Raw genomic sequence first — 71820 nt, forward strand, 5'->3', positions numbered from 1 at the left:
TACCTCGTGCCGTCGCTGTGGTTGCACGCCGTGCAGACCACGTGGTACAGTGACGACACACCACGTGACACATGACGTCACGACAGATCGCCGTCACGCGCTGGGAGAGGGAGAACGATGCCATCGCACAGACACCGGAATGTCCTCGAGCGGCATTCCTGCGCATTTCGAACGGGCGTTCACACTGGGTGTAGGTGAAACGCTCGCTCCACCGGGCAGGCGGACGCGGCTTCCGTGGCAACCCAGGCGCCCACCCAACGCGCGTCTCGGGGTTAGTCGGCGTTCCGCTGTAGTCATGCCGTTGTCTTCCCCCACGACGAAGGCTTCTAGTGGTTGTATTAAAATGACCAAGTATTCAACCAAGGAAAGCCATGTATTACCAAGCCTAGCCATCAATATGCTTCGCATCTGACCAGGGTTAACCAAGTTAAGCCTCAGCCATTTTTTGTTGTAGAGCTTGGAAAACAGAGTTCATAAACTGTCGCGAAGAAATTGTAAGTTGCTCACTGCTGCCATAAAGCCTTACGCTCTGGCACTCTCAAGAAAGGTATAAATTTTATATGCAGGTCTCAAAATGGGCCGTTTGCGAAGTTTCTGTCCTGAACTCTGATTGCTTCCTTGTCATCGTCGTTTGGTAAGTCCGCTGTTTCAGAGTTTTCTTGAGTCATTTTCTCGTTCCGCGTGTGGCAAACACGAATTTCTTTTTGTGCCTTCGTTGTACACTATGGTCTGAAGTGCTCGGCGCTCTGTGAAGCGATGACCTCGGGGTATCATGATCATCACAGTAAAAAATTTTAAGGCGAAAGCCTTTAATGGCTCATACTGTCGTGACCCAGACGTGTTAGCAAATTTGTCCGCGTTTCTGATTGGTCGTATTGGTCATGACGTCACTGCGCGCGAATTTTGACGGCTGTCCACCGAAATATGTGAGACAGTTACTGCGCAATTTCTTTTCCTCAAATACAATTTTCATTTTCTTCATTACGGCCCCTCTTTCTCTTTCTTCTTTCACTCCACTTCCTCTCTTCTTGTACGGTGCGGTTCAGGTGTCCACCGAGATGACAGAGAATTGCAGCGCCATTTCCTTTCCTCAAAAAGCGTTGCGTTCAAAGGGCAACGCATCGCGCCAAACGGGTGGTGGCGTTCCGTGGACTCCTTGGCAGCGCTACAACACGCTGTCGCGTTCCACTCCTAAAGGCAAAGATTAAGCGAGATTAATTCGCAGGTAATTAATGCAGCAACAGAATGTGAAGTGAACAATCGTGTAGCAGAATGCAGTACTCAGGCTTCCGTCATTCACCACTTTAGCCGCTAAAGTTCCTCGTAATTTTTACACACTTAAGGGTGGAAATGGCTTGTCGCATGGGGAGCACCCTAGAGATCAATATTTCAGCACCCTTCTGATTGGTGCTCAAATATCGCGGCAGTCATCTCTTTTATTCATTTTATTTTCCGATTTTCTAAGGGGGGGGGGGGGGGGGCTATTTGTAAGGCGGCTCGGAGGAAAATCTTGTCGCGCTAACGCACTATAGTTAAAAATTCTGCATGCGGTTCTGTGACCACTGAAGTTCTAAGGCTTGTAGAAAAGCGCCCATTGATCCTCGCCGACGCCCGCTGGTGTTCTCTTGCACGTTACTGTCGAGGAACGAAAAGTCAGCACCTCTGCTGACGTTACAGCGACGTTTGAGCTATATGTTGTTCTCCAGACATCAATGGCGCATACCAAGCAGACAAAGTTGGCCGAATACTATAAGGATTCGTAGCGTGGTTAACCAGCGTGCGTTTGAAAGAACAAGAACATAGAAGAACATATTGAGGTTAGGTTTATTGAGATGGGGATAAAATAGAGCAGGAGGAAGAACGAACTTCACTGCAATACAAAAAAAGAAACAGGAAAGAGCAGTGATGACAGTGCGTGCGATACTGTACAGCCGAGATGTCGCTGTGCCCTAGCCTGGTGGCTCGAACCACGGCCAGGCTGGCACAGCGCACCTTCTGAGAGGAGGAGCAGCTGCAAAAGAGTAAAGACGGTAGGCTCATCCCGCTTCACTGCAGTGCTGGCTCAGAGGAGAAAAAAACTACAGATAATGTTCAGTACAATCGAATCGGTGCGAAAGCACGAATTTTTTCTACGTAGGAGACGACGATGAGCGGGCAGTGGCGTGGGATGGAGCGTTCGCGCTAGGCCAGTTGTGGAAAAACAAGGGAAGAGACAGCGAACGATTTTGAACGGGGTTGATACCGATCGAATTAGTGCTTGCACACTAAAAACCTCTCCGGTGTGAATGAACGTTCAGCGGCGGAGACAAGCCGATCGTTCCAACTCCTGCCTTTTCGTTAGTCAGTGAGGCGTCGATTGGGATCGTACTGTTTGTTTGGAGACTCAATCAATAACCTTGGAACAAGCCATTATTAGTACTGTTCGGGCAAGGGTAGGGTTATCGTTATTGAGGCAGATAACATCGAACGTAACCTGAACAAAGGCTCTACTGCTGCGCATTGGTAGGTTATCCCTTGCCAACCTCTTTTATGTATATGAATTAAGCAGTACTTGTTCATAAACAACCTCTGGGGAGTAAGAACGAGGTCAGTGAGCTCCGAAAAAGGAAGACGGCAGGCAGGCACAATTTCTTGAAATCGGTACAGAACAGATTCACATAGCTTGAAGAGCGTCGGCGCAGTCAGAAATTAAACCCGTAGTAAGATTGACAAATGCGCGTCAACTGGCTACCCTGTGCACGGTTTGATCTCTTCCCGCTCGAAGTGTAAAAGGTTGTGAAGCTTGTAAGCGGGTGAACCAGAAAAAACGCGCACCCAAATTAATACAGGGCTTGATATGCAAGCGCTAAATTCTGAGGGACAAGTATCTGTCCTCATGCATGATCGACTGCTGGTTGACCTACGCAACATATCCACGGCATGAACGCCTTTCGCAGCGCCGTGTTCAACACGTGGACGTCAATTTGTATTCTGTGGAATGACGTCCAGGCATTCCGTACTCCTTACTTGGGTGACTTTTCTTCGCACTGATGATGATAGGATAAAAAGCATATGTGCGGTCATTTCAAGCGGGAAGACAATGGCAGTGCATTTGTTAACCACTAAGCGACAAGTGAAGACTTAAGCCATTCTTCAAGGGCACATATATATGCTTGCAATTGGCTGCAATTATAGCAAACTTCAGATGACAGAAAAAAAAAAGTATTTTAATCGCAGTATAGACGTAACGGCGAATGTACTTATGACAACAAACTGAGCTGAGCATGTGATAAAATGGCGGCACCTTGTGAAACGATTCTTTTCGCTCGGCTTCTCAGCCGGAGTTTCCGGGGTCGAATCGGCTACGGCAGCCGTGTACCAATGGAGGCGAAACGAAAAAAGGCGCCTGTGTGCTGTGCGATGTCACTGCACGTTAAAGATCCCCAGGGTGTCGAAATTATTCCGGAGCCCTCCAATGCGGCACCCATTAATTCCTTTCTTCTCTCACTCCCACCTTTATCCCTTTTCTTACGGCACGGTTCGGGGGTCCACCGAGATGTAAGACAGTTACTGTGCCATTTTCTTTCTTAAAGAAAAACAAAAAAACAACAACAAATTACTCCCTAATCATATGTTTTGGTGAAGTTTAATGCGTTTTATATGGAGTTGTTCGCCAGTTTGTAGCAAATCATCACGAGCCTCTAAATATGAAGAATTTTTAAGAGTAGCAAAGGTGATACCATGAGGGCGTGGAGCAACGGCAGCCAAGAGTGATACAACACAGGTATTTTCGATAGGGTTGACGAGCTACAGTCCTGCGTAGCTGTAAGCCTGCCTTGCCGAGTAGCGCCTCTTGACAATTTTGTTTCGAAATCTTGCTCGAATGACATTCCCCGCTGATGAGCTAGCAACCAGTTACCCTCTCTTTATCTCGCCTTTTCTCCAGAGTCTCTCGGAATCGGCCTTGACGCCAGCGCGAGAACGCCGGGAGATCTGTCGCAAGAGTGAAGCACACGCGAACGGGGCAGTCAATACCACACCACAATGCTATACTCATAAACAAAAAAAAGGTTGACTCTGATGCCTCCATTCTGCGGTGAGCGGCGATGTATGCTGTGCTTAAAAAATGAAGTAAGCAATTATTGCACGTAACGAGACCACTGTTGAAGACTGTTGAGCTACTTGTTCGCACCATGAGCAAAAAAAAAAAAAAAAAGCCACCCTTCGGGGCTTTCGAGACGCTCGGCGGAGGTCGGTCGTAAAGCGGAAGCGACTACGACGAAGCTAAAACAGATGGAGGGCACGCGCATTGCCGAACCACCGCTGCGCCCGAACGCTGACGCGGCATTCCAAGCAAGGGGGCGGTGGTGGCGGCGGCGGCCCAACTCCTGCCGGAGCCGCCCTTCTACGCGGCGTCATGGCGTCCCCGTGCGTCCGAGCTAGCTGGCGTCGTCGAGAACAGCGCGCAATCCGAGGCGGAGGCACAGGTCAGGCTTCTGGTGACCCTCGTCGGCCGCGAGGACCTGCCCAGGGTGCTCGCTGTCTCCATCTTCGGGAATGCGTCCTACGACACCGATCTCAAGCGTAGCGCAGAGGAAGAGCACAGCTACACTGCTTGATGGGCGAAAGTGGAGGTTCTGCAGGACAACAGCGGTGGTTGTTACGTGCAGCCGACGCCCACGTTCATCAAGGGAGCACCGGTGCCAGCATCCTTGGCCGCCGGATACAAGCTGTAGAAGGGAGGAGAAGGGTTGTAAGCCGCGGGGCGCACTGCCGAAGAAACGTTCGCTGCAGTATCCGGACTGGCGGCTGACGTCGCGACAGGAGATTTCGGCGGCGAAAGTGGAGCGCCCGAATGCAGTCTAGGGCGGTGGGGTCATCATAGCCACCGCAGCTGCTGCGAAGGACGCCCACTGTCCACTCTGGCACCACAGCGTGGCTTCGAACGCATCGAAGAAGCACTCGACCAGGGCAGTGCTTTTTTTTTGTGTGTGTGTGGCAGTGGAGTGAGGGAGCGGCGGGAGTGCTGGACAGCGGTACAGGATGAACACTCACGCTATATTGGACACTGTTAAAGAGAGAGAAATGGGCAGGAGGACCAGGCGACACAATGCGCACATCTTCATGGAGCCGTCTTTGGTGGGGGGGCCGGCGACCGAGGCAGTTATGATCACTTGTACATAGACCGGATTATGAGTGGAACATTTTCTTGCTGTATCTTCTTGCGCATTTTTGTCTTTGTCGCGACATTTTGGCCAAGTTGTAATTGGCGCGTTTTCTGCTTCTTTATCATTGTCTAAGTAACTGGTCAGTGTATTTTCTCTTTCTTGTACTTTACTCTGTTCTTTCGTGTGGTGTGCCAATAAAAGTAAAAAGAAATGTATCCTTGTGTCTCGCCGAATACTTTCAAAAATTATACGCACTAAGGTATTCCATCCACCGCGGTGGCTGAATAGTGAGGGCGCTTAGCTACCGAGCGGAGTTCCCGAGTTCGAACCTTTCCGCGACAGCCGCATTTCGATGGAGGTGAAAAGCAAAGCCGTCCGTGTGCTGTGCTATGTCAGGGCACGGTAACAGTACCCAGGTGGTCGAAATTATATCAGAGGCCTCTCTTTTAAGGCGAAAACCTTTGTAGGGTTCGGCACGCTGCCGCCTCTTGTTGCACATGTGTTGCGAACATTCCGCGAGAGGGCAGTGGCCTAGGCTGCGCGTCCCGTTTTGTTTCGTTTGTTTTGTTTTAGTGCGTGCCGTTAGAAGGGGAGGAGCGGCTCGAACGCCCATGCTCTTCGGTTGGTGTCCCCGTTCGTTCTTGCGTTTTCCCTTGCGACTCCAGACGGCGCTGCTCTCTGCCGACATCGACCTTGGGCTCCTGTCCCCCGTCTTCCCGGAATCCTGCATCCCGGGGGGGGGGGGGGGAGAAGCCGCCGGCCATAAACAAGCGAGAACGGTCTCGGTTTCGTCGCGTTACGCGACGTGCTGCGTACTAGGCCAGCACGGTTAGGAGCCGAAAGTGTCCGTTGGCCCCAGACGTCTAGCGTGCATCCGGTCCACTTGGCGGAGGATTGCGCAACCACGTAGGGAGGAATTTCGGGGTGAGGGAAAAACTCTGACATCAGTTCTGAGCTTTCCTATTCGTTAAAACTGATGTCAGGCGGGAAGCGGTAACACAGTTCAATTTTTCGTGTGGAAAGGGGCGCGGGATCGGGGTGAACTCGTGAAGAGACCCGCGCTCGGGGGCTTTTGTCTCTAGCTACTCCTAGCTGGCAGGCGCTCGGTCGGGCCGAGCGCGGTGGTAGCGGCAGTTGAGAGCTGGTGCAAGGCGCGCCAGTTCGACTGTTGGGACGTGGTGTCCCTCGCCTCTGTGCAGGCGGTCGGCTAGGCCGGCCGCGGATAGTTTGGCCGTACTGAATCTTGTACCCATCTGTAAATAGCCTCTATAAAAGTTCTTCGTTTCTCCCTGAATCGCTTCGCCTGGAAGTCACTTCATCGAGAAGCCCTTTGAGCAGTGCATCCAATTGCTGGAAACCACCGGACCAACACCACCGGCACAACTTTACTACCTTTAATGGCTCATCGTTGTCGACAGAAGGTTGTCAGCAGAGATGTCACGCTTTTCTAGTCAGACCAGAAAAAAGATCTTTGTTCACGATGGGATTCGGACCACCACACTTCCGTTCCGCAGCCGAGTGTACTAATGGCTACGCTGCTTCCTGCCAACGCATATGCAATTCTCCTTGTCTAGGACGCTGGAGAGTGTTTGCAGAAAGGTGTCGAATCAGACGGATGCCTCCCAAACGCCCTCCATTGTCTGCAGCATTTAAGATTCACAAAGAATTGTGTACTTAATTAACATCTTAACCACACATCAGTGACACAAGCAGCAACACCGCGCTAGAGGCTTTCGCCGCCCCGCACTTTAGGTCAACAAAGTGCCCCCCTGAATTTTTTCTTTTTAAACTCCCACCTTCCTCCCTTCCCTTACGGCGCGGTTCGGAACGATGAGTATAACATCGTCTCCGCAACAGCTAAGAACTAGCCCTTGGCTATAACCGCCAGTCTAATTAAAGAACAGTCAATTTTAGCCGTATTTCTACTTAATTGACGTGATTTTAAAATTACTGACGCCCGCCACTGTTGACAGTTTGTTCCTGAAAAGATATTTTGGACCAACTTGGGTATTAAATCCATTTTTTTTTAAAGAGAAAATGACGCACTGATTGTCTCTCATATCTGTGGACACCCGAACCAATCTAGTAACGTTGGTTCGGGTTTGCACAACGCAAAATTGCACAACGCTTTTGCGTTGTGCAATTTTGCAATTCGGCGACGAGCAATTGCTCCTCGTCTCCTTCACGAGGCATCCTCACGGAGACGTCATGACATGGGGGTCACGTGGGTGGCTCGTAGATCACTGTGCCGAACTAAAAGCGGATTAAAACTGATGCCGAAGGCGTGGCTCAAATGCCGTTGACAGCAACTAAGAGGGCCGAACATGCAGAATGCAGGGGGGGGGGGGGGGGCAAACCCTCATAGCATAACTATTAAACTTCTTGTTCTAATGGAGCCCACCAACTAAACAAGACTGAATATTGACGTACTTCGTCTTATGAGTCAGAGCATATGCTAAATTTTATTTTATTCTAACATGTTTATCGCGCCCCTGTTATTGAGGATGTCTGCACTGGTAGAGAGACTTTAAGCCGTCATTTTTGTTGCAGAGCTTACAAAACAGACTTCATACACTGTCAGAAAAAAATTGGAAGTTGCTCATTGCTGCCATAAAGCCGTAAGCTCTAGCACTCTGAAGGAAGGTATAAATTTTATATGCAGGTCTTAGTATGGGCCGTTTGCGAAGTTTTGGTTTTGAACTCTGATTGCTTCATTGTCGTTTGGTAAGTCCGCTGTTTCAGAATTTTCTTGTCATTTTCTCGTTCCGCGTGTGGCAAACACGAACTTTTTCTTGTGCCTTCGTTGTACAGTGTGGTCTGATGTGCCCGGCGCTCTGTGAAGCGATGAGCTCGGGGTACCAAGGCTTACCATCAAGGCTTACAAGACCAAGACCTACTGAACTACAGACCTGCACATTTGGCACTGCTCCAGCGCGCATGTTCTAGTTCATGCCTTTTGCCGCTAGGAAAAGGCACCTACGGGAAGCGTGGCGCTACATTATACCCGTTGAACAAGATGGCGCTTATCATTATTTTACTTCATGAATGTCATATTTTTATCAACTATCTATGTTTTAAGTATTCATCCATCCATGTTATTTTGCAGAAGCGCCCAATTTGCGCATATAGTTTCTTACTATTACCTAGAGGGAAAGCTGGCGGCGCTGCACTTCAGCCACCATGGACGCCCAAAGCATCATGGGGCGGTGAGCTACTTGTTGCGGAACAGTCGTAGTTTTTCGGGAACACGGAGTGGCACTACTGAGATGTTTCATTCCTAAAACGCTGTTCGTGTGTGCGCAGACGACTTTCGCGCGAACGCAGTGTGCAAAAACCATAGTAGTAAAAACGCATAGACACACGACGCCAATAAAAGGTTTCACTTTTCCGAAATGCCATTAAAAAACTTCTTGAAGTACCTAAGCAACAACATTTTTTTTAAAAACATATTTACTTTTAAAAATGCGCCTGTTAATTACAAAATATTAGTTTTTATAGTGTTCACTACTTGGCCAATAGGAGAGCGAGTCGTCTCTTATTTTGAGCAAACTTTGCACTTAAATGCTTTTCTGCTCGTTTGTTGCAATCATTAGACAAGATATTGAATGTTAGGACATTCTTGATTATCAAATAGCGCTTATTTTTGCATTATTTTTTGGCCAAAAGTTGCAGTTCCGCAACAAGTAGCTCACCGCCCCATGATGCTTTGAGCGCCCATGGTGGCTGAAGTGGTCTCGAGGGGTCGCCATGCAAACTCCCATAGACGGGCCGCCAGCTTTCCCTCTAGATAATAGTAAGAAACTCTATGAATTTTCGTATGCTCGGCGTTTCTTTTTTTTTTTTGCGTGTTGCTTTCTTTTTGTCGACCAGAGGGCGGCGGGAGCGGCGTAATCGCGCCTTTTTCAAATCCTGGGCGCTGCACTTGGCCTTGAGAGTGTCGGCATGCTAGCATGCACTTTCTGTTAGCGCTGGTGCTCGTAAAGGAACTTCTTAAAAAAAAGAAGCTTACACATATTAACGGTACAATAAAATACGAGCATCCACGAGTCGCAAACATATATGTGGCAGACGACAACTGAGTAGGAGGTTTGGCAGACGGTAGCGTGCCGCAAAATATCTGCTGTTTGGTGCTTGGTGCGACAGTTGTCGATGCACTGGTTGTAGATCTTTGTGCGACATTAGGATACGTTGCGAACGGGTGTATTTTTCTTGTTTTCGTCTTGGAAAAGACTGCTGCATGGCGTAAAGCGATCGTAAAGCCTGTAGAATGGTTTACTGCTGCGTACCATTCTGCAAATCAGAGCAAGAAAAAACACCTGGCGTAAGCTTTCATGAGTTTCCTGTCACGAGCGTGCGGAAGGAATGGGTCCAAGCTGTTGCGAGGAAAGGTGAGACCTTTTCAGATCTCGCTCACTTTCAGCTAGACGACAACGTAATGAGGTAGGCAATTTACAATTTGAAATTTTGCAGCTATATCGGAATAAAACAAAACATAATATGTGGTGAAATAAATGAATAGAATTGAATTGAATATAATAATATGTGCAAGAGGTGATGCATGGTTTATTGAGAAACTTGTGGAGCATATTTTGAAGAAAAGGAAAATAAACCATCAAACGCAAAACATGAGAGAGCCTGCATGTATACCTGTTTTCTAAGCCCAATAAAGTATCGTTTCGTTCTTTACGCTGTAACTTGTTCCACTTATACGCGCAAATATTAGCAGGCAGGAAAATACTAGTGGTAATGGGCACCGCAGACAACAGCTGCAGTGTGCGCGGCAATTTATATTTTGGTTTCACTTTTCCATTTCGTTCTTCTGTAAGGCCCGGAAAATCGACTCTGGCAGCCAAGTGACCGATCAAAAGTATGTAGCCTTCACTTCACGCCTGACGATTATAGGCCAGGCTTAAAGCGACGACGGCTGAAACCGGATGCAGTACCTTCAGTGTTTCTGCGCGACTCTGGCCATATTATGCCAACCGGGAGGAAAGCGTCACTGCATTGCAGAAGTGCGGTGTTAGGAAGCCCAGCGCCAAACAAGGAAATGTGAGCCAATATGCCAGAAGCTATAATTATTCATTTGACCCCTGTCCTCACATACAACGCATAGATATTGAAATTCGGTTCTCTTTTTCGTTTCATAGGAAGGAAACACAGCCTGTTGCACCGTATTCACCCCGTCCATCGGCACAACAGGAAGCACGAACAACTGGGATCCACGATTCGACCTCACCAACGGCGAGTTATGAGCCTGCTCTAACAGGGCCCTCTTGTTCATCAAAAAGCGACACAGCAAGACCGAGAAGCTTCAAACGCTCAGTCTCGTCGCAAACAAACCTGACCTCGAAAAAGATGCCGCTCGCAACTGTGGCCACAAAGACACTAAAGCGCAAGACGCAGAGACTTGTAAAAACGAATCGTGCCTTGAAGTCGCAGGTTTTTGATCTGAAGAAAAAAGCATCCAAAGTCGGCGCGTGCTCACAGCTTGCTGGGGCTGAAATACTTCAGGTACTATTAACTATAATGAAATCGCTTTCTTCTTCTTGAGGGTGTGGGTTGGCGCATTAAATATTTGCAAAAATTTCCATTGTTTTTCAGGAGAAGCTGCATGAAAATAACTCGAAAGCACTTTTTCTCAAAGAACAGCTCTACTGTCTGACCAAGAAACATCACCACTGGTCAGAGGAAACAATCAGACAAGCTGTACTATGGCATTCCAAATCACCGTGCGGTTATGAAATGATGCGGGAGTCAGGGTGCCTGACTCTTCCGAGTCGCACCACTTTAAAAAGGTACATCGGGCCGTGCAACGGAGAGGTGGTGTCTTCATTAATGAAGCAGCGGTTGCACCAGGAAGCTGCGCATCTAACTGAGCGGGTAAGTTCAGAAAGAGTACGCTTTTCGTAACGCACTTATTTGCGGTTATCCCCGACATCTAAAAAAATTGTTGCGTGGATATATATATATATATATATATATATATATATATATATATATATATATATATATATATATATATATATATACTAAGATGAAAAAACTTGCTCGACTGCTGATAACATAAGGAAAGAGTTGAAGTACACTTCTTAGAGAAACATTTATTTACAGACGGTTTCGGACGGTGGACCGTCCTTCATCAGGGTAAGGTTGTTTGTGAACAAAGAAGATCCACTTGCTCACGGCACCGCACACAGATGGAGAGGGAAAGACGCTCTCCTTTGAGGAAACAAAACAAAACACGAAAAGCAAGACAGTGGCGGACAAGGGTGTTCCTGCCGATTAAGGGGAAAATGAGGGCTGCAAAGCGAGCAGACAAAAAAGAAAAAAAGAAAAGAACGAATTAAAGAAAGGGGAAAAGAGGGGGTGGGGGGAAGGCAAGGAGGCAAAAGGTTGTAGCGGAAGTGGAGAGGGGTGAGCTGTCTGCGAGGAAAACCGTTGAGAAGAAATATTGTGGGCGGAGGCTTCCTTCGGCGGGAGCGGGACGTTCGAACACGCGGGAAGAAAACATTATCGCGCCCGTTGCATCACAGTGCCAACCGCCCGACAGAAGTGTGGTTACTGGCTGTTTGAATGTGAGTTACGGCGGCGGCGCGATCACATCGACGGAGAGTTAACCGGCCAGACGCCGGACGGAAACCTGATCCCGTGGCTGGGCCCCGCGGAGACCCAGCGCCAGCCCCCGGCCGCTACTCGTCAGCCGCGCGCCCCCTCGCAAAGACACAGCGCCGCCGACGAGGTGCCCTTTCCAAGCAGCGAAGTGGGGGGCAGAGCAACGAAAAAACGAGAGAAAGAGAGGGCGTACGCAGAGAGGAAAAAAAAGAAAACAAGAAAACAAAAAAGAAAACAAAAAAAAGGAAAAAAAGGAAAGAAAAAGAGGCATGAGAACTTGCAAAAACGTGAAAAAAGGGAGGGGGATCAGGGTGGCTTGCTAAGTACCTCCCTCATCTACCTCACCTTTTTGAAAAACACGAAGTAGCCCAAATTCACTTACGGCCCCTTGTTAGCGCCCTGCGCCTTCGTAAGGCAGGCAAGTAGAAAATTGGTCTATCTAGCTGGACGACCGACGAACGGGATTCACAGTGATCCACAACCATATTAGTGTATAGCAACACTCCTAATCCTCGTTCGCAAACCAATGTAATGTATTGAGCATCTTTCTTTTCGTTCTATTTGAAATGGCATTTAAAAAAGGGGGGGGGGAGATGGAAGGCCCCCTTATGGTTTACTGCAGAAGTCGTTTCAGCAGCAATGTTTGGGCATAAGGAAGAAAAGAAAGGTTGGGGTAGGAGACAGGCGGCATGTAGACGCAAACACTCAAAATGGCATGACCTCAGGCGATTCAGTCGAAGAGGCTGTGAATCTCACTGGGCCTCTGATTTCTGAAGTGCGCAGAGAGCTCCGGGGTTCTCATTTATACCTGCCTGCACCGTATTAAATTTGAAAATAAAGTATGACTCCCGTTGTTCCCGCTCACGGGTATTTTTGAAACCGCTCTGTAGCAGAGTGACTTTAATTTTGTCGAAATCATGATTTTCTTGACGGACGTGTTTCGACAGGGGGAGGAGAGGAAGTGATTTGGCATGCGCGGTGATTATTGAATCGAATTCGGAAGGGATTCTCGGTCTGGCCAATGTATTGCATTTGACAGTTGCCGCACTCGAGCATGTACAGTACGTTACTACTGTCACAATTCAAGTTCTCTCGAATGGAGTGTTTGAAATTAGAATGTGTGCTCTGAGCCAACGTCGTTTTCTGCATGTGCTTGCAAACTTGACACCGATTCTTCCCGCAAGGCACGCAACCTACAGGCTCTTGTTTACTGATAGTAGAGTGAACCACATAATTTTGCAAATTTTTTGGTCGTCGGTAGGTGACCCGTGGAGCCGTTGGGAAAATCTTTGAGAGTCGGTCGCTTTGTTCGATGATGTTAAAATGTTTTCTTAGAATTTTGTTTACATTTGGAAGGTTGTTCGCAAAGGTTAAGACTAGATTAGAGCGGTGTTCATTGGGAGCTGCTGACGCGGGATCCCCAAACAGTTCGTTACGATTTCTCTCTTCCGCTTTTCTAATTGCATCGTCGACAATAGAGAGCGGATAGCGCTGATGATTCAAAACCTCCCGCATACGATTAGAATTATCCTTAAAATCTTGTGAGCGTGAGCACAGTCGTTTGAATCTGATGGCCTGAGAGTATGGAATAGAGGTTTTGCAGTGGCGTGGGTGCCAGCTCTTGTAATGGAGGTACTGTTGTCTATCAGTGGGCTTCCTGTAGACACTGGTGATTAAGATGCCCTGTTCTATTCGAATCAAGACGTCCAAAAAGTTAATTTGATTGGTCGAATAGGTGTGCGTAAAAGAGAGGTTTGGATGTATGTTGTTAAATGATGAGATAAACTGGATGAGCTGGTCCTCAGTGCCGGTCCATACCATGAATATATCGTCTAGGAAGCGTCTGTAGAAAGCCGGTTTTGTTGGATATGACCGGAGAAAGTCCGATTCAATGCTGTTCATGAATATGTTGGCATAGTTTGGCGCCATCTTTGTGCCCATAGCGGTGCCACTCGTTTGTAGGTAGAACGAGTTGTTGAATTCGAAGGAGTTGAGTTTGAGAACCAGAGTAGTCAGTTCTGCGAGGGTACTTTTGCTGGGAGAATCCAGGCTTTTGTATTTCTCATACGATGTGATCAGAGCCCGGATGCCGTCATCATGCGGTATATTAGTGTACATGGATACCACGTCCAGGGTTACCAGAAAAGCTCCTTCTGGAGCAGTAAATTGACTTAATTCTTTTAGAAAATGAGTAGTGTCACGAATGTAAGATGTGTGTTTAGGAGGGATATGCCTGATCAGAGAATCAATGTAGCTGGAGATTGGTTCCGTGAGTGTGCCAATGCCGGAAACGATCGGTCGACCCGGATGATTTTCTTTATGTATTTTTGGGAGCATGTAAAAGCGCCCTGGAGACGCATTTAATGGCGTCAGCGCCTTTCTTACTCGTGGCGGTAATTCACCTTCATCGGTGAGTTGTTTCAAGGTTTTTTCTATAATTTTGCTGTGCTCAGAGGTGGGGTCTGATGAAAGCAAGCGATAGAAATTGGAGTTATTGAGTTGGCGGTATCCCTCCTGGATATATTTTTCTTTATCTAAAATTACTATGCCGCCTCCTTTGTCAGCGGGTTTAATAACAACGTCCGTTCGCTTGCTGAGTGATTCCAAGGCGTCACGCTCTTCCCTGGAAAGATTCGGTGGTCCCGGTTTGTGTGCCTCGAAGGCCTGAATGATGTCTCGTTGAATCGCTTTTAGATACATGTCCAGATGTTTATCCCTACCGGATCTCGGTGTCCACTGTTCCTGAGAGGGAGGGAATGAGTTGCAATTTTGGTTCGGCTTATCAGAAAAGTACTCCTGGAGTCTCAGATTTCGAGAAAAATTGTCGAGATCCTTTAGTAATTTGTATTCGTCATATCGGCCAGTATTTGGACAGAATTTCAGTCCACGTGACAATACCGATTTTTCCTCTTTGCTAAGGGGTGCGTTTGAGAGATTAATAATGTTCTCCTGTACATCCGAACCCTCCAATGTTTGATTAAATGGGGTTGCATGATCGCTTGTAGGCATGCGGGTGTATATAGGTTGTATTTTGTCCTCTCTTTGTTTCGATGCCACGGCGCTCTCTCTTCCTTACTCAAGCTGGATGTTATCTCGCGAGAATTTCTTGCATTTGTTATTCCAGATTTGCTTAGTCTTGCTCGACTGAAAGAACTCAAGCTCTTGATTCTCCATATCCGAAAGTACCACGTTTTGACGAGCTCGCCTCTCCTCACGGCTCAGTGATGCCAACATCTCTTTGCAATGGTCTATAGTTATTTTCAGAAGGATTAGGGATGCGTTAAGCAGAACTTGGCTCCAAGCTAGGCTATTGGTTTTCAAGAGATTGTTCATCGACGGCGTTAAAGACACGGAAAGGCCCTTGGGCACCGTATTTGATTTTAGGTATATTTTAAGCGACTTTATGTGGAGCTCGTGCCTGATCCTTTTGTCTATTATTTTTCTTAATTTTAAAAATTCCGAGAGTGTGTAGCAATAGCTGAGGGGGGAGTGGGCGGCTGAGCGCGATCACACCGTCAATCCCTGGACGTGGTATCCCTGTACACTAATATACCGCATGATGACGGCATCCGGGCTCTGATCACATCGTATGAGAAATACAAAAGCCTGGATTCTCCCAGCAAAAGTACCCTTGCAGAACTGACTAATCTGGTTCTCAAACTCAACTCCTTCGAATTCAACAACTCGTTCTACCTACAAACGAGTGGCACCGCTATGGGCACAAAGATGGCGCCAAACTATGCCAACATATTCATGAACAGCATTGAATCGGACTTTCTCCGGTCATATCCAACAAAACCGGCTTTCTACAGACGCTTCCTAGACGATATATTCATGGTATGGACCGGCACTGAGGACCAGCTCATCCAGTTTATCTCATCATTTAACAACATACATCCAAACCTCTCTTTTATGCACACCTATTCGACCAATCAAATTAACTTTTTGGACGTCTTGATTCGAATAGAACAGGGCATCTTAATCACCAGTGTCTACAGGAACCCCACTGATAGACAACAGTACCTCCATTACAAGAGCTGCCACCCACGCCACTGCAAAACCTCTATTCCATACTCTCAGGCCATCAGATTCAAACGACTGTGCTCACGCTCAGAAGATTTTAAGGATAATTCTAATCGTATGCGGGAGGTTTTGAATCATCAGCGCTATCCGCTCTCTATTGTCGACGATGCAATTAGAAAAGCGGAAGAGAGAAATCGTAACGAACTGTTTGGGGATCCCGCGTCAGCAGCTCCAAATGAACACCGCTCTAATCTAGTCTTAACCTTTGCGAACAACCTTCCAAATGTAAACAAAATTCTAAGAAAACATTTTAACATCATCGAACAAAGCGACCGACTCTCAAAGATTTTCCCAACGGCTCCACGGGTCACCTACCGACGACCAAAAAATTTGCAAAATTATGTGGTTCACTCTACTATCAGTAAACAAGAGCCTGTAGGTTGCGTGCCTTGCGGGAAGAATCGGTGTCAAGTTTGCAAGCACATGCAGAAAACGACGTTGGCTCAGAGCACACATTCTAATTTCAAACACTCCATTCGAGAGAACTTGAATTGTGACAGTAGTAACGTACTGTACATGCTCGAGTGCGGCAACTGTCAAATGCAATACATTGGCCAGACCGAGAATCCCTTCCGAATTCGATTCAATAATCACCGCGCATGCCAAATCACTTCCTCTCCTCCCCCTGTCGAAACACGTCCGTCAAGAAAATCATGATTTCGACAAAATTAAAGTCACTCTGCTACAGAGCGGTTTCAAAAATACCCGTGAGCGGGAACAACGGGAGTCATACTTTATTTTCAAATTTAATACGGTGCAGGCAGGTATAAATGAGATCCCCGGAGCTCTCTCCGCACTTCAGAAATCAGAGGCCCAGTGAGATTCACAGCCTCTTCGACTGAATCGCCTGAGGTCATGCCATTTTGAGTGTTTGCGTCTACATGCTGCCTGTCTCCTACCCCAACCTTTCTTTTCTTCCTTATGCCCAAACATTGCTGCTGAAACGACTTCTGCAGTAAACCATAAGGGGGCCTTCCATCCCCCCCCCCCCTTTTTTAAATGCCATTTCAAATAAAACGAAAAGAATGATGCTCAATACATTACATTGGTTTGCGAACGAGGATTAGGAGTGTTGCTATACACTAATATGGTTGTGGATCACTGTGAATCCCGTTCGTCGGTCGTCCAGCTAGATAGCCCAATTTTCTACTTGCCTGCCTTACGAAGGCGCAGGGCGCTAACAAGGGGCCGTAAGTGAATTTGGGCTACTTCGTGTTTTTCAAAAAGGTGAGGTAGATGAGGGAGGTACTTAGCAAGCCACCCTGATCCCCCCTCCCTTTTTTCACGTTTTTGCAAGTTCTCATGCCTCTTTTTCTTTCCTTTTTTTCCTTTTTTTGTTTTCTTTTTTGTTTTCTTGTTTTCTTTTTTTTTTCCTGCTCTGCGTACGCCCTCTCTTTCTCTCGTTTTTTCGTTGCTCTGCCCCCCACTTCGCTGCTTGGAAAGGGCACCTCGTCGGCGGCGCTGTGTCTTTGCGAGGGGGCGCGCGGCTGACGAGTAGCGGCCGGGGGCTGGCGCTGGGTCTCCGCGGGGCCCAGCCACGGGATCAGGTTTCCGTCCGGCGTCTGGCCGGTTAACTCTCCGTCGATGTGATCGCGCCGCCGCCGTAACTCACATTCAAACAGCCAGTAACCACACTTCTGTCGGGCGGTTGGCACTGTGATGCAACGGGCGCGATAATGTTTTCTTCCCGCGTGTTCGAACGTCCCGCTCCCGCCGAAGGAAGCCTCCGCCCACAATATTTCTTCTCAACGGTTTTCCTCGCAGACAGCTCACCCCTCTCCACTTCCGCTACAACCTTTTGCCTCCTTGCCTTCCCCCCACCCCCTCTTTTCCCCTTTCTTTAATTCGTTCTTTTCTTTTTTTCTTTTTTGTCTGCTCGCTTTGCAGCCCTCATTTTCCCCTTAATCGGCAGGAACACCCTTGTCCGCCACTGTCTTGCTTTTCGTGTTTTGTTTTGTTTCCTCAAAGGAGAGCGTCTTTCCCTCTCCATCTGTGTGCGGTGCCGTGAGCAAGTGGATCTTCTTTGTTCACAAACAACCTTACCCTGATGAAGGACGGTCCACCGTCCGAAACCGTCGGTAAATAAATGTTTCTCTAAGAAGTGTACTTCAACTCTTTCCTTATATATATATATATATATATGCGTGTGTGTGTGCGCGCGTGTGTGTTTGTGCGTCCGTGCGTGCGCGTGAGACGGAAGCAAACAGTCATTTATTATGTCACAATTCGAGCACCTCTCTTTCCTTTCACTTGTATGATATATATGTACTTTTTCAGGAAAAAATGGGCTCCTTTGTACTTGACGAAATGTCTCTAAAACAGTGTGCAAGCTATGAAAAGCAAGGAGACGCCGTTCATGGACTTGTCGAAATGGGAGGCCTCGAGAGCGAAGTAAGTCTGGAGAATGAGCTGGCCACGCACCTTCTTGCCTTCGTCTTCGTCGGCCTCTCTACGCACTACACGTGAGCTATGCCAACGTTTACGTATATGTATAATTAACGAGTATGTAAATCGTGTTTGCGTTCTGGGCTATTCTAACCTGGCATACGTGTGTGACATTTTTTCAGCCTACCAGTAGGGTACTACTTTACCCAATCGATAAAAGGAGAGGAACTGCACCACCTGACAATGAAAGTAATGAAGTCCATAGAGGAGGCTGGATTCCAAGTAGTGCGCCTAGTAGCCGACAACCATGCCTCCAACTGCAAGATGTTTTCCATACTAAGCAATGGCAAAATAAGCCCGGAGGTGCCGTAAGTGTACTTGAGCGCAATTCCTTTCATATACACTTCACCTATATAGTATACACAGCTGTGTGCACTGGCCTTATCGAGGGAACACTGTGGGCGTCGGAGCAGTGCTAGAATTTGGGAAACTCGGTTACTGTATAGCATGCATGATCACCCGTTCGTTAGACGAGCCGCCCGTTAGGAAAAGAACGGTTCATACTTTTAAATACGCACATTTCGTAAGCGCTGTTAACGCTCCGTGTACCCTTCGATGTTAACCTCCCGAAGATCGGTGCTATACGTTTGTAGAAGCAGAAGCAGCGAGGCACAAGTCCTGAAGAGGGGTTTATGGGGATTTGAGCGGCGCCGGCAACGAATACTCGGCCACATATGTAATCGGGAAAACAGTGGGGCGAAAGGGAGGGTTACATGAAAAGCAGTTCTCAGCACGAGCGTTAGTATACAGGCCGCCCCCAGGAGCCTCGGCGTCGTTGGCGTCGGCACTTTCGTTGTCTTCATTCCAGCGCCGGCGTACAGTCCTTTTGCTTGCATTAGCTGGAAGAATGAGATATGGCTTTTTTTAATTATCTTGTGCTTATTGACGCTTTCCCTCTTCTTTCTTTTTTTTTTTTTGCAGACACCCCATGAACAGTGGGCGAAAGTAGTTTCTAGCATTTGATCACTGCCACATTCTGAAAAACCTGCGAAACCAGCTACTCGCCTCGAACCGAACCCTATGCAACGGGGATCAACACTACAGCCCTAAATATCTTAGAATGCTGCTCGAAATTACTGAAAGGCAGCCTTCTTTCAAATTAGTGAGATGCCTCACACAGAAACATGTCTTTCCCACGACTTTCGAGAAAATGAATGTCAAGAGGGCTCTTGACATATTTTCTCCGCAGGCAATTACCAATGGTATTTAAACCAAGAGAAAAAAGAACAGAAAATCAATGGGGCATGCTGTTCAACGTGCCTCGCAATTTTTTCCTTTTTTTTTAGGTTACAGCCGTCCTTCGGTATCTACAGCAACACGGACAAAGATTTGGGGTGATTGGCTTCGAGGACAGTCTTCCAACCATACAACTGATGGAACTCATTTTCAAATGGTTCACCATCCACAATGTACGAAGGACGACATTTTACATCGTGAGCAGAGATCCAAACAGGATGCCATTCAGCTCTCCTGACGATGATAGGTATATAGTCTATCATATCTTTTGGCCGCGTGGTTTGGCATTATTACTGATGTCTATTCCAGGTTGTCCTGGCTGGAGAACGACTTCCTTCCCTTCTTTGCGGCTTGGAAGGAAGCAGCACCCCACAAGAGTGCATTCTTGTCTCTTGAGACCTATGAAGCGCTGCAGGTGACAACGGTGTCAACATTTTTGTGCACCAGATACCTCATCCAATCTGGCTTCGTCTATGATTTGACGTCAAAATTCTCTAGCGATCCTGTGGAAGCCCTGTTTTCTGCTATCCGGCGCATGAACGGCTGCAATGACCAGACAGATGCTCGTGCCGCACTTTCGTCCTTGCAGAAAATGCTGGTTATGGGTGTCGTTCAGTCATCAGCAAGCGGCAATACAGGGAAAGTTGTGGCTCCTCTGGGATCCATTCAGAGGCTTTCGGGCTACCAGGCGCCACATATGCTACCAGCAGGGACTGGCAGGCGACAAGAGCCGCCACAGGAGCCATCTATCGCCATGGCCAGCGGTGGCGGACACAGTGACGCCGGATCTGCCTCAGAAGGAGGAATCGCGACGCGTGCCGAAATGGAACGGGTTTTGCAGCCACACCTTGCTGCTTTGAGGATCTCGAATGGTGAACGTTTCCGTTTGCAGCAATGCTAAGCATCTTGTTTTTGACACCACCTTTCGAGTGGATATAATTACCGATGCATGATAGAGAAAGAACATGGCTGGCAGTTTAGCATCGCTCAGCACGAAATATTTTGCGAAAGCGCAGTTTCAGCAGGTGCACACCACCGTCACGTATACCTCAAAGCACGATTTAGGTTTCCACTAACCCAGCGGGCCAGTTATGCGCTTTTCCTTTACTCAATGTCACCAGAGTCTAAAACCTGCCCTGGTTTAGAGAAAAAGGAAAGGCGAATTACACTAAAGCCCGCATTACACCCATTTCCTTACCGAGTCTGGCTGAGGCTTCATTTTTCCGCGTGAGGCACATATGGTCGAAATCTCCAGGGAAGGCTAAATGCATATGCTTTCGTACTAAACCGCAACAATAAAAAAAAAAAAAACATTCATAGATAGATTCACCGTTCGTAAATGTCTGCGTTCCTAGACTGCTATTTGTGTGGAAGTGTATATTTATTATTAACTCATCGTGACACATGCACGGCAAAAATTTCGCGCAAATAAAATTACATTACAGAAAAAGCGATCTGCAGTAGTAACAGAAACAGAATGATAAGATTAAAATTCAGGGGGGCGCTTTGTTCACCTAAAGTGAACCTCGCCGTTAGGGAAGGGAAGATGATGGGAGTGAACGAAGACACCGTATTCACTAGACGCGCCTTTGTTCATTCCAAACCATCGACAAAAAAAAAAAGCTGGCATGGCGGAGTGGTTAGCATGCTCGTCTCGCACTCCGGAGACCGGGGTTCGATTCCCGAACTCGACCAGTTTCCTTCTCGGTTTTATTCTGGTCTGAGTAGAAAGGTTATTTAGGCTAATTGGTTAATTAAGCAATTAACTAAACTCAGTCCAACTTACATGAAGCATCACTATACAATCCCTTTAATCGGTTGCATGGTTACTAGCCAAATACAATTGCCCCCGTTTGAAATTCGCGCACTGTGCCGTCACGACCATTTCGACCAATTGAAAAGCGTGACATTTCTGTCGACAATTCCTGCTTCCAACAATGAGGCATTAAAGGCTTCCGCCTTAAAATTAATTATTAAATCGACTGCTTTTACAACAAGTGCACCTCATTATCGCTTGGTTTGGTTTTGGTTTCGAGTAAAGGAAATGACGCAGTATCTGTCTCACTTAATTCTCTCGGGGAACACCCGAACCGCGCCGTAAGGGAAGGGATAAAGGAGGGAGTGAAAGAAGAAAGGAAGAAAGGGGTGCCGTTTCGGAGGTCTTCCAGAATAATTGAGTGCATGCATTTCAAACGCCTCTTAGTTCTGTTCAACGGCTGTGTCTGTGTGTTTCTTGACTGTGTCCTGTACCTGCGCACTGTTTTAAGTTGAAAAATGAACCAACTGGCCCCGCTACTTCCCATGATGTCTTAGTTCTGATCGCACTCTGTCTACATGTTTATCTGATTGCTGCTGTGCTTGCGTAACAACTCTATGCATGAAAAAAATGCGTTGAAGAGCTTTACAAAGAATGCACAGACCTGCGCTGTGTAAAATAATTGCGTTTGTAACTTGCTGTCTATTTTACTTGCCTTAACACAGAAAGCTTAACCATTTTGTGCGTGCAAACCTCATTTTGTCACCTCATCTCGGCTTCTGGTTTCTTTCTCAGGTGCCCCAATTCCGGGCATTAGGGCCAGCACATTGGGCCTCATAGCAGGATATTTGTTCAAGGCAGTGGAAGATGCGATCGACTGCCACCAGTGCGTGGAAAACATCAAGGCCCCGCGGTCATCCGGCCCTGCCACAGCCGTGATCTTCAATATGGATCGCGGAGGACTGTCATATCCTAACCTCCAATTCATTTCTTTCGTCTGCGCGTTAGAGCAAGCAGCAGAAGCCTTCGCGCCCTTGTCCATTTCCCTAAAGAAACCTATGTCACTTTTTGTGCAAAGCGTCCTTCCGGCAGCGACTCAGAACAAACTTTTCATGCACGACGGATCAACCAAACAGCACCTAGAAGCGGTCACACGGCTTGTCCTCGAAAAGTTCAGCAGGCCCTTTTTCGCTAACTACTTAGCCGACAAGACCGCCAAGGAAGGGAGAATGAAAATAATATCTCAGAAGCCAACATCTAGAAAAGTGCTGAAAGTTTAATTATTCGCACGTCGACGCGGGGACCCAAGCATATCGAATTACGAGGGTCATCCCAAAATTAAGGTCTCCACATCTTTTATCAATCGAAAGGAACGTTTCTTTTCAGCAATTTACAAATCAAAAGGCAGACCATTCTTCCGCTTTTCCACATAATCGCCGTTGCGGTGTGAGCATTTTTGCAGACGCGGGTGCAGTTTTTGTGTGCCCATATCATACCAGCTCGCCGCCATACCGTTGAGGGAGCGTTTGACCGCAACTCTCACTTCGTCACCATTGGTGAAGCGCCTTCCAGCGAGATGTTCCCTTAAGTTAGGAAACAAGTGGTAGTCACTTGGTGCCAAGTCCGGACTGTAGGGTGTGTGGCTGATCAGGTCCCATCATGGAGGAAGGAAAGAACTCCATGCGTCCCATCCAAACTGTTGCAGGAGCGCGACGGTTTGGCAGGTAACGTGGGGGCGAGCGTTGTCGTGGAGAAGACTCACGCCCTAGCTTGCTCAACATTCTTCTGCGATTTTGAATCGCCCGTCTGAGTTTCTTAGGGGTCTCAAAATATCTCTCCGCGTTTACTGTGGTGCCTAGAACCGTACGGTCTACCAACAATACCCTTTTTCGATCCAAAAACACAGTTGCCATGACTTTGCCGGCAGACTGTGTTCGCTTGAACTTTCGCGGCTTGAGCGGCGAGGAGTGCCGCCACTCACGTGATTCTTGTTTACTCTCAGGTGGGAAGTGGAATGCCCAGGTTTCGTCGCCCGTAAAAATGGAATCCAAAAAGGTCTCCATTTCATCTCCATAACGCCGAAGAAATGCGCGCGAGGAGTCAACGCGTTGCCGTTGATGGTCGTATCTGAGCATTCGCGGAACCCATCTTACGCACACCTTCCGATATTTCAACTTTGCTGTCAAAATCTTATGAATAGTGCTTCTATAGAAACGCCAGGAACCAAAATGCAGAGTTCGTCGAGTGTGATCCTCCCATCTTGCCGCATCATTTCTTCGACCTTTGCGACTGTCTCATCAGAAATTGACGGTCTCCGGCGTCTTTCTTCGTCGTGAATTTCAGTGCGACCAGCGGTGAACTCCCTACACCACTTGCGGACGTATTTAATGTCCATGCAAGGCTCTCCGTACACTTCCGTCAACTGGCGACGATTTTCGATTGGTTAAACGCCTTTTGAGTTCCACAATTGAATAAATGCGCAAACTTCGATCGCATCTGGCGGTAGCCTTGCAAAATTTAACAGTCCCTTTCGCGCTGAGTCATGACTTCTTTGGAAGACGAGGAACAATGAACACAGTATGGCGAGCAGCCACACAAATAGTTTCCCTACGGCCGCAGCCCTTTGAAGGCCTTATACTTTTGGGATTACCCTCGTAATTCATTCTCGTCTCGGAATATAGCGTCGCCGAAGATTTCAGCGGGTACGTGTAAGAAAAATAAACCTTCAGAAATGGGCTTTTCGAAAATTATGATTATATACAAGTCATGAGTATGTTAAGTTTCATCTGCTAAGTTTCACATGTTAAGTTTCACATGTGGTAGGCAGCGTGCATAATAAAAACTAATTACACACTATCGCTGGCAATTTTCTCTTTGTGGCTTGGAGATCTAGACACGCCTATATTTCAAGCCCGAGCGACACATAAACATAACGCTTTGCATAATTAACTCGTTCTAAAAATACTTACAAAAACTACTTTACGCTTGTATTAAGCGTGTTTTACTCAGAATGATATGTAAGCCTTGTGTGAATGAAGTGTTTAAACAACTGAGTGCCTCACCGCCTTTTTTTTAACGCGGCCGCGATGCCAGCAAGTCACACGCTGCAAGCGCGCGAACAGAATATTCACCGCTAGAATTGAAAAAAAAAACATACTTGCTTGGTTCATAACTAGATTTCAAAATAATAAGACAGGACAAATGCACCGAGAGGCAGTGAGAGGAGAAATCATTTGTCGTAGCGCATGGACTCCAAACACGTTGCTTCAAACCACGTTCTAAAATTGCATGCGTGAAAGCCAACCGCGCCGTCACACATAGAAAACGATGATGATGATAATGGCAGACGAACAGGTCAACCGAGCGCCCTCAGCGGCCAAAAAGCTAACGAAAGTTGGCGCACATAGAACACGATCATGATGATAGTAGCAGACGAACAGGTCAACCGAGCGCCCTCAGCGGCCAAAAAACTAACGAAAGTTGGCGCACGCAGTCCCATAGGACCCCGCCAAATGTGCAGGTCTGTAGTTCAGTAGGTCTTGTACAAGACACTGTTTTGTTTTTTACGAGAGACTGCCTTGATTGACAAATTGTGACTTGGTCTCCGGTTCCTTCTCTCTTCCCTTTTTAACCCCTTATTCCCTTCCCTAGTGCAGGGTAGTCAACCAGAAACCTTTCTGGTTAACATCCCTGCCTTCCTCCCGTTTTGTATTTCTCTCTCTCTCTCATTTTCTTCCGAAGTCTTGCTTGAATGACATTCCCCGCTGATGAGCTAGCAACCAGTTACCTTCTTTTTACCTCGCCTTTCTTTCTGCGTCTCTCGGTATCGGCCATGACGCCAGCGCGAGCACGCCGCAAGATATGTCCCAAGAGTGAAACGTACGCGAACGAGGAAATCAATACCACGCCCCAATGCTACACTCGTAAAAAACAAGAGGAGGTTGACTCTGATGCCTGCTATCTGCGGTGAGCGGCGATGTATGGTGTCCTCAAAAAAGAGGTAAGCAAATATTGCACGAAACGCTCAAGGGGGGCTCCTTTCGCAAAACAGTTTAGCGTGGAGTTACAGAAGTCTGTTGAGCTACTTGTTCACACCAGAACCGTGAGCGAAAAAAGCTGCCCTTGGGGGCTTTCGAGACGCTCTTCAGGACTCGGTCCTAAAACGGAAGCGATGACGACGAAGCTGAAACAGATGGAGGGCACGCGCATTGCCGAACATCCGCTGCGCCGGAACGCTGGCGCGGCATTCCAAGCCCGGGGCGGTGGTGGTGGTGGTGGCGGCGGAGGCGGCGGCGGCCCAAGCTCCTGCCGGAGCCGCCCTTCTACGCGGCGTCATGGCGTCCCCGTGCGTCCGAGCTAGCTGGTGACGTCGAGAACAACACGCGGTTCGAGGCGGAGGCAAAGGTCAGGCTTCCGGTGACCCTCGTCGGCCGCGAGGACCTGCCCAGGGTGCTCGCTATCTCCATCTTCGACAATGCGTCCTCTCCCTCTCCTTCAGCTACGGCACCGATCTGAAGCGGAGCGCAGAGGGAGAGCACAGCTACAGTGCTTGATGGGCGAAAGTGGAGGTTCTCCAGGGCAACACCGGAGGTTTGGGAGGTGCAACCGACGCCCACGTTCACCACGGGAGCATCGGAGCCGGTGTCCTTGGCCGTCGGATACAAGCCGCAGAGGGGAGCAGAAACGTTGTAAGCCGTGGGGCGCACCGCCGAAGAAACGTTCGCTGCAGTATCCGGACTGGGTGATGACGTCGGGGGAGGAGATTTCGGCGGCGAAAGCAGAGCGCCCGAATGCAGTCTAGGGCGGTGGGGTCATCATAGCCACCGCAGCTGCTGCAAAGGGTGCCGCTGTGGTCTACTCTGCCGTCAGCGCTGCTTCGAACGCATCGAAGAGGCGCTCGACCAGGGCAGTGGTTTTTTGTGTTTTTGTGTGTGTGTGTGTGGCAGTGGAGTGAGGGGGTGGTGGGAATGTTGGACAGCGGAACAGAATGGACACTCACACTATATCGGACACTTAAGGAGAGAGGAATGGGCAGGAGGACCAGGCAACGCAATGCGCACATCGTGATGGAGCCGTCTTTGGGGGGAGTCGGCGACCGAGGCTGTCATGATCACTTGAATATAGGCCGGATTTTGAGTGGAACATTTTCTTGCTATATCTTCTTGAGCATTTTTGTCTTATCCCGATATTTTGGCCAAGTTGTAATTGGCGCATTTTCTGTTTCTTTATCATTCTCTACGTGACTGGTCAGTTTATTTTCTCTTTCGTGTACTTTATTGTGTGCTTTCGTGTGGTGTGCCAATAAAAGTAAAAAAAGAATGTATCCTTGTGTCTCGCCGAATAATTTCAAAAATTATATGCGTTAAGGTAGTCCACCCACCGCGGTGGCTGAGTAGTGAGGGCGCTTAGGTACCGAGCCGAGTTCCCGAGTTCGAACCTTTCCGCGACAGCCGCATTTCGATGGAGGGGAAAAGCAAAGCCGCCCGTGTGCTGTGGTATGTCAGACCGTTTTAAAGGTCCCCAGGTGGTTGAAATTATATCAGAGGCCTGTCTTTTAAGGCGAAAGCCTTTAATGGCTCATCGTTGTCGACAGAAGGTTGTCAGCAGAAAGTTGTCAGCAGAGGTGTCACGCTTTTCTAGTGAGACCAGAAAAAAATTTTTGTGCACGATGGGATTCGGACCACCATCCTTCGGTTCCGCAGCCGAGCGTGCTAATGGCTACGCTACTTCGTGCCAACGCATATGCAGTTCTCCTTGTTTAGGACGCTGGAGAGTGTTGGCAGAAGGGAGTCGAATCAGACGGATGCCTCCCAAACTCCCTCCAGTGTCTGCAGGATTTAAGATTCACAAACAATTGTGCACTTAATTAACATCTTAACCACGCATCAGTGACACAAGCAGCAACACCGCGCTACAGGCTTTCGCCTCCCCGCACTTTAGGTCAACAAAGTGCCCCCCTGAATTTTTTCTTTTTAAACTCCCAACTTCCCCCCTTCCCTTACGGCGCAGTTCGGGTGTCCACAGATATGAGAGACAATCAGTGCACATTTCCTTTTCTGAAAAAAAAAATGGATTTGATATCCAAGGAGGTCCAAAATATTTTTTCAGGAACAAAATGTCAGCAGTGGCGGAAGTCAGTAATTTTAAAATCACGTCAATTAAGTAGAAATACAGCTAAAATTGACTGCTCTTTAATTAGACTGGCGGTTATAGCCAAGGGCGAGTTGTTAGCCGTTGTAGAGACAATGTCATACTAGTTTCTGAGGTGAAGAAAACTTCGCTCTCTATAGCCCCGCACGAGACATTGCAATGCTTTTCTCCGCAAAAAACCGTAACGCAGCGCATGAGATGGAGCGAGCTCGAGTTCAGGGCACACGTACGCAACGTCCACTGGTGACGTGTTGCGAAGATTACGGCGCCCATTTCGAACAGTTTGCACTATTGTATCGGTGCATGCACTTCCTATATGTGCTGATTAAAAAAGTTATACATCTTAGTTCAGTAACTTCCTAATGAGCATGATTTCCAAAATTACTGGCTTCCACTGCGGTTGCAAATTTGAACGGGAAAAAGGAATTTTTTCGAGCACTTTTTTCTGTAAACACAGAAGAAAAAAACGGAGGGGGTCTTCCCATTCTTCCTATCCTAATGAGCTAGACTACATGAACGTATGAGATGGTTCTTCCAGGCGAGAATACAAGTACTTGTAGTAAAAGAAACATCATTGAAGGAAATAGGTAGAGTCTTTCTGTTCTGAGAGGGCTCCTCAGTTCAGGAGCCCTCTGGAGTCTGCTTCCCGCTTGGCTCAGGGCACCAGGGCTGCCTGGCCTTCCGCGTTAGCGTCCAGCAGAGCATTGCCACGGAGAAGCGAGTGGGAGAAGCTATGGGAGTTAGTGTCAATGGCTGTGAGAAGAAGCAAAGGAAGAGAGCAGCCACTAGCGACTGCAAGTGTCGGAGTGGGGTTCGTGCATGGAGGGCGGAACGAGATGGAAGAGTTTGTCTTGAATTGTCTCCATATGCTGCTTCCTGTAGCGTTTAAAAGTAAACTCTATAGGGACCACCATTCAGAGTAACAAAAATGTTAGGAGAGCACAAAATATGCGACGCACGAAAAGAAAGATTGGGCTGAGGAATCCACTGCAGCCATCTCGCTTGTCAGCACGTCCTTCACGATTCGTATCGTGCTGGGCACTTGCGCCTCGGTTGCGAAGTACAGTCAGCTCTCTCCCCTCCCTCCCTCTCCCCCTCCCACTTAAATGAGATTATGCACGAATCTGCAGCATTCCATTCGCCATGCTCTACAGGTCCTTGCTGAGGGGCTGAGAAATTTATGGATCTAGATCTGCTTTCGGTGTGCTCTCTAAAATTACCGTCAATAAAACATTTCCTCGACGATAATGCTTCCCATCAATGCGCCTCTCCAGCGTAGCTGCAGTATGCTTTTGCGCTGTACAATTTTTCGATTTGGCGCCTATAGCAATTGCTCCTCGTCTCTTTCACGAGGCATCCTCACGGAGACGTCATGACATGGGGGTCACGTGGGCGGCTGGTAGATCTCTGCGCCGGACTCAAAGCGGATTAAAACTGATGCCGAAGGCGTGGCTCAAATGCGGTTGACAGCAACTAAGAGGGCTGAACATGCAGAATGCAGGGGGGGGGGGGGGGGGGGGGGGGGGAGGGCAAACCCTCATAGCAAAACTATTAAATTTCTTGTTCTAGTGGAGCCCATCAACTAAACAAGACTGAATATTGACGTACTTCGTCTTATGAGTCAGAGCAGATGCTATATTTAGTTATTTTATTCTAACATGTTTATCGCACCCCTGTTATTGAGGATGTCTGCACTGGTAGAGAGACTTTAAAGCCGTCATTTTTGTTGCGGAGCTTACAAAACAAACTTCATACACTGTCAGAAAAAAATTGGAAGTCGCTCGTTGCTGCCATAAAGCCGTAAGCTCTAGCACTCTGAAAGAAGGTATAAATTTTATATGCAGGTCTTAGTATGGGCCGTTTGCGAAGTTTCGGTTTTGAACTCTGATTGCTTCATTGTCGTTTGGTAAGTCCGCTGTTTCAGAGTTTTCTTGTCATTTTCTCGTTCCGCGTGTGGCAAAAACGAACTTTTTTCTGTGCCTTCGTTGTACAGTGTGGTCTGATGTGCCCGGCGCTCTGTGAAGCGATGAGCTCGGGGTACCATGATCATCACAATAAAAAATTTTACACACTTAATGGTGCAAATGGCTTGTCACATGGGGAGAGCCCCAGCGATCAATATTTCAGCACCCTTCTGATTGGTGTGCTGGAGCCGTACCCTTGCAATCGGTGTGCTCGATCTGCACCTTTCAAGGCAGGGTGTTCTTTACGTATGGTTGTTCTGTGCTCATACAGTGGCTGTGCGTCTTCGGCAAATTCCGCCTTGTTCTTCATGAAGAACCTCGTGTATGTTTTTCATAAAGAAAAAGCTAGGAAATGGCATAGTACAGCCACTGTCGGTAGTGTTATGAAAAAATAGAGGACATAAAAGTGGAAGCAACTGGTGGAATATCACAAAGACCCGCTTGCAGTCTATACTGTACAGGCGAGAGCAGTGGTCAGTAATCTCAGACATCATTTGTATCCACGTTCCTATTCAGCTTGCACAGACATCCCACTCACTGTATTGTATAAGTGGCTGAATTCCAATAAGGTTTTCAGTAGAACCACGCAGAATGTCTTCGGATGGCAATTCAAAAACACAAAGTACCTGGAACTCTGCACCTCAAAAGCTCGCTTGGAGCTATTGCTCTGCCTACGCTACAAAATATGCCTTCTTGCTCACCTAGAGCGTGGCCAAAGAGGCGGTCCAGACTTTGTAAAACGTATTAAGGATGAAGTCTAATTGGACCATGGCTTTTGCAGAACTGCTCGAAATAAAATTTATTGACACTGTACAAGTGGCTAATCCTGCCCAGATGCCACGAATAAAACCAGAACTTGGCTTCTATTTTTCTTAAGTTTTGCCTCATCACTCAAAGTATTGCGTAACACTTTAATCAGATAGAATTAAAAACTTTAAAAATGCTGCTGAAGGCCTCGCTTTTCAAAGTGGTATCATAACCACTTCAAGCTTTTTTCTCGAAAACTTCGCGAGAAGATAACATCAAAGCGCCACAGGCAGTAGCAGCACTTATCTGATACCTTGCACACTGGATGCAGAAAGGACATCGTTTTTGGTGCCTGCAAATTTGTTCTTACAGCCTCACATAAATTCGTCATTTTTGTTTGCGCAGATAACTACTAGCTCTGAGATGCGAAGTAAATGAAGACACAACAGATGCCATTTTCTCTCATAAAATGGTGAAGTTACACATATAAATTAATTCCTTGGTATCAAGTAAATGTTCCAAATCTCAAGGCAGCAGGACACATATCAGGAAAATTAAGTAGGCAGGACATACACCCTCCTGCACAAAGATGGCTTGGAATGCTTTGGGTTCTTTGACATTTATTGAGATGATCCTCAAGGCAGCAATAGCCAGGAGGTCTAAAAATTATTCAATAGGAACACTTTATGTCAGTGCACATTTTACTTTTTTCAGATTGCTGCAACAAAAAAAAAAACTAGCAAGTCTTTGGCTAGCAACAATGTGGTTGATGAAGCTCACTGGCCACAGACCTTTGCCAAAAAGAATCACGTTCCAGGCACACTACAGCTGTCTTGTTCACAGTGAATGAAAGAGCAGACGTATCCAGCTCTCTGTAGCACATAGAAGCATTTTTAGTGATTTGGAATAGATAAGATGCAAGATAACATCGTTCTTGTTACGTGTGAAGTGTTGCCTAGGTGAGTGACTTGAGGTTCTGGTGAACTAATGAATTTTTTTTCCGCCCTCAGTACCTTCGCTTCATCTCAGTTAATCCAGTAGCCGCTTTGATTGCTCAGCAATTGCATTCGTTGTCACTGTAACTCCCAGAGTCGTTCTGTTGCTCTTTCAGGCGTCTTGTGAAGCCTTTCATTTCACCTATACACAGTGAAAAACAACCAGCGCAGTCATTTTCATAAGTGACGACTTCACGAGACACTTGAGAGGATTCTTGAACTACATGAGAAACTAAAAGAAAGGAACACAATCGCCGAGCATGCAAACAAAAATTGGAGGGGCCACTTAGTCTCCGCCTTACGGGTGTAGAACGACAGCATAGTGGGTTTACCCCATATATGCAGATCGTCATTCTTTGTTTTACATTCATAAATCCTTGAGTCCTCATACCCCTCCTGGGAACACCTGTGATGGCTAATGCTCCCACCGCTGGAGGCACCTGCATTGCAAGGTGCACCCAGCAGTGGGTCTTGTGTAGCCCCGGTTGATCTTCCTGGCCGACCAATTATTAATTTAACTGCCACCTGCCATGGTAGGAAGTTTGCTTACTATCCGCTGGGCAGGTTGCGATGACGCCGCAAGGCAACGTGACCTTGGAGGCGCCCTGACTCCTAGGTTGCTCTCTGGGCTCCACCTGCCAGAGTCACGCTCGTGATTTTTCGCTCCCAACGCCGATTATGGATTTTCTGGACGAGATCTTACTGTCGGGTTGAAAGTGGCAAGGAGATGAACTGGCCTGAAGCGAAGATACTGACAACGGAAAGAATGTACCAGTCCGCCAAAACCTCTAGTCACTCATCAACCGGATGACGCCCAACACACTCAAATGGAACGCCGGCACCTTGCATCCTATCTATGCCAAATCACTAAACACGCCTGTAAGTGCTACAAAATCCCGGATACGTCTGCCAGCTGCCTCAATGTGAACAAGGGTGCCATAGTGATCCCGAAACATTCTTTTTAGAGCATGGTCAGTTACCAGTGGACTTCATCAACCATGATTCCTTGGAAGACGGAAAGACACGAGAACAGACAGCGGACAATTTTGAACGGGGTTGGTACCAATTGAATTAGTGCTTACGCACTAAAAACCCCTCCTGTATGAGTGAACATTCAGCGTCACAGACGGGCCAATTGTTACAACACTTGCCTTTTCGTTAGACAGTGAGGCGTTGATTGGGATCTTAATGTTTGTTTGGAGAATCAATCAATGACCCTGTAAAGCCATTAGGAGTACTAGACGCGAAATGGTAGGATTATCGTTAATGAGGCAGGTGCCATCGAAAGTAATCTGATCTAAGCTTCCACTGCTGTGAACCGGCAGGTTTTCCTTTGCCAGCCCCTTTTTTGTATATGAATTAAGCAGTACTTGTTCATAAACAACCTTTGGAGAGATAGAACGAGGTCTTTGAAACCCGAAAAAGGAAGACGGCAGGCAGGCACTGTTTATTGAAATCGGTACAAAACAGATTCACATAGCTTGAAGAACGTCGGCGCAGTCAGAAATTAAACCTGTACTAAGAGGGACAAAATGCGCGTCAACCGGCTACCCCGTTCACGGTCTGATCTCTTCCCGCTCGAATTGTAAAAGGTTGCGAAGCTTGTAAGCGGGTGAACCAGGAAAAAGCGCACACCCAAATTAAAAAAGGGGCTTGAGATGCAAACGCTAAATTCTTAAGCACAAAGTTTGGTTTGGTTTATTGGGGTTCAACGTCCCGAAGCAACTCAGGCTATGAGGGACGCCGTAGTGAAGAGGTCCGGAAATTTCGACCACCTGGGGTTCTTTAACGTGCACTGACTTCGCACAGTGCACGGGCCTCTAGAATTTCGCCTTAATCGAAAATCGGTCACCGCGGCCGGGATCGAACCCGCGTCTTTCGGGTCAGCAGCCGAGCGCTGTAACCACTGAGCCACCGCGGCGGGTAAGATACAAAGTATCTCTATCCTCATGCGTGAACGACTGCTGGTTGACCTACGCAATATATCCGCGGCATGAACGCTTTTCGCAGCGTCGTGTGCAATACGTGGACGACAATTGAGTTTATTCACGGGAATGACATTTATGCATTGCGTACTCTTTACTTGGGTGAATTTCCTTCGAACTGATGATGGTGGGATAAAAGGATACGTGCGGTCTTTTCAAGGGGCAAGACAACGGCAGTGCATTTGCTAACCACTAAGCGGCAAGTGAAAACTTAAGGCATTCTTTAAGGGAACATAAATACGCTTGCAATGGGCTGCTGTTAGAGCAAACTTCAGACGGCAGAAAAAAAAAGCATTATAATCACCGTGTAGACGTAACGTCGAACGTACTTATGACAACAAACTGAGCTGAATATGGGGTGAAACAGCGGCACCCTGTGAAACGACTCTTTTCGCTCGTCTACCGAGCCGGAGTTCCTGGGTTCGAACCCGGCTGCGGCAGCCGCGTTTCAATGGAGGCAAAACGAAAATTGGCAGTGCGTTAGCTCTGGTTAAACCTGGAGGATTGCGAAAGCAATGAGGAGAGAGAGAGAGATGCGATGGAGAGCGCGCGGCAGCGGCGCTGCTTCGGCACAGCGGCGGCGCGCCAGCAGTGCGCCGTGTGACGTCACTGCTCCTCGCGCGTGCGCAGTATGGCTTTGCCTAAGCTCCGCGAAATGGCGCGGCGACTCGCGTAGTGTTGCTTTCGCAACAAAAAAGGCGCGTGCGTGCTGTGCGATATGAGTGCACGTTAAAGATCCACAGGTAGCCGAAATTATTCCGGAGCCCTCCAATGCGGCACCTATTTCCTCCTTTCTTCTCTCATTCCCTCCTTTATCCCCTCTCTTACAGCACGGTTCGGGTGTCCGCCGAGATGTAAGACAGTTACGTCCCCATTCCCTTTCCTAACCATATCCCTAACCATATGTTTTGATGGAGTTAAATGGGTTTTAATGGAGTTGTTCGCCAGTTGTACCAAATCACCACGAGCCTCTAAATATGAACAGATTCTTTAAGAGTAGCAAATGTGATGCTATCAGGGCGTGTAGCAACGGGAGCCAAGCGTGATATGCAACGGGTAGTTTCGATAGGGTTGACGGGCTACAGTCCTGCGTAGCTGTAAGCCTGCATTCGGTACTAGCGCTTCCTGTTAACTTTAGAGAGAATGTGAGATCCTTTTACGCGCTAGGAAGTTTGAGAAATTCACTGCACGAGCCGATTCTCAAAGGCAGCACAAGTTACCCCAAATATAATAATGACAACGCCAATCCCTATGAGAGAAGCCACCGCTTCCTTGGCATTATCATCGATAAGAACATCTCGTGGAGTCCCCATCTCTACGACATGCTAAAGAGACTGATCGCGATTGTTCAGATTCTCTCCTTTCTAGGGGGAAAGTCCTGGGGCGCATCTGTGCACTCGATGCTTCAACTGTACCGTTCGCTGTTCCTGGGATACATGCGGTATAGCTTTCCCAGTTTGAACAATATTAGAAAGACGAACCTTCAGACACTTCAAAGTGTTCTAGCGCAAGCTCTACGAATCTGCCTTGGACTATCTAAATGTGCCTCAACGGCAGCCACCATTCTTGTCGCTGCGGAGCATCCTGTTACTACGTACATTGCTGTTGAAACCATGAGAACGCACACTCGGCATCTCACACGAGTTCCGAGTCATCATCTGGGAGCTCTTCCTGTACTCAGACCACAGGCTGCATTTGCAAAAGTAATTCAAGCTCATCGTGCCTATCTTCCTTCGCAGTTCACCCATGCTTCAATACCATGATGGCTCCATGAACCTCGGGTACACTCTCTATTCCGGGAATTACTAGGAAAAACTTGTTGTTGGGCTAGTTGGTAGTTATTCATAATTAAATTCAAAGGCGCCAAACCATACGCACACACACACAAAGGAGAAGGCGCTCTGTCTCGTCTTTCTTCTCCTGTGTGTGTGTGTGCGTATGGTTTGGCGCCTTTGAATTTAATTATGAATTACTAGGAAATCTGGTTTACTATAGCCCGTTCTCAAACAAACGACACTGCATCATCTGCATTTTACCCATAAACACCGCATACATGTCTACACAGATGGCTCGGTCTGTGGTGATACCTGCCAGGTCTATTTTAATGAAGGTGAGGACTACCTTCAACTAGTGCAGAACTAGCTGCCCTGCGGGCTGCAGCCAGGAATCTCCACATGACTGAACAGTTTTCACCGAATCTAAAGCAGCCTTTCAAGGCCTGGAAGCTGTACTACGCCGTGGGTCACACCAACAACTCGTTGCAGATATCCGCAAGCAGTACCATGACGCCACAGTGAAAGGACGTGACATAATTTTCCAGTGGCTGCGTGGCCACCGCGGTATTCATGGAAATCACCAGGCCGACGAAGCTGCCTGTTCTGCCCACAGTGACGGAATCCCTGTCACTATCCCTGTAAAGAGAGCTGACAAAGCGTGTGGGCTCCGTTCCTTGAGGCTGGTGCTTACACTTTCAGCGTGGAACACGGAGAGTTCTGCAACCGTCGCCTCAAGGCATTCGACCCTGGACTGCGCCTCCGTCTTCCATGTGATACAGCGCGTCGTGAAGCAACATTACTGTGCCGTCTGTGGCTCGGCGTTGCCTTCACGAATCAGGATGCTTTCGGGATCGCGATGGCCGACAGCCGTTCTTGTGGAAACTGTGCCTGTGAAGAGACAATCAATCATCTCTTGTGTAAGTGCCCTGTCTTCGTTAATGAAAGACGCAAGCTGCGTTGTGCTCTGGACCGCTTGATCCTCGCCCTTTCACAGAGGCCAAGATCCTCGGTCCGTGGCCACAACAGTCGACCATCAAGGCTTACAAGACACTGTTTTGTTTTTTACGAGAGACTGCCTTGATTGACAGATTGTGACTTTGTCTCCGGTTCCTTCTCGCTTCCCTTTTTAACCCCTTATTCCCTTCCCCAGTGTAGGGTAGTCAACCAGAAACCTTAGTGGTTAACATCCCTGCCTTCCCCGCCGTTCTGTATTTCTCTCTCTCTCTCATTTTCTTCCGAAGTCTTGCTTGAATGACATTCCCCGCTGATGAGCTAGCAACCCGTTACCTTCTTTTTACCTCGCCTTTCTTTCTGCGTGTCTCGGTATCGGCCTTGACGCCAGCGTGAGCACGCCGCAAGATATGTCCCAAGAGTGAAACGTACGCGAACGAGGAAATCAATACCACGCCACAATGCTACACTCGTAAAAATTAAGAAGAGGTTGACTGATGCCTCCTATTTTCGGTGAGCGGCGATGTATGATGTCCTCAAAAAAGAAGTAAGCAAATATTGCACGAAACGCTCAAGGGCGGCTCCTTTCGCGAAACAGTTTAGCGTGGAATTACAGAAGTCTGTTGAGCTACTTGTTCACACCAGAACCGTGAGCGAAAAAAGCGGCCCTTGGGGGCTTTCGAGACGCTCTTCAGGACTCGGTCCTAAAACGGAAGCGATGACGACGAAGCTGAAACAGATGGAGGGCACGCGCATTGCCGAACATCCGCTGCGCCGGAACGCTGACGCGGCATTCCAAGCCCGGGGCGGTGGTGGTGGTGGTAGCGGCGGAGGCGGCGGCGGCCCAAGCTCCTGCCGGTGCCGCCCTTCTACACGGCGTCATGGCGGCCCCGTACGTCCGAGGTAGCTGGTGTCGTCGAGAACAACTCGCAATTCGAGGCGGAGGCACAGGCCAGGCTTCCGGTGACCCTCGTCGGCCGCGAGGACCTGCCCATGGTGCTCGCTGTCTCCATCTTCGACAATGCGTCCTCTCCCTCTCCTTCAGCTACGGCACCGATCTGAAGCGGAGCGCAGAGGGAGAGCACAGCTACAGTGCTTGGTGGGCGAAAGTGGAGGTTCTGCAGGGCAACAGCGGAGGTTTGGGAGGTGCAGCCGACGCCCACGTTCACCAAGGGAGCACCGGTGCCGGCGTCCGTGGCCGCCGGATACAAGCCGCAGTGGGGAGCAGAAACGTTGTAAGCCGTACGGCGCACCGCCGAAGAAACGTTCGCTGCAGTATCCGGACTGCGTGATGACGTCGGGGGAGGAGATTTGGGCGGCGAAAGCAGAGCGCCCGAATGCAGTCTAGGGCGGTGGGGTCATCATAACCACCGCAGCTGCTGCAAAGGGTGCCGCTGTGGTCTACTCTGTCACCAGCGCGGCTTCGAACGCATTGAAGAGGCACTAGACCAGGGCAGTGCTTTTTTGTGTGTTTGTGTGTGTGTGTGGCAGTGGAGTGAGGGGGCGGTGGGAATGTTGGACAGCGTACAGAATGGACACTCACACTCTCTTGGACACTTAAGGAGAGAGGAATGGGCAGGAGGACCAGGCAACGCAATGCGCACATCTTGATGGAGCCGTCTTTGGGGGGAATAGGCGACCGAGGCTTTCATGATCACTTGTACATAGGCCGGATTTTGAGTGGAACAGTTTCTTGCTATATCTCCTTGAGCATTTTTGTCTTATCCCGATATTTTGGCCAAGTTGTAATTGGCGCATTTTCTGTTTCTTTATCATTCTCTACGTGACTGGTCAGTTTATTTTCTCTTTCGTGTATTTATTGTGTGCTTTCGTGTGGTGTGCCAATAAAAGTAAAAAAAGAATGTATCCTTGTGTCTCGCCGAATAATTTCAAAAATTATATGCGTTAAGGTAGTCCACCCACCGCGGTGGCTGAGTAGTGAGGGCGCTTAGCTACCGAGCCGAGTTCCCGAGTTCGAACCTATCCGCGACAGCCGCATTTCGATGGAGGCGAAAAGCAAAGCCGCCCGTGTGCTGTGGTATGTCAGACCATTTTAAAGGTCCCCAGGTGGTTGAAATTATATCAGAGGCCTGTCTTGTAAGGCGAAAGCCTTTAATGGCTCATCGTTGTCGACAGAAGGTTGTCAGCAGAAAGTTGTCAGCAGAGGTGTCACGCTTTTCTAGTCAGACCAGAAAAACATTTTTGTGCACGATGGGATTCGGACCACCATCCTTCCGTTCCGCAGCCGAGCGTGCTAATGGCTACGCTACTTCCTGCCAACGCATATGCAGTTCTCCTTGTTTAGGACGCTGGAGAGTGTTTGCGGAAAGGAGTCGAATCAGACTGATGCCTCCCAAACGCCCTCCAGTGTCTGCAGCATTTAAGATTCACAAACAATTGTGCACTTAATTAACATCTTAACCACACATCAGTGACACAAGCAGCAACACCGCGCTACAGGCTTTAGCCTCCCCGCACTTTAGGTCAACAAAGTGCCCCCCTGAAGTTTTTCTTTTTAAACTCCCACCTTCCCCCCTTCCCTTACGGCGCAGTTCGGGTGTCCACAGATATGAGAGACAATCAGTGCACATTTCCTTTTCTGAAAAAAAAAAAAAATGGATTTGATATCCAATGCGGTCCAAAATATTTTTTCAGGAACAAAATGTCAGCAGTGGCGGAAGTCAGTAATTTTAAAATCACGTAAATTAAGTAGAAATACAGCTAAAATTGACTGTTTTTTATTTAGACTCGCGGTTATAGCCAAGGGCGAGTTCTTAGCCGTTGTGGAGACGATTTCAGACTAGTTTATGAGGTGAAGAAAACGTCGCTCTCTATAGCCCGGCACGAGACATTGCAATGCTTTTCTCCGCACAAAACCGTAACGCAGCGCATGAGATGCACAGAGCTCGAGTTCAGGGCACACGTACGCAACGTGCACTGGTGACGTGTTGCAAAGATTACGGCGCCCATTTCGAACAGTTTGCACTATTGTATCGGTGCATGCACTTCCTATATGTGCTGATTAAAAAAGTTATACATCTTAGTTCAGTAACTTCCTAATGAGCATGATTTCCAAAATTACTGGCTTCCACTGCGGTTGCAAATTTGAACGGGAAAAAGGAATTATTTCGAGCACTTTTTTCTGTAAACACAGATGAAAAAAACGGAGGGGGTCTTCCCATTCTTCCTATCCTAGTGAGCTAGACTACATGAGCGTATGAGATGGTTCTTCACGGCGAGAATACAAGTAGTTGTAATAGAAACTCCACTGAAGGAAGTAGGTGGAGTCTTTCTCTTCTGAGAGGGCTGCTCAGTTCAGCAGCCCTCTGGAGTCTGCATCCCGCTTGGATCAGTGCACCAGGGCTGCCTGGCCTTCCGCGTTAGCGTCGAGCGGAGCATTTCCACGGAGAAGCGAGTGGGAGAAGCTGTGGAAGTTAGTGCGAATGGCTGTGAGAAGAAGCAAAGGAAGAGATCAGCCACTAGGGCCTGCAGGTGACGGAGTGGGGTTCGTGCATGGAGGGTGGAACGAGATGGAAGAGTTTGTCTTGAGTTGTCTCCATATACTGCTTCCTGTAGTGTTTAAAAGTAAACACTACAGAGAGCACCATTCAGAGAAACAAAAATGTTAGGATAGTAAAAACTAAATAATAGAGCTCCTTTAATTAACACCCTCCGACGCACGAAAAGAAAGACTGGGCTGAAGAATCCACTCCAGCCATCTCGCTTGTCAGCACGTCCTTCAGGAATCCTATCGTGCGCGGCACTTGCGCCTCGGTTGCGAAGTACAGTCAGCTCTCTACCCTCCCCCCTCCCACTTAACTGAGATTAAGCATGAATCTGCAGCATTCCATTCGCCATGCTCTACAGGTCCTTGCTGAGAAATTTATGGATCTAGATCTGCTTTGGGTGTGCTCTCTGAAATTTCTCTATATAAAAGAATGCCTGGACGATAATGCTTCCCATCAATGCGCCTGTCCAGCGTAGTTGCTGTATGCTTTTGCACTGTGCAATTTTGCGATTTGGCGACCAGCCATTGCTCCTCGTCTCCTTCACGAGGCATCCTCACGGAGACGTCATGACACGGGGGTCACGTGGACAGCTGGTAGATCTCTGTGCCGGACTCAAAGCGGATTAAAACTGATCCCGAAGGCGTGGCTCAAATGTGGTCGACAGCAACTAAGAGGGTCAAACATGCAGCATGCAGGGGGGGGGGGGGGGTGGCAAACCCTCATAGCAAAACTATTAATCTTCTTGTTCTTTTGGAGCCCACCAACTAAACAAGACTGAATATTGAAGTACTTCATCGTATGATTCAGAGCATACGCTAAATTTAGCTATTTTATTCTAGCATGTTGATCGCGTCCCTGTTATTGAAGGTGTCTGCATTTGCTGAGAGATTTCGAAGCCGTCATTTTATGCGAAGCATATTACTAGAGGTACACTACAGCCCTTCGCCGTGGTTACGCGCCGTGGACGCCACGTGGTACAGTGGCGTCACACCACGTGACATACTACGTGGCACATGACGTCACGACAGAGGAAGACGGAGGTACACTACAGCCCTTCGCCGTGGTTATGCGCTGTGCACACCACGTGGTACAGTGACGTCACACCACGTGACATACCACGTGACACATGACGTCACGACAGAGGAAGAGGGAGGTACACTACAGCCCTTCGCCGTGGTTATGCGCCGTGCACACCACGTGGTACAGTGACGTCACACCACGTGACATACCACGTGACACATGACGTCACGACAGAGGAAGACGGAGGTACACTACAGCCCTTCGCCGTGGTTACACGCTGTGCACACGACGTGGTACAGTGACGTCACACCACGTGACATACGACGTGACTCATGACATCACGACAGAGGAAGACGGAGGTACACTAGAGCCCTTCGCCGTGGTTACACGCCGTGCACACCACGTGACATACCACGTGACGCATGACGTCACGACAGAGGAAGATGAGGGTCCACCTCGCGCCGTCGCTGTGGTTGCACGCCGTGCAGACCACGTGGTACAGTGACGACACACCACGTGACACACCACGTGACACATGACGTCACGACAGATCGCCGTCAAGCGCTGGGAGAGGGAGAACGATGCCATCGCACAGACACCGGAATGTCCTCGAGAGGCATTCCCGCGCATTTCGAACGGGCGTTCACACTCGGTGTAGGTGAAACGCTCGCTCCACCGGGCAGGCGGACGCGGCTTCCGTGGCAATCCAGGCGCCCACCCAACGCGCGTCTCGGGGTTAGTCGGCGTTCCGCTGTAGCCATGCCGTTGTCTTCCCCCACGACGAAGGCTTCTAGTGGTTGTATTAAAATGACCAAGTATTCAACCAAGGAAAGCCATGTAATACCAAGCCTAGCCATCAATATGCTTCACATCTGACCAGGGTTAACCAAGTTAAGCCTCAGCCATTTTTTGTTGTAGAGCTTGGAAAACAGAGTTCATAAACTGTCACGAAGAAATTGTAAGTTGCTCACTGCTGCCATAAAGCCTTACGCTCTGGCACTATCAAGAAAGGTATAAATGTTATATGCAGGTTTCAAAATGGGCCGTTTGCGAAGTTTCTGTCCTGAACTCTGATCGCTTCCTTGTCATCATCGTTTGGTAAGTCCGCTGTTTCAGAGTTTTCTTGAGTCATTTTCTCGTTCCGGGTGTGGCAAACACGAAGTTCTTTTTGTGCCTTCGTTGTACACTATGGTCTGAAGTGCTCGGCGCTCTGTGAAGCGATGACCTCGGGGTATCATGATCATCACAGTAAAAAATTTTAAGGCGAAAGCCTTTAATGGCTCATACTGTCGTGACCCAGACGTGTTAGCAAATTTGTCCGCGTTTCTGATTGGTCGTATTGGTCGTGACGTCACTGCGCGCCAATTTTGACGGGTGTCCACCGAAATATGTGAGACAGTTACTGCGGAATTTCCTTTCCTCAAATACAATTTTCATTTTCTTCATTACGGCCCTCTTTCTCTTTCTTCTTTCACTCCACTTCCTCTCTTCTTGTACGGTGCGGTTCAGGTGTCCACCGAGATGACAGAGAATTACAGCGCCATTTCCTTTCCTCAAAAAGCGTTGCGTTCAAAGGGCAACGCATCGCGCCGAACGGGTGATGGCGTTCCGTGGACTCCTTGGCAGCGCTACAACACGCTGTCGCGTTCCACTCCTAAAGTCAAAGATTAAGCGACATTAATTGGCAGGTAATTAATTCAGCAACAGAATGTGAAGTGAACAATCGTGTAGCAGAATGCAGTACTCAGGCTTCCGCCATTCACCACTTTAGCCGCTAAAGTTCCTCGTAATTTTTACACACTTAAGGGTGCAAATGGCTTGTCCCATGGGGAGCACCCTAGAGATCAATATTTCAGCACCCTTCTGATTGGTGCTGAAATATCGCGGCAGTCATCTCTTTCCTTCATTTTTTCCGATTTTCTAAGGGGAGCTTTTTGTAAGGCGGCTCGGAGAAAAATCTTGTCGCGTTAACGCACTATACTTAAAAATTCTGCATGCGGTTCTGTGACCACTGAAGTTCTAAGGCTTGTAGAAAAGCCCCCTTTGATCGTCGCCAACGCCAGCCAGTGTTATCTTGCACGTTACTGTCGAGGAACGAAAAGTAAGCACTACTGCTGACATTACAGCGACGTTTGAGCTATATGTTGTTCTCCAGACATCAATGGCGCATACCAAGCAGACAAAATTGGCCGAATACTATAAGGAGGCGTAGCATGATTAACCAGCGTGCGTTTGAAAGAACAAGAACATAGAAGAACATATTGATGTTAGGTTTATTCAGATGGGGATAAAATAGAGCAGGAGGAAGAACAAACTTCACTGCAATAAAAAAATCAGGAAATAGCTGTGATGACAGTGCGTGCGAATCCGTACAGCCGAGATGTCGCTGCGCCCTAGCCTGGTGGCTCCCAGAGACCACAATGCACGACTGCTCGAACCACGGCCAAGCTGGCGCAGCGCACCTTCTGAGAGGAGGAGCAGCGGCAAAAGAGCAAAGACGGTAGGCTGATTCCGCTTCACTGCAGTGCAGGCTAAGAGGAGAAAAAAACTACAGATAATGTTCTCTACAACGGAATCAGTGCGAAATCACGGATTTGTTCTACGTAGGAAACGACGATGAGCGAGCAGTGGCGCGGGATGGAGCGTTCGCGCTAGGCCAGCTGTGGAAAGATAAGACAACAGACAGCGGACGATTTTGAACGGGGTTGGTACACATCGCATTAGTGCTTGCGCAGTAAGAACCTCTCCAGTGTGAGTGAACGTTCAGCGGCGGAGGCAGGCCGATTGTTCCAACACCTGCCTTTTCGTTAGTCAGTGAGGCGTCGATTGGGATCGTACTGTTTGTTTGGAGACTCAATCAATAACCCTGTAACAAGCCATTAAGAGTACTGGACGAGCAAGGGTAGGGCTATCGTTATGGAGGCAGATGCCATCGAACTTAACCTGAACAAAGGCTCTACTGCTGCGCATTGGTAGGTTATTCCTTGCCAACCTCTTTTATGTATATGAACTAAGCAATACTTGTTCATAAACAACCTCTGGGGAGCGAGAACGAGGTCAATGAGCCCCGAAAAAGGAAGACGGCAAGCAGGCACAATTTCTTGAAATCGGTACAGAACAGATTCACATAGCTTGAAGAACGTCGGCGAAGTCAGAAATTAAACCCGTAGTAAGGGGGACAAATGCGCCTCAACTGGCTACCCTGTGCACGGTTGGATCTCTTCCCGCTCGAAGTGTAAACGGTTGCGAAGCTTGTAAGCGGGTGAGCCAGAAAAAACGCGCACCCAAATTAATACAGGGGCTTGACATGCAAGCGTTAAATTCTGAGGGACAAGTATCTGTCCTTATGCGTGATTGACTGCTGCTTGACTTACGCAACATATCCACGGCATGAACGCCTTTCGCAGAGCCGTGTTCAACACGGGGACGACAATTTGTATTCTCAGCAATGACGTCCAGGCATTCCGTACTCCCTACTTGGGTGACTTTCCTTCGCACTGATGATGATAGGATAAAATGATATGTGCGGTCATTTCAAGCGGGAAGACAACAGCAGTGCATTTTCTATCCACTAAGCGACAAGTGAAGACTTAAGCTATTCTTTGGTTGGTTGGTTTATGGAGTTTAACGTCCCAAAGCGACTAAGGCTATGAGAGACGCCGTAGTGGAGGGCTCCGGAAATTTCGACCACCTGGGGTTCTTTAACGTGCACTGACATCGCACAGTACACGGGCCTCTAGAATTTCTCCGCCAAAGAAATTCCAGCCGCCGCGGCCGGGATCGATCACGCGTCTTTTGGGTCAGCAGCCGAGCACCATAGCCACTGAGCCACCGCGGCGGCTAAGCTATTCTTTAAGGGCACATAAATATGCTTGCAATTGGCTGCAATTATAGCAAACTTCAGATGACAGAAAAAAAAAGCATTATAATCGCAGTATAGACGTAACGGCGAACGTACTTATGAGAACAAACTGAGCTGAGTATGGGATTAAATGGCGGCACCTTGTGAAACTATTCTTTTCGCTCGGCTTTTCAGCCGGAGTTTCCGGGGTCGAATCGGCAACGGCAGCCGCGTACCAATGGGGGCGAAACGAAAATAGGCGCCCGTGTGCTGTGCGATGTCACTGCACGCTAAAGCTCCCCAGGGGGTCGAAATTATTTCGGAGCCCTCCAATGCGGCACCTATTCATTCCTGTCTTCTCTCACTCCCCCCTTTATCCCTTCCCTTACGGCACGGTTCGGGTATCCACCGAGATGTAAGACAGTTACTGCGCCATTTTCTTACTTAAAGAAAAAAAAAACAAATTATTCCCCAATCGTATGTTCTGGTGAAGTTTAATGGGTTTTAATGGAGTTGTTCGCCAGTTTGTAGCAAATCATCACGAGCTTCAAAATATGAAGAATTTTTAAGAGTAGCAAAGGTGATACCATCAGGGCGTGGAGCAACGGCAGCCTAGAGTGATACAACACAGGTAGTTTCGATAGGGTTGACGAGCTACAGTCCTGCGTAGCTTTAAGCCTGCCTTTGCGACTAGCGCCTGTTGTCAATTTTGTTTCGAAATCTTTCTTTAATGACATTCCCCGCTGATGAGCTAGCAACCAGTTATCCTCTTTTTATCTCGCCTTTTCTCCAGAGTCTCTCGGAATCGGCCTTGACGCCAGTGCGGGAACGCCGGGAGATCTGTCGCAAGAGTGAAACACACGCGAACGGGGCAGTCAATACCACACCACAATGCTATACTCGTAAACAAAAAAGAGGTTGACTCTGATGCCTCCATTCTGCGGTGAGCGGCGATGTATGCTGTGCTTAAAAAATGAAGTAAGCAATTATTGCACCTAACGAGACCACTGTTGAAGACTGTTGAGCTACTTGATCACACCATGAGCAAAAAAAAAAAAAAAAAGCCGCCCTTCGGGGCTTTCGAGACGCTCGGCGGAGGTCGGTCGTAAAGCGGAAGCGACGACGACGAAGCTAAAAGAGATGGAGGGCACGCGCATTGCCCAACCACCGCTGCGCCCGAACGCTGACGCGGCATTCGAAGCACAGGGGCGGTGGTGGTGGTGGTGGTGGTGGCGGCGGCGGCCCAAGCTCCTGCCGGAGCCGCCCTTCTACGCGGCGTCATGGCGTCCCCGTGCGTCCGAGCTGGCTGGCGTCGTCGAGAACAGCGCGCAGTCCGAGGCGGATGCACAGGTCATGCTTCCGGTGTCCCTTGTCGGCCGCGAGGACCTGCCCCGGGTGCTCGCTGTCTCCATCTTCGGGAATGCGTCCTACGACACCGATCTCAAGCGTAGCGCAGAGGAAGAGCACAGCTACACCGCTTGATGGACGAAAGTGGAGGTTCTGCAGGACAACAGCGGTGGTTTGGTACGTGCAGCCGACGCCCACGTTCACCAAGGGAGCACCGGTGCCTGCGTCCTTGGCCGCCGGATACAAGCCGCAGAAGGGAGGAGAAACGTTGTAAGCTGTGGGGCGCACTGCCGAAGAAACGTTCGCTGCGGTATCCGGACTGGCGGCTGACGTCGCGACAGGAGATTTCGGCGGCGAAAGCGGAGCGCCGGAATGCAGTCCAGGGCGGTGGGGTCATCATAGCCACCGCAGCTGCTGCAAAGGGCGCCCACTGTCCACTCTGGCACCACAGCGTGGCTTCGAACGCATCGAAGAAGCACTCGACCAGGGCAGTGCTGTTTGTGTGTGTGTGTGGCAGTGGAGTGAGGGGGCGGCGGGAGTGCTGGACAGCGGTACAGGATGAACACTCACGCTATATTGGACACTGTTAAAGAGAGAGAAATGGCAGGAGGACCAGGCGACACAATGCGCCACATCTTGATGGAGCCGTCTTTGGTGGGGGGGCCGGCGACCCAGGCAGTTATGATCACTTGTACATAGACCGGATTTTGAGTGGAACATTTTCTTGCTGTATCTTCTTGCGCATTTTTGTCTTTGTCGCGACATTTTGGCCAAGTTGTAATTGGCGCGTTTTCTGCTGCTTCTTTATCATTGTCTAAGTAACTGGTCAGTTTATTTTCTCCTTCGTGTACTTTACTCTCTTCTTTCGTTTGGTGTGCCAATAAAAGTAAAAAAAAAAATGTATCCTTGTGTCTCGCCGAATAGTTAAAAAAATATATGCATTAAGGTAGTCCACCCACCACGGTGGCTAATAGTGAGGGCGCTTAGCTACCGAGCCGAGTTCCCGAGTTCGAACCTCTCCGCGACAGCCGCATTTCGATGGAGGCAAAAAGCAAAGCCGTCCGTGTGCTGTGCTATGTCAGGGCACGTTAACGGTCCCCAGGTGGTCGAAATTATATCGAGGCCTCTCTTTCGAAATTATATCGAGCGGTCGAAATTATATCGAGCAGAGATGTCACGCTTTTATAGTCAGACCACAAAAAAGATCTTTGTGCACGATGGGATTCGGACCACCATCCTTCCGTTCCACAGCCGAGTGTGCTAATGGCTACGCTACTTCCTGCCAACGCATATGCAATTCTCCTTGTCTAGGACGCTGGAGAGCGTTTGCAGAAAGGTGTCGAATCAGACGGATGTCTCCCAAACGCCCCCCAGTGTCTGCAGCATTTAAGATTCACAAACAATTCTGTACTTAATTAACATCTTAACCACACATAAGTGACACAAGCAGCAACACCGCGCTACAGGCTTTCGCCGCCCCGCACTTTAGATAACAAAGTGCCCCCCTGAATTTTTTCTTTTTATACTCTCACCTTCCTCCCTTCCCTTGCCGCGCGGTCCGGGTGTCCACAGATATGAGAGACAATCAGTGCGCCATTTCCTTTTCTAAAAAAAAAATGAATTTAATATCCAAGGCGGTCCAAAATATCTTTTAAGGAACAAACTGTCAGAAGTGGCGGACGTCATTAATTTGAAAATCACGTCAATTAAGTAGAAATACAGCTAAAATTGACTATTCTTTAATTAGACTGGCGGTTATAGCCAACGGCGAGTTCTTAGCCGTTGCGAAGACGATGTCATACTAGTTTTTGAGGTGAAGAAAAAGTCGCTCTCTAAAGCCCTGCACGACATAGAGTTTCTTACTATTACCTACAGGGAAAGCTGGCGGGGCTGCCCTTCAGCCACCATGGACGCTCAAAGCATCATGGGGCGGTGAGCTACTTGTTGCGGAACAGTCGTATTTTTTTTGGGAAGACGGAGTGGCACTACTAGGATGTTTCATTCCGAAAACGCTGTTCATGTGTGCGCAGACGACTTTCGCGCGAACGCAGTGTGCAAAAACCATAGTAGTAAAAATGCAACGACACACGACGCCAATAAAAGCTTTCACTTTTCCGAAATGCCATTAAAAACCTCCTAAAGTATTTAAGGAACAAATTTTTTTTGAAAACACATTTCCTTTTAAAAGTGCGCCTGTTAATTACGAAATATTAGTTTTTTTAGTGTTCAATACTTGGTCAATAGGAGGGCGAGTCGTCTCTTATTTTGGGCAAACTTTGCACTTAAATGCTTTTCTGCTCGTTTGTTGCAATAATTAGTCAAGATATTGAATGTTAAGACATTTGTAGTTAAAGAACAGCTTTATTTTTCTATTATTTTTTGGCCAAAAGTTGTAGTTCTGCAGTCAATAGCTCACCGCCCCATGATGCTTTGAGCGCCCATGGTAGCTGAAGTGGTCACGAGGGGTCTTCATGCAAACTCCCATAGACGGGTTGCCAGCTATCCCTCTAGGTAATAGTAAGAATCTCTATGCTGCACAAGGCATTGCAATGCTTTTCTCCGCACAAAACCGTAACGCAGCGCATGAGATGCACAGAGCTCGTGTTCAGGGCACACGTACGCAACGTCCACTGGTGACGCGTTGCAAAGATTACGGCGCCCATTTCGAACAGTCTGCACTATTGTATCAGTGCATGCACTTCCTATTTGTGCTGATTAAAAAGTTATAAATCTTAGTTCAGTAACTTCCTAATGAGCATGACTTCTAAAATTACTGGCTTCCACTGCGGTTGGAAATTAGTACGGGAAAAAGGAATATTTTCGAACACTTTATTATCTAAACACACAAAAAAACGGAGGGGGGTCTTCCCATTCTTCCTATCCTAGTGAGCTAGACTACATGAGCGTATGAGATGGTTCTTCACGGCGAGAATACAAGTATAGTTGTAATAGAAACTACATTGAAGAAAAAAGGGAGAGTCTTTCTGTTCTGGGAGGGCTCCTCAGTTCAGGAGCCCCCTGGCGTCTGCCTCCCGCTTGGCTCAGTGCACCAGGGTTGCCTTGCCTTTCGCCTTAGCGGCCGGCAGAGCATTTCCTCGGAGGAACAGGAGGGTGAAGGTATGGGAGTTACTGTCTGTGTCTGTGAGAAGAAGCAAAGGAAAAGATCAGCCACTAGCGACTGCAGGTGACGGAGTGGGGTTCGTGCATGGAGTGCGGAACGAGGTGAGAGAGTTTGTCTTGAACTGTCTCCATATCGTGCTTCCTTTAGTGTTAAAAAAAGTAAGCACTACAGGGAGCACCTTTCAGAGTAACAAAAATGTTAGGAGAGTACAAAATATATTAAAGAGCTCCTTTAATTAACACCTTGCGACGCACGAAAAAAAAGATTTGGCTGAGGAATGCACTCCAGCCATCTCGCTTGTCAGCTCGTCCTTCAAGAGTCGTATCGTGCTGGGCACTTGCGCCTTGGTTGCGAAGTACAGTCAGCTCTCTCCCCTCCCTCCATCTCCCCCTCCCACTTAAATGAGATTATGCATGAATCTGCAGCATTCCATTCGCCGTGCTCCACAGGTCTTTGCCAAAGGGGTAAGAAATTTATGGATCTAGATCTGCTTTGGGTGTGGTCTCTGAAATTACTGTCAATAAAAAAATGCCTGGACGATAATGCTTCCCATCAATGCGCCTGTACAGCGTAGTTGCTGTATGCTTTTGCACTGTGCAATTTTGCGATTTGGCGACTAGCAATTGCTCCTCGTCTCGTTCACGAGGCATCCTCACGGAGACGTCATGACACGGGGGTCACGTGGACGGCTGGTAAATCTCTGTGCCGTACTCAAAGCGGATTAAAACTGATCCCGAAGGCGTGGCTCAAATGTGGTCGACAGCAACTAAGAGGGTCAAACATGCAGAATGCAGAGGGGGGGGGGGGGGGGGGGCAAACCCTCATAGCAAAACTATTAAACTTCTTGTTCTAATGGAGCCCACCAACTAAACAAGACTGAATATTGACGTACTTCGTCTTATGACTCAGGCCATATGCTATATTTAGTTATTTTATTCTAACATGTTTATCGCGCCCCTGTTATTGAGGATGTCTGCACTGGTAGAGAGACTTTGAAGCCGTCATTTTTGTTGCAGAGCTTACAAAACAGAGTTCATAGGCTGTCACAAAAAAATTGGAAGTTGCTCATTGCTGCCGTAAAGCCGTAAGCTCTAGCACTTTGAAGGAAGGTATAAATTTTATATGCAGGTCTTAGTATGGGCCGTTTGCGAAGTTTCGGTTTTGAACTCTGATTGCTTCATTGTCGTTTGGTAAGTCCGCTGTTTCAGAGTTTTCTTGTCATTTTCTCGTTCCGCATGTGGCAAACACGAACTTCTTTCTGTGCCTTCGTTGTACAGTGTGGTCTGATGTGCTCGGCGCTCTGTGAAGCAATGAGCTCGAGGTACCATGACCATCACAAAAAAAAAAATTACACACTTAATGGTGCAAATGGCCTGTCACATGGGGAGAACCCTAGAGATCAATATTTCAGCACCCTTCTGATTGGTGTCCTGGAGCCGTACCCTTGCAATCGGTGTGCTCGATCTGCACCTTTCAAGGCTGGGTGTTCTTTACGTATGGTTGTTCTGTGCTCATACAGTGGCTGTGCGTCTTCGGCAAATTCCGCCTTGTTCTTCATGAAGAACCTCGTGTATGTTTTTCATAAAGAAAAAGCTAGGAAATGGCATAGTACAGCCACTGTCGCTAGTGTTATGAAAAAATAGAGGACATAAAAGTGGAAGCAACCGGTGGAATATCACAAAGACCCGCTTGCAGTCTATACTGTACAGGCGAGAGCAGTGGTCAGTCATCTCAGACATCATTTGTATCCCCATTCCTATTCAGCTTGCACAGAGATCGTACTCACTGTATTGTATAAGTGGCTGAATTCCAATAAGGTTTTCAGTAGAACCACGCAGGATGTCTTCCGATGGCAATTAAAAAACACAAAGTACCTGGAACTCTGGATCTCAAAAGCTCGCTTGGAGCTATTGCTCTGCATACGCTACAAACTGTGCCTTCTTGCTCACCTAGAGCGTGGGCAAAGAGGCGGTCCAGGCTTTGTAAAACGTATTAAGGATAAAGTCTAATTGGACCATGGTTTTCGCAGAACAGCTCGAAATAAAATTTATTGACACTGTACAAGTGGCTCATCCTGCCCAGATGCCACAAATAAAACCAGAACTTGGCTTCTATTTTTCTTAAGTTGTGCCTCATCACTCTAAGTATTGCCTAACACTTTAAATCAGAAAGAACTCAAAACTTTAAAAATGTTGCCGAAGGGCTCGCTTTTCAAAGTGGTATCATAACCACTTCAAGCTTTTTTCTCAAAAACCTCGCGACAAGATAACATCAAAGCGCCACAGGCAGTAGCAGCACTTATCTGATACCTTGCACACTGGAGGCATAATGGACATCGTTTTTGGTGCCTGCAAATTTCTTCTTACAGCCTCACATAAATGCGTAATTTTTGTTTGCGCAGATAACTACTAGCTCTGAGATGCGGAGTAAATGAAGGCACAACAGATGCCATTTTCTCTCATAAAATGGTGAAGTTACACATATAAATTAATTCCTCGGCTGCAAGTAAACGTTAGAAATTTCAAGGCAGCAGGACACATATCAGGAAAATTAAGTAGGCAGGACATACACCCTCCTGCACAAAGATGGCTTGGAATACTTTGGGTTCTTTGACATTTATTGAGATGATCCTCAAGGCAGCAATAGCCAGGAGGTCTAAAAATTACTCAATAGGAACACTTTATGTCAGTGCACATTTTACTTTTTTCAGATTGCTGCAACAAAAAACAAAACAAACTAGCAAGTCTTTGGCAAGCAGCAATGTGGTTTGTGAAGCTCACTGGCCACTGACCTTAGCCAAAAAGAATTACGTTCCAGGGACACTACAGCTGTCTTGTTCACTGTGAATGAACTAGCAGACGTATCCAGGTTTCTGTAGCACATAGAAGCATTTTTAGTGATTTGAAATAGATGAGATGCAAGATAACATCGTTCATGTTACGTGTGAAGTGTTGTCTAGGTGAGTGACTTGAGGTTCTGGTGAACTAATGCATTCTTTTCCGCCCTCAGTACCTTCGCTTCATCTCAGTTAATCCAGTAGCCGCTTTGAATGCTCAACAATAGCTTTCGTTGTTACTGTAACTCCCCAAATCATTCTGTTGCTCTTTCAGGCGTCTTGTGAAGCCTTTCATTTCACGTATACACACTGAAAAACAGCCAGCGCAGTCATTTTCATAAGTGACAACTTCACGAGACAGTTGAGAGAACACTGGAACGACATGAGAACCTAAAAGAAAGGAATCCCATCGCCGAGCACGGAAATAAAAATTGGAGGGGGCACTTAGTTTTCACCTTACGGGTATGGCACGACAGCATAGTGGGTTCATCCCATATATGCAGATGGTCATTCTCTATTTTACATTCATAAATCCTTGAGTCCTCATACCCCTCCTGGGAACACTTGTGATGGCTGATGCTCCCACCGCTGGAAGCACCTGCATTGCAAGGTGCACCTAGCCCCGGTTGATCTTCCTGGCCGACCAATTATTAATTTAACTGCCACCTGCCATGGTAGGAAGTTTGCTTACTATCCGCTGGGCAGGTTGCGATGACGCCGCAAGGCAACGTGACCTTGGAGGCGCCCTGACTCCTAGGTTGCTCTCTGGGCACCACCTGCCAGAGTCACGCTCGTGATTTTTCGCTCCCAACGCCGACAATGGATTTTCTGGACGAGATCTTACTGTCGGGTTGAAAGTGGCAAGGAGATGAACTGGGCTGAAGCGAAGATACTGACAACGGAAAGAATGTACCAGTCCGTCAAAACCTCTAGTCACTCATCAACCCGACGATGCCCAACACACTTAAATGGAACGCCGGCGCCTTGCATCCTATCTATGCCAAATCACTAAACACGCCTGTAAGTGGTACAAAATCCCGGATACGTCTGCCAGCTGCCTCAATGTGAACAAGGGTGTCATAGTGCTCCCGAAACATTCTTTTTAGACCATGGTCATTGACCAGTGGACTTCATCAACCATGATTCCTGGGAAGACGGAAAGCCACGGGAACAGACAGCGGACGATTTTGAACGGGGTTGGTACCAATTGAATAAGTGCTTACGCACTAAAAACCCCTCCTGTATAAGTGAACGTTCAGCGTCAGAAACGGGCCGACTGTTCCAACAGTTGCCTTTTCGTTAGACAGTGAGGCGTCGATTGGGATCTTAATGTTTGTTTGGAGAATCAATCAATGACCCTGTAACAAGCCATTAGGAGTACTAGACGCGAAATGGTAGGATTATCGTTAATGAGGCAGGTGCCATCGAAAGTAATCTGATCTAAGCTTCCACTCCTGTGCACCGGCAGGTTATCTTTTGTCAGCCCCTTTTTTGTATATGAATTAAGCAGTACTTGTTGATAAACAACCTTTGGGGAGAGAGAACGAGGTCAATGAGCCCCGAAAAAGGAAGACGGCAGGCAGGCACAGTTTATTGAAATCGGTACAAAACAAATTTACATAGCTTGAAGAACGTCGGCGCAGTCAGAAATTAAACCTTTACTAAGAGGGACAAAATGCGCGTCAACTGGCTACCCTGTGCCCGGTCTGATCTCTTCCCGCTCGAATTGTAAAAGGTTGTGAAGCTTGTAAGTGGGTGAACCAGGAAAAAGCGCACACCCAAATTAAAAAAGGGGCTTGAGATGCAAACGCTAAATTCTTAAGCACAAAGTTTGGTTTGGTTTATTGGGGTTTTACGTCCCGAAGCAACTCAGGCTATGAGGGACGCCGTAGTGAAGAGCTCCAGAAATTTCGACCACCTGCGGTTCTTTAACGTGCACTGACATCGCACAGTACACGGGCCTCTAGAGTTTCGCCTTAATCGAAATTCGGCCAGCCCGGCCAGGATCGAACCCGCGTCTTTCGGGTCAGCAGCCGAGCGCTATAACCACTGAGCCACCGCAGCGGGTAAGATACAAAGTATCTTTATCCTCATGCGTGATGGACTGCTGCTTGACCTACGCAACATATTCGCGGCATGAACGCCTTTCGCAGCGTCGTGTTCAATACGTGGACGAGAATTGAGTTTATTCTCGGGAATGACATTCAGGCATGGCGTACTCTTTACTTGGGTGAATTTCCTTGGAACTGATGATGGTGGGATAAAAGGATATGTGCGGTCTTTTCAAGGGGCAAGACAACGCCAGTACATTTGCTAACCACTAAGCGACAAGTGAATACTTAAGGCATTCTTTATGGGAACATAAATACGCTTGCAATGGCCTACAGTTAGAGCAAACTTCAGACGACAGAAAAAAAAGCATGATAATCACCGTGTAGACGTAACGTCGAACGTACTTATGACAACAAACTTAGCTCAATATGGGGTGAAACAGCGGCACCTTGTGAAACGACTCTTTTCGCTCGTCTACCGAGCCGGAGTCCATGGGTTCGAACCCGGCTGCGGCAGCCGCGTTTCAATGGAGGCGAAACGAAAATTGGCAGTGCTTTAGCTCAGGTTAAACCTGGAGGAGTACGAAAGCAACGAGGAGAGAGAGAGATGCGATGGAGAGCGCGCGGCAGCGCCGCGGCCCCGGCAAAGCGGCAGCGCGCCACTGTGCGCCGTGTGACGTCACTGCTCCTCGCGCGTGCGCAGTATGGCTTTGCCTAAGCTCCGCGAAGTGGCGCGGCGACTCGCGTAGTGTTGCTTTCGCAACAAAAAAGGCGCGTGAGTGCTGTGCGATATGAGTGCACGTTAAAGATCCACAGGTAGCCGAAATTATTCCGGAGCCCTCCAATGCGGCACCTATTTCCCCCTTTCTTCTCTCATTCCCTCCTTTCTTCTCTCATTCCCTCCTTTATCCCCTCCCTTACAGCACGGTCCGGGTGTCCACCGAGATGTAAGACAGTTACTGCCCCATTCAATTTCCTAAAAAACCAAAAAACAATTTTTCCCTAACCATATGTTTAGATGGAGTTTAATGGCCTTTAATGGAGTTGTTCGCCAGTGGTACGAAATCACCACGAGTCTCCAAATACGAACAGATTCTTTAAGAGTAGCAAATGTGATGCCATCAGGGCGTGGATCAACGGCAGCCAAGCGTGATATAAAACGGGTAGTTTCGATAGGGTTGACGGGCTACAGTCCTGCGTTGCTGTAAGCCTGCCTTCGCGACTAGCGCTTCCTGTTAATTTTAGCGAGAATGTGGGATCCTTTTGCGCGCTAGGTAGTTTGAGAAATTCACTACATGAGCGGATTCTCAAAGGCAGCACAAGTTACCCCAAATATAATAATGGCAACGCCAATCCCTATGAGAGAAGCCACCGATTCCTTGGCATTATTATCGATAGGAACATCTCGTGAAGTCCCCATCTCTACGACATGCGAAAGAGACTAACAGCGATTGTTCAGATTCTCTCCTTCCTCGGGGGAAAGTCCTGGGGCGCATCTGTGCACTCGATGCTTCAACTGTACCGTTCGCTGTTCCTGGGATACATGCGGTATAGCTTTCCCAGTTTGAACAATATTAGAAAGACGAACCTTCAGACACTTCAAAGTGATCAAGCCCAAGCTCTAAGAATATGCCTTGGACTACCTAAATGTACCTCAACGGCAGCCACCATTCTTGTCGTTGCGGGGTATCCTGTTACTACATACATTGCTGTTGAAACCATGGGGCGCACATTCGGCATCTCACTCGAGTTCCGAGTCATCATCTGGCAGCTCTTCCCGTACTCAGACCACATGCTGCATTTGCAAAAGTAATTCAAGCTCATCGTGCCTATCTTCCTTCGCAGTTCACCCATATTTCAATACCATGCTTACCCATATGGCTCCATAAACCTCGGGTACATTCTCTATTCGGGGAATTCCTAGGAAATCTGGTTTACCATTGCCCGTTCTCAAACAAATGACACTGCATCATCTGCATTTTACCCATAAACACCGCATACATATCTACACAGATGGCTCGGTCTGTGGTGATGCCTGCCAGCTCTATATTAATGAAGATGGGGACTACCTTGAACTAGTGCAGAACTAGCAGCCCTGCGGGCTGCAGCCAGGAATATGCACATGACTGGACAGTTTTCACCGACTCTAAAGGAGCCCTTCAAGGCCTGGAAGCTGTAGTACGCCGTGGGTCACAGCAACAACTCGTTGCAGACATCCGCAAGCTGTACCATGACGCCACAGTGAAAGGACGTGACATAATTTTCCAGTGGCTGCGTGGCCACCGCGGTATTAATGGTAATCACCAGGCCGACGAAGCTGCCTGCTCTGCCCACAGTGACGGAATCCATGTCACTATCCCTGTAAAGACAGCTGACGCAGCGTGTGGGCTCCGTTCCTTGAGGCTGGTGCTTACACTTTCAACGTGGAACACGGAGAGTTCTGCAACCGTCGCCTCAAGGCATTGGACCCTAGAATGCGCCTCCGTCTACCATGTGATATAGCGCGTCGTGAAGCAACATTACAGTGCCGTCTGTGGCTCGGCGTTGCCTTCACGAATCAGTATGCTTTCCGGATCGCGATGGCCGACAGCCGTTCTTGTGGAAACTGTGCCTGTGAAGAGACAATCAATCATCTCTTGTGTAAGTGCCCTGTCTTCGTTAATGAAAGACGTAAGCTGCGTTGTGCTCTGGACCGCTTGATGCTCGCCCTTTCACAGAGGCCAAGATCCTCGGTCCGTGGCCACAACAGTCGACCATCGAGGCTCACAAGACACTGTTTAGTTTTTTACGAGAGACTGCCTTGATTGACAGATTGTGACTCTGTCTCCGGTTCCTTCTCTCTTCCCTTTTTAACCCCTTATTCCCTTCCCCAGTGGAGGGTAGTCAACCAGAAACCTTTCTGGTTAACATCCCTGCCTTCACCCCCGTTCTGTATTTCTCTCTCTCTCTCATTTTCTTCCGATGTCTTGCTTGAATGACATTCCCCGCTGATGAGCTAGCAACCCGTTACCTTCTTTTTACCTCGCCTTTCTTTCTGCGTTTCTCGGTATCTGCCTTGACGCCAGCGCGAGCACGCCGCAAGATATGTCCCAAGAGTGAAACGTACGCGAACGAGGAAATCAATACCACGCCACAATGCTACACTCGTGAAAAATAAGAGGAGGTTGACTCTGATGCGTCCTATCTGCGGTGAGCGGCGATGTATGGTGTCCTCAAAAAAGAAGTAAGCAAATATTGCACGAAACGCTCAAGGGCGGGTCCTTTCGTAAAACAGTTTAGCGTGGAGTTACAGAAGTCTGTTGAGCTACTTGTTCACACCAGAACCGTGAGCGAAAAAAGCTGCCCTTGGGGGCTTTCGAGACGCTCTTCAGGACTCGGTCCTAAAACGGAAGCGATGACGACGAAGCTGAAACAGATGGAGGGCACGCGCATTGCCGAACATCTGCTGCGCCGGAACGCTGACGCGGCATTCCAAGCCCGGGGCGGTGGTGGTGGTGGTGGCGGCGGAGGCGGCGGCGGCACAAGCTCCTGCCGGAGCCGCCCTTCTACGCGGCGTCATGGTGTCCCCGTACGTCCGAGCTAGCTGGTGTCGTCGAGATCAACACGCAGTTGGAGGCGGAGGCACAGGCCAGGCTTCCGGTGACCCTCGTCGGCCGCGAGGACCTGCCCAGGGTGCTCGCTGTATCCATCGTCGACAATGCGTCCTCTCCCTCTCCTTCAGCTACGGCACCGATCTGAAGCGGAGCGCAGAGGGAGAGCACAGCTACAGTGCTTGGTGGGCGAAAGTGGAGGTTCTGCAGGGCAACAGCGGAGGTTTGGGAGGTGCAGCCGACGCCCACGTTCACCAAGGGAGCACCGGTGCCGGCGTCCGTGGCCGCCGGATACAAGCCGCAGTGGGGAGCAGAAACGTTGTAAGCCGTACGGCGCACCGCCGAAGAAACGTTCGCTGCAGTATCCGGACTGCGTGATGACGTCGGGGGAGGAGATTTGGGCGGCGAAAGCAGAGCGCCCGAATGCAGTCTAGGGCGGTGGGGTCATCATAACCACCGCAGCTGCTGCAAAGGGTGCCGCTGTGGTCTACTCTGTCACCAGCGCGGCTTCGAACGCATCGAAGAGGCACTAGACCAGGGCAGTGATTTTTTGTGTGTTTGTGTGTGTGTGTGGCAGTGGAGTGAGGGGGCGGTGGGAATGTTGGACAGCGTACAGAATGGACACTCACACTATCTTGGACACTTAAGGAGAGAGGAATGGGCAGGAGGACCAGGCAACGCAATGCGCACATCTTGATGGAGCCGTCTTTGGGGGGAGTCGGCGACCGAGGCTTTCATGATCACTTGTACATAGGCCGGATTTTGAGTGGAACAGTTTCTTGCTATATCTCTTTGAGCATTTTTGTCTTATCCCGATATTTTGGCCAAGTTGTAATTGGCGCATTTTCTGTTTCTTTATCATTCTCTACGTGACTGGTCGGTTTATTTTCTCTTTCGTGTACTTTATTGTGTGCTTTCGTGTGGTGTGCCAATAAAAGTAAAAAAAAAATGTATCCTTGTGTCTCGCCGAATACTTTCAAAAATTATATGCGTTAAGGTAGTCCACCCACCACGGTGGCTGAGTAGTGAGGGCGCTTAGCTACCGAGCCGAGTTTCCAAGTTCGAACCTTTCCGCGACAGCCGCATTTCGATGGAGGCGAAAAGCAAAGCCGCCCGTGTGCTGTGGTATGTCAGACCGTTTTAAAGGTCCCCAGGTGGTTGAAATTATATCAGAGGCCTGTCTTTTAAGGCGAAAGCCTTTAATGGCTCATCGTTGTCGACAGAAGGGGTTCAGCAGAAAGTTGTCAGCAGAGGTGTCACGCTTTTCTAGTCAGACCAGAAAAACATTTTTGTGCACGATGGGATTCGGACCACCATCCTTCCGTTCTGCAGCCGAGCGTGCTAATGGCTACGCTACTTCCTGCCAACGCATATGCAGTTCTACTTGTTTAGGACGATGGAGAGTGTTTGCAGAAAGGAGTCGAATCAGACTGATGCCTCGCAAACGCCCTCCAGTGTCTGTAGCATTTAAGATTCACAAACAATTGCGCACTTAATTAACATCGTAAGCACACATCAGTGACACAAGCAGTAACACCGCGCTACAGGCTTTCGCCTCCCCGCACTTTAGGTCAACAAAGTGTCCCCTGAATTTTTTCTTTTTAAACTCCCACCTTCCCCCCTTCCCTTACGGCGCAGTTCGGGTGTCCACAGATATGAGAGACAATCAGTGCACATTTCCTTTTCTGAAAAAAAAAAGGATGTGATATCCAATGCGGTCCAAAATATTTTTTCAGGAACAAAATGTCAGCAGTGGCGGAAGTCAGTAATTTTAAAATCACGTCAATTAAGTAGAAATACAGCTAAAATTGACTGTTCTTTATTTAGACTGGCGGTTATAGCCAAGGGCGAGTTCTTAGCCGTTGTGGAGACGATTTCAGACTAGTTTACGAGGTGAAGAAAACGTCGCTCTCTATAGCCCGGCACGAGACATTGCAATGCTTTTCTCCGCACAAAACCGTAACGCAGCGCATGAGATGCACAGAGCTCGAGTTCAGGGCACACGTACGCAACGTCCACTGGTGACGTGTTGCAAAGATTACGGCGCCCATTTCGAACAGTTTGCAATATTGTATCGGTGCATGCACTTCCTATATGTGCTGATTAAAAAAGTTATACATCTTAGTTCAGTAACTTCCTAATGAGCATGATTTTCAAAATTACTGGCTTCCACTGCGGTTGCAAATTTGAACGGGAAAAAGGAATTTTTTCGAGCACTTTTTTCTGTAAACACAGAAGAAAAAGACGGAGGGGGTCTTCCCATTCTTCCTATCCTAGTGAGCTAGACTACATGAGCGTATGAGATGGTTCTTCACGGCGAGAATACAAGTAGTCGTAATAGAAACTCCACTGAAGGAAGTAGGTGGAGTCTTTCGGTTCTGAGAGGGCTCCTCAGTTCAGGAGCCCCCTGGCGTCTGCATCCCGCTTGGATCAGTGCACCAGGGCTGCCTTGCCTTCCGCGTTAGCGGCCAGAAGAGCATTTCCTCGGAGAAGCGAGTGGGAGATAGTGTGGTAGTTAGCGCGCATGGCTGTGAGAAGAAGCAAAGGAAGAGATCAGCCACTTGCGACAGCAAGTGACGGAGTGGGGCTCGTGCATGGAGGGTGGAACGAGATGGAAGAGTTTGTCTTGAGTTGTCTCCATATGGTGCTTCCTGTAGTGTTTAAAAGTAAACACTACAGAGAGCACCATTCAGAGAAACAAAAATGTTAGGAGAGTACTAAATAAATAAAAGAGCTCCTTTAATTAACACCCTGCGACGCACGAAAAGAAAGACTGGGCTGAGGAATCCATTCCAGCCATCTCGCTTGTCAGCACGTCCTTCAGGAATCCTATCGTGCTCGGCACTTGCGCCTCGGTTGCGAAGTACAGTCAGCTCTCTCCCCTCCCTCCCTCTCCCCCTCCCACTTAACTGAGATTAAGCATGAATCTGCAGCATTCCATTCGCCATGCTCTACAGGTCCTTGCTGAGGGGCTGAGAAATTTATGGATCTAGATCTGCTTTGGGTGTGCTCTCTGAAATTTCTCTATATAAAAGAATGCCTCGACGATAATGCTTCCCATCAATGCGCCTGTCCAGCGTAGTTCCTGTATGCTTTTGCACTGTGCAATTTTGCGATTTGGCGACCAGCAATTGCTCCTCGTCTCCTTCACGAGGCATCCTCACGGAGACGTCATGACACGGTGGTCACGTGGACGGCTGGTAGATCTCTGTGCCGGACTCAAAGCGGATTAAAACTGATCCCGAAGGCGTGGCTCAAATGTGGTCGACAGCAACTAAGAGGGTCAAACATGCAGAATGCAGGGGGGGGGGGGGGGTGGCAAACCCTCATAGCAAAACTATTAATCTTCTTGTTCTTTTGGAGCCCACCAACTAAACAAGACTGAATATTGAAGTATTTCATCGTATGATTCAGAGGATATGCTAAATTTAGCTATTTTATTCTAACATGTTTATCGCGTCCCTGTTATTGAAGGTGTCTGCATTTGCTGAGAGACTTCGAAGCCGTCATTTTATGCGAAGCATATTACTAGAGGTACACTACAGCCCTTCGCCGTGGTTACGCGCCGTGCACACCACGTGGTACAGTGACGTCACACCACGTGACATACCACGTGACACATGACGTCACGACAGAGGAAGACGGATGTACACTACAGCCCTTCGCATGGTTATGCGCCGTGCACACCACGTGGTACAGTGACGTCACACCACGTGACATACCACGTTTCACATGACGTCACGACAGAGGAAGAGGGAGGTACACTACAGCCCTACGCGTGCTTACGCGCCGTGCACACCACGTGGTACAGTGACGTCACACCACGTGACATACCACGTGACACATGACGTCACGACAGAGGAAGACGGTGGTACACTACAGCCCTTCGCATGGTTATGCGCCGTGCACACCACGTGGTACAGTGACGTCACACCACGTGACATACCACGTGACACATGACGTCACGACAGAGGAAGAGGGAGGTACACTACAGCCCTTCGCATGGTTATGCGCCGTGCACACCACGTGGTACAGTGACATCACACCACGTGACATACCACGTGACACATGACGTCACGACAGAGGAAGACGGAGGTACAGGCTTTCCGTCGAGGCAGCGGTAGGGAGCGGACGTATGGTCGATGGGCTCCGTCGACCAAGGCCACTTCGTACGAAAATCTTGCTGTGCGGAAACCGAAATCCTTCCGAATCGACAGAAGACGACGATGCTTGCTGAGACGGGTAGGAAGGTGGAGCCCAGTATTTTCCTCTTAAACATTTACAGCACCCCCAAGCAGCGTAAAGTTAGGTTTAGGGCCCTCTTTCGCAAAGCCATCAAGGCGGCAGGAACAAACCCGCTGATAATTGTAGGGGACTTTAACGCGGCCCATCAAGAGTGGGGATACAATAGGCACGACCCGAAGGGAAGGCAGCTGTGGGAAGACTTTCACGAATTGGGCCTCACACTGCAGACGGACCCGGGCTGTCCGACCAGGGTGGGAAACAGCGTGAGCGTCGACACTACCCCAGATCTAACCTTCACCAGAAACGTTGCAGAGATTTCCTGGAGAAACACCGACATCAACTTTGGGAGCGATCACTACGTCCTCGCAGTAACCCTTAAACGGGGAGCCAAAGTAAGAAACAGCAGAAAACCCAGTGTAACTCAATGGGATAAATTCAGGCAACTCAGAGAAAGCTCCGACGTAGAGCAGAACATCCAGGATATCGACGAATGGGTGGAAGTCCTCATGCGCCAAGTTAAGGCCGCTACCACGACCCTACAGGAGGAAGACGCACCGACAACCGCCGACAGCAAACTCTTGCACATGTGGGAAGCTAAACGAGGCATGGAAAAGCGTCTCCGCACACAGAGATGGAACAGAAATTTGAGGCGAAGAATAGCCAGGCATAATAAGGAAATTGAGGAATACGCAATTAAACTTTCTGAGCAAAACTGGTGTAGTAGATGTGATGAAATGGAAGGCAATATGAGCCTTTTCAAGACGTGGGGTCTGCTGCGACATCTCCTTGACCCTGATAGCTCAAAAACACAATCGGGCACTAGATTGGCGAAGGCCAGGCACGCGTTCGAGGGGACGGACGCGGAGCTCGTGGCAAAATTAGTAAACACCTACATCGGCGACACAGAATCCCTCCCCCTCCCGCAGTACAAGGGCCCTCCTAACGAGACTCTCGATGCGCCCATAACAGAGGCGGAGGTTATGGCCGAAATTTTGACTTTAAAGACGCGATCGGCCCCCGGCCCAGACGGGGTTACGAACAAGTTATTAAGGAATCTGGACGACATGTCCATAACGGCGCTCACGAAATACATGCAGGAGGTATGGAGTAGCGGCCGTCTCCCTCAGCAATGGAAAACTGCAAACGTGGTGCTAATCCCTAAGCCGGGTAAACCGCCCGGATTAGAAAATCTCAGACCAATTTCCCTAACCTCGTGCGTAGGAAAGCTTATGGAACGCGTCATCCAGGCTAGACTGACACGCTTCATGGAGCAGAACGACCTGTGGCCGCACGAGATGGTCGGGTTCCGGCCGGGCTTGTGTACGCAGGACGTGATGCTTCGCTTGCAACATGACATTATAAATTCGAGATCCAAAGACGCGAAGGTGATTTTAGGTTTAGATCTAACCAAAGCCTTCGACAATGTTAAGCATGCGGCCGTCCTTGCGGGGCTTCAGGACATAGGTGTCGGCGAAAGGACGTATAATTACATCAAGGATTTCCTGTCGCACAGGACGATAAAACTAAAATTTCAGGACTTAGAATTCCCCAAGGTTTACCTGGGAAGTAAGGGAACGCCACAGGGATCGGTGCTCTCCCCCTTCCTTTTTAACGTGGCAATGAGGGGCCTTCCCGCCGCACTCAGGAACATAGACGGCATAAAATTTAGCTTGTACGCAGATGACATCAACATATGGTTGAACAGTGGTAGTGACGGTAGCATAGAAGAGCGGCTGCAGGCAGCGGCAGACACTGTAGTGTCCTACGCGGCCGAAAGGGGCCTTGTGTGTTCGCCGCAGAAATCAGAACTTTTTGTTTACAATCCGAAAGCGCTCCGGTGCAAGCGCGACTGGAATTTTGAAATTAAGGTAGAGGGCAAAGCTGTACCGAAAGTTAATCACATCAGGATCCTCGGACTTTTTATCCAAGAGGACGGTTACAATGAAGGAACGATCAAGAAGCTCAGCAACTACGCTGCGCAAGTAACAGGGATCTTCAGGAGGGTCGCGCTGAAGGGCAGGGGCCTCAAAGAAAGCAGCCTCTTGAAACTGACGCAGGCCTATATTATTAGCCGAATATGCTATACCACGCCATTCCTCGATATTAGGGTAAACGAGAGAGAGAAGATCGACGCAATTATTCGGCGTTGCGTCAAGAGGGCGCTGGGCCTACCTATCTCCACCTCTACAGACCGCCTGTTGGAAATGGGGGTGAATAATACTTGGATTGAACTCGCCGAGGCGGTGCGAATCGCCCAGCTCGAAAGACTGAGTACAACAAATACGGGCCGGACCATCTTAGAGTGGGTCGGCCGAAAAGTAGATAGGGGCATATGCGACAAGGTCGCCCTACCGCCACAATGTCGTGAGAATATCATCGTTCCCCCCCTCCCCCGCAACATGCACCCAGAACATCACCGGGAAAGACGGGAGAAGAGGGCGGAGGCGCTGGTTAAAAGGGCCGGAAATATCAGGGCAAATGAGGTTGCCTACGTGGACGCAGCGAGTGGCAGGTCGGGGGCGGCGGTCGCCTCAGTAGTCGACGGCCGAGGTGCACCAGTCGCTGCCGCCTCCATTAGGAGTAGAAACATAGATACGGCCGAGGAGGTCGCAATAGCGCTTGCTTGCGCCGGAACCAAGGCTAGTTTGATTCTTAGTGACAGCAAAACAGCAATCTGCAACATCGGAAAGGGCAGGGTCTCGCCAGAAACGGCTCGAATTCTGTCCGCAGCCAAAATTGATCGCAAGATCACCTTAATTTGGGTCCCAGCACACACATCCGTCCCCGGTAACGAGGCGGCCCACATGTTAGCCCGAGATCTCTGCTTCCGGGTAACTGTAGAGCCGCCCGACCCCCAGGGGATGGACGAACGTTTGCAAACGTACGCGGAAATCGCCGTGCACTACAGGTTAGGCAGGCGTCTAATGCCACCACCAGATCCAAACTTAACCAATACAGAGGCCATCGCCTGGCGACGATTACAGGCCGGAAATTTCGTTAACCCTGTCTGGTTATTTCAAACCACGTTAGACGATAAAAAAGGTGACAAATGTAAGACCTGCGGAGCGAGAGGGACCCTCGATCATATAATTTGGCAATGCCCTGGATCCCCGGGTGCTGAGGACAATATTAAGAGTAGAGAAGCCTGGGAGGCCCTTCTGCGAAGCGAGGTCCCCGCCGACCAGAAACGAGCTGTCCGCCTGGCGGCTGAAGCCGCGAAGAGACAATGTATCTTCGCCAGTCTTTAGTCGCGGAGGTCCCGTCCCCCGTCCCCTAGGCCTGCGTGCCAGGGACGGGGAGTAGGGGGCCTCCTACATCGGTAGAAATAAAAGTTGTTATCAATCAATCAATCAGACGGAGGTACACTACAGCCCTTCGCCGTGGTTACACGCCGTGCACACCACGTGACATACCACGTGACGCATGACGTCACGACAGAGGAAGTTGAGGGTATACCTCGCGCCGTCGCTGTGGTTGCACGCCGTGCAGACCACGTGGTACAGTGACGACACACCACGTGACACATGACGTCACGACAGATCGCCGTCACGCGCTGGGAAAGGGAGAACGATGCCATCGCACAGACACCGGAATGTCCTCGAGCGGCATTCCCGCGTATTTAGAACGGGCGTTCACACTCGGTGTAGGTGAAACGCTCGCTCCACCGGGCAGGCGGACGCGGCTTCCGTGGCAACCCAGGCGCCCACCCAACGCGCGTCTCGGGGTTAGTCGGCGTTCCGCTGTCGCCATGCCGTTGTCTTCCCCCACGACGAAGGCTTCTAGTGGTTGTATTAAAATGACCAAGTATTCAACCAAGGAAAGTCATGTATTACCAAGCCTAGCCATCAATATGCTTCGCATCTGACCAGGGTTAACCAAGTTAAGCCTCAGCCATTTTTTGTTGTAGAGCTTGGAAAACAGAGTTCATAAACTGTCACGAAGAAATTGTAAGTTGCTCACTGCTGCCATAAAGCCTTACGCTCTGGCACTCTCAAGAAAGGTATAAATTTTATATGCAGGTCTCAAAATGGGCCGTTTGCGAAGTTTCTGTCCTGAACTCTGATTGCTTCCTTGTCATCGTCGTTTGGTAAGTCCGCTGTTTCAGAGTTTTCTTGAGTCATTTTCTCGTTCCGCGTGTCGCAAACACGAAGTTCTTTTTGTGCCTTCGTTGTACACTATGGTCTGAAGTGCTCGGCGCTCTGTGAAGCGATGACCTCGGGGTATCATGATCATCACAGTAAAAAATTTTAAGGCGAAAGCCTTTAATGGCTCATACTGTCGTGACCCAGACGTGTTAGCAAATTTGTCCGCGTTTCTGATTGGTCGTATTGGTCATGACGTCACTGCGCGCGAATTTTGACGGCTGTCCACCGAAATATGTGAGACAGTTACTGCGCAATTTCTTTTCCTCAAATACAATTTTCATTTTCTTCATTACGGCCCCTCTTTCTCTTTCTTCTTTCAAGAAAGAAAGAAGAGTGACGGTCGGCATGGATAGCCCTCCATACCGCCGTCTGTGCTAAGGTGAGATGCTACGCATCTTCGGCTATGCCGAGTAGGGGCCTCCCCTAGTATTAGCCAGATCCACCTCTTTGTTGTTGTGTGCCTCTTTGCCGTCTCGAGTGTCTAAACTTCTATATGCTGTAAATATCTGTATATAAATCTTCAAGCATTCGCCTTATCTCTGCGTCAAGCTTCAAGATCAAGCTTCGGTCTTCGTGTTAAACCACCCGTCTCTGGCGGGGCACCTCTGGTGCGAGGAAAGATGAAGAACCTGGAACTTTACTGGCGCAGTCGACGAGGATCCTGCGGCCATCGGAAGACGGCGCAGGAAGAAGACTGAAGGCAGGTAGAAAGGCGACGGTCGAGCGTTTGCAGCGTTCGAGAAAGGACCTGCGGAGAGACGGCGGGAAGGACGCAAGGACGACGGCAGTAGTCCAGCGACGCGGGACTGTGTCCGGTGAAGGAAAGCAGTGCGTCGAGAACTCGACGGTCACCGGCAGGTCGCAGCAAGTGACGACAACGGGCACAGGACCAGCGGCGTGCGACAGCTCATCGCAGCGTCCGAGGAAAGTGGCGGTGAACTGCGACGCCAAGGAGCTGGCAATCCGGATGGACGCATCGAAACTGTGAGTTTCCTTCGTCGCATTGTTAGCGTCCCTGTGCATGTGTTCGAGCCGGTAGGACAGTTGAGGGATACAGTCGGCGGTATGGAGAGTTATCCATGCCGGCCCTCACTCGATGTGAGGTACCAAGTGGAATTAGCGAAGGCGCGCTTAGCGTACTTTCAGGCTGAACTTGCGAAAGTGAATCTAGGAAAGGCGCCGCTGTGCGAAGAGAAACCTCAGGATGTTAAGTGCGTCTTGGAGGAATTCGAAGCAAAGCGCCAGCAGCTAGCGTTGGAGCTCGCTGAGCTCAAGGAGTCTAGGAAAGCTAGTGAACTAGCCAGGGAGAACTTCTCTGAGTCCCGAGAGGTGAGGCCGCCTGTGCTGGAAGACAAAGGATCATGCTTGTCATGCAAAGGTCAGGAAAGTAGCAGTGAGGACGCTGAAAGCAATCAGCCGGTATGCGGGAACGCATCTTTCTTGGGAAACGCCGCCAAAGGTTCAGGAATTGAAAACAGGATTCCTGAAGGACGCGGAAATATCACAGCTTTTCCGCCACCGCGGGCGGCTAGCAAAGAACAGGAGCAGCCCAATTCTCATGATCTGGGGCGAATCGAGACCAAGGTGTCCGATAACAAACAGGACAGCGGTGCAATTCGTGCAGGCTCTATGACTAAGATTGTGACCTCCGACACGGAGCTAGCAACAGGTGAAAATCTGGAGTTGCTGCAAACACACACTGTGTCGGCCATAGGGCATGAAGTGCCCCGTAGCGTTACTGGTGGCAAGAGCCCTTCATCCGAGGCAGAAAGCGGAGGTGGGCCTGCTGGGCCGACCGGGCAGAACGCCGCGCAGTTGTCGAACGCACCCGGTGTGTGTCCGGCCAGGTCGTTTGAGGACCCGGAAATGAGTGGCGACTTGCCGCAAGGCAAGCTCGGGTCAAGTGACTGCGAGGGAGCTCATGGAGCCTCGGAGTTAGACGATGTTATGAAGCCGGCAAATACCTATCAAGCAGGGAACGGCAACATCAGTGTTTGCCCGAGCAGGAACGGGGCAACTGGCTCTAAGCGAGGCGAAGTGCCAGGAGGCAGGTGCGCGGCTTTCATGTTGAAAGTCGGTACGTGGAACATTACGGTCCGTGCTGCAGGTCGCCAAATCAAGCGTAGCGAGACCGGCCGCATTGGTATGGTTAGACGGGGCAAGGGATATATGCTCCTTACGCAGCACGCGGTTCGTACCGGCGCGCCAGAGAGAGAGGGCCCTCAGGTGTGTCGTGTAGTCAGGGGTTTGGACCCATCGAGGGCCGGGATGTGTTTGATCCTGGAGGGCACCAGCTGTTGAGTTCCTGCCCCGCTGTGGCACCAGCCTAATGAGCCGAGTGGCAGTTAGGCGTTAATTGTGTTGAGACGCGTAGTGGCTCGAACGCACACAAGGACGCTCGGTGCGACTAAGGAGGCTCACGTGGCCACTTACGGACGTCGTGCGAGTGCTATTGAACGCTCAAGTTGCGAGTGTCTGTGTGTGTGTGTGTGCTCGTTCGCGAGCAGGACGAGGGTGTCCACTTGGAGGTGGTGAACTGGGTGCAACGCACCAACTTGGACGCTGTGTTACGGCGCACGGCAGGCATGCCACTGTGTGTATTTAAGTGTGCATTTTCTTAATGTTGTGTTGGTGCCCGTGTGCATTTTTTTGTTTTTGGTTTTGTTGGTGCAACTGGTCGCAGCGCGATAGCTTGGACTTCGGTGAATGCGCTGGTTTTACAGGTGTGAAACGCGTATTTGAATGTGTACGTTTTGTTTATGTTATGTCACCCGAAGGGTAGTTTCGTGTCAGACACCGATCCCTTTTGTTTGTAATTCTAAAAGTGCCATTTGAGCCCTTTGTATAATCTTGGGAAGGGCGTGTAAGGGATCGTTAGTGTACGCGGGGCCATCGGAACGCGGCTGGGAGCGCTCAAAGCGAAGCGTCTCCTTCCTTGGAACGCGGCCGCTGGCGAACGCGCCGGGAACTACGGGTGTTCCCCGCCCCGCGGTACCGTTTCGCGCACGTGCTGGCGCGAAAGTGTATTTGTCTTTGTCTTTCACTTTTATTGTGCAATGGAAAAGGCGTTTTGCCCTACGGAAGCTGGAGGGCTGGCCATGCTCTCGGTAAACCAATCATGTGAGGAGTGTAACATGATTGGTTGCTGCGAAATGTGGGCCGGGCCTTTAGGTCTTTAAAACCGGACCCCGGAGCCGGAAGCGGGGTTCTGCGCTAAGGTGAGATGCTACGCATCTTCGGCAACGCCGAGTAGGGGCCTCCCCTAGTATTAGCCAGTTCCGCCTTTTGGTTGTTTGTCTTTTTGCCGTTGTGCCTGAACTTGTATCTATTGTAAATTGCTGTATATAAACTGTACATAAGTATTCCCTTTATCCCTGCATATCTACTCATCGAGAGACCGTCTCTGACGGGGCACCCCTGGTGCGAAGATCAAGCTTCAGTCTTGAGAGTTAAACCAACCGTCTCTGGCGGGGCACCCCTGGTGCGAGGAAGATAAAGAACCTGTGAAAATTTACTCTCCACTTCCTCTCTTCTTGTACGGTGCGGTTCAGGTGTCCACCGAGATGACAGAGAGTTGCAGCGCCATTTCCTTTCCTCAAAAAGCGTTGCGTTCAAAGGGCAACGCATCGCGCCGAACGGGTGGTGGCGTTCCGTGGACTCCTTGGCAGCGCTACAACACGCTGTCGCGTTCCACTCCTAAAGGCAAAGATTAAGCGACATTAATTGGCAGGTAATTAATGCAGCAACAGAATGTGAAGTGAACAATCGTGTAGCAGAATGCAGTACTCAGGCTTCCGCCATTCACCACTTTAGCCGCTAAAGTTCCTCGTAATTTTTACACACTTAAGGGTGCAAATGGCTTGCCGCATGGGGAGCACCCTAGAGATCAATATTTCAGCACCATTCTGATTGGTGCTGAAATATCGCGGCAGTCATCTCTTTCCTTCATTTTTTCCGATTTTCTAAGGGGGGGCTTTTTGTAAGGCGGCTCGGAGAAATATCTTGTCGCGCTAAGGCACTATAGTCAATAATTCTGCATGCGGTTCTGTGACCACTGAAGTTCTAAGGCTTGTGGAAAAGCCCCCTTTGATCCTCGCCGACGCCAGCTGGTGTTCTCTTGAACGTTACTGTCGAGGAACGAAAAGTAAGCAGCTTTGCTGACGTTAGCGCGACGTTTGAGCAACATGTTGTTCACCAGACATCAATGGCGCATACCAAGCAGACAGGATTGGCCGAATATAAGGAGCCGTAGAGTGGTTTATCAGCGTGCGTTTGAAAGAACAAGAACGTAGAAGAACATATTGAGGTTAGGTTTATTCAGATGGGGATAAAATAGAGCAGGAGGAAGAACGAACTTCACTGCAATAAAAAAAAAACAGGAAAGAGCTGTGATGACAGTGCGTGCGATTCCGTACAGCCGAGATGTCGCTGTGCCCTAGCCTGGTGGCTCGAACCACGGCCAGGCTGTCACAGCGCACCTTCTGAGAGGAGGAGCAGCTGCAAAAGAGTAAAGACGGTAGGCTCATCCCGCTTCACTGCAGTGCTGGCTCAGAGAAGAAAAACCTACATATAATGTTCTGTACAATCGAATCGGTGCGAAAGCACGAATTTTTTCTACGTAGGAGACGACGATGAGCGGGCAGTGGGGTGGGATGGAGCGTTCGCGCTAGGCCAGCTGTGGAAAAACAAGGGATCAGACAGCGGACGATTTTGAACGGGGTTGGTGCCGATCGAATTAGTGCTTGCACACTAAAAACCTTTCCGGTGGGAATGAACGTTCAGCGGCGGAGGCAGGCCGATTGTTCCAACACCTGCCTTTTCGTTAGTCAGTGAGGCGTCGATTGGGATCGTACTGTTTGCTTGGAGACTCAATCAATAACCTTGTAACAAGCCATTAAGAGTACTGGACGAGCAAGGGTAGGGTTATCGTTATGGAGGCAGATGCCATCGAACTTAACCTGAACAAAGGCTCTACTGCTGAGCATTGGCAGGTTATCCCTTGCCAACCTCTTTTATGCATATGAACTAAGCAGTACTTGTTCATAAACAACCTCTGGGGAGTGAGAACGAGGTCAATGAGCCCCGAAAAAGGAAGAAGGCAAGCAGGCACAATTTCTTGAAATCGGTACAGAACAGATTCACTTAGCTTGAAGAACGTCGGCGCAGTCAGAAATTAAACCCGTAGTAAGAGGGACAAATGCGCGTCACCTAGCGGTATACATTGCGTCAACTGGCTACCCTGCGAACGGTTTGAGCTCTTCCCGCTCGAAGTGTAAACGGTGGCGAAGCTTGTAAGCGGGGGAGCCAGAAAAAACGCGCACCCAAATTAACACAGGGGCTTGACATGCAAGCGTTAAATTCTGAGGGACAAGTATCTATCCTCATGCGTGATCGACTGCTGCTTGACCTACGCAACATATCCATTGCATGACCGCCTTTCGCAGAGCCGTGTTCAACACGGGGACGACAATTTGTATTCTCAAGAATGACGTCCAGGCATTCCGTACTCCCTACTTGGGTGACTTTCCTTCGCACTGATGATGGTAGGATAAAAGGATATCTGCGGTCATTTCAAGCGGGAAGACAACAGCAGTGCATTTTCTATCCACTAAGGGACAAGTGAAGACTTAAGCTATTCTTTAAGAGCCCATAAATATGCTTGCAATTGGGTGCAATTATAGCAAACTTGAGATGACAGAAAAAAAAAAATTATAATCGCAGTATAGACGTAACGGCGAACGTACTTATGACAACAAACTGAGCTGAGTATGGGATTAAATGGTGGCACCTTGCGAAACGATTCTTTTCGCTCAGCTTCTCAGCCGGAGTTTCCGGGGTCGAATCGGCTACGGCAGCCGCGTACCAATGGAAGCGAAACGAACAAAGGCGCCTGTGTGCTGTGCGATGTCACTGCACGTTAAAGCTCCCCAGGGGTCGAAATTATTCCGGAGCCCTCCAATGCGGCACCTATTCATTCCTTTCTTCTCTCACTCCCCCCTTTATCCCTTTCCTTACGGCACGGTTCGGGTGTCCACTGAGATGTAAGACAGTTACTGCGCCATTTTCTTTCTTAAAGAAAAACAAAAAAAAAGCATATTATTCCCTAATCATATGTTTTGATGGAGTTTAATGGGTTTTAATGGAGTTGTTCGCCAGATTGTAGCAAATCATCACGAGCCTCTAATTATGAAGAATTTTTAAGAGTAGCAAAGGTGATACCATCAGGGCGTGGAACAACGGCAGCCAAGCGTGATACAAAACGGGTAGTT

At 48.8% G+C, this 71820-nt stretch overlaps 1 protein-coding gene across 1 annotated transcript; it reads left to right on the forward strand.

Annotated features, from left to right (window-relative positions):
- The first annotated feature begins 10754 nt into the window (after nt 1–10754).
- LOC149353287 (uncharacterized) lies at nt 10755–36908 on the forward strand. Its single transcript, XM_089575788.1, has 8 exons — nt 10755–11027; nt 18120–18304; nt 18410–18595; nt 19209–19476; nt 19574–19770; nt 19833–20395; nt 22075–22214; nt 36672–36908. Exons 4-8 carry the CDS (start codon nt 19348–19350, stop codon nt 36906–36908), a joined length of 1266 nt encoding a protein of 421 aa, XP_089431914.1. The 5' UTR covers nt 10755–11027; nt 18120–18304; nt 18410–18595; nt 19209–19347.
- The last annotated feature ends 34912 nt before the right edge of the window (nt 36909–71820 follow it).

This window comes from Amblyomma mixtum, chromosome 3, assembly GCF_055824585.1.
Source record: "Amblyomma mixtum isolate Tamu chromosome 3, ASM5582458v1, whole genome shotgun sequence".
NCBI lineage: Eukaryota > Metazoa > Arthropoda > Arachnida > Ixodida > Ixodidae > Amblyomma > Amblyomma mixtum.

Coding starts and splice junctions, on each gene's coding strand:
- LOC149353287 (XM_089575788.1), top strand. CDS start 19,348: ATGCTGCTCGAAATTACTGAAAGGCAGCCTTCTTTCAAATTAGTGAGA. Junction 19,477..19,573: donor TTGACATATTTTCTCCGCAG/GCAATTACCAAT, acceptor CTTTTTTTTTAG/GTTACAGCCGTCCTTCGGTA. Junction 20,396..22,074: donor TGCTTTGAGGATCTCGAATG/GTGAACGTTTCC, acceptor TTTCTTTCTCAG/GTGCCCCAATTCCGGGCATT.